Raw genomic sequence first — 70,992 nt, forward strand, 5'->3', positions numbered from 1 at the left:
GTCCCAAGGGCAACTCCTGAAGCGCAGGTTCGGCCTGACTCTCCTCTGGACTTCTCTGGTTGCCCAGAGCCACCACCCTTCAAGTAGAAAGATTTATAAAGCGACATTCTGCACTTCTGTCATGGGACAAAATCAGATTTCTTGCTTTTATGAAAAAGAAAGAGAGTCACTCATCAGAGGCATCTTCTGTTTCCTCCACATGACACCAATGAGGAGATGGACTCAGAAGCTTTGAGTCGCTAGAGTGGCTTAGAAACAGCCAGGAACTTTGCAGGGCGGTTCCCAGACCCCTCCCGCTACTAAGGACTCAGCACTGGCTTCTCAGAAGCATCACACACGGTGGGTTTAGTCTGACCCCGTGTAGATGAGGGTAGCAGGACAGAAGGAGGTAGAAACAGGAGAGAGAGCCCGCGGCTCCCCCGGGGCTCCCAGGAGCTCACCTGACCCAGCAGACAGGACCAGGAAGAGGAGCGCGAGGAGCAGGTGATGGAGCCTCATGCTGGCGGCCGGAGCTCTGAGGCTGATGCTGGAGAAGAGGCTGCGCTTGCCGCTTTATAAAGGTCCCAGGTTCCGGGAGGAATTCCGCACTGGCTGTGGATTTGGTTCTTATGAACTGGTTAACTGAGTCTCTATCTGTGTGTCCTGGGAGTAGCCTTTATACCACAGAGCAGGGTCAGTCACTCTTATGCTAATGAGGCTGTTGAAAACCCCACAAAAACTTTCCTGCCTCCCTTTTGACCAGATGCTTCTCCCTGGAAGTCAGTTCAGCTGTTGGGCAAGGGTGTGGCAAGGCCCAGGGGTCTGTCTACCCTGGCAGGGGCACAGACTTGTTGCTCAACCTTGGCTTACCCGCTCCCCAGCCCCACCCTCACCCCTGCAGGGCTTTGAATCTGCCCACTGGTTTCCTGTTCAGAAGGACATGGCAACCCACTCCAGTCCTCTTGCCTGGAAAATTCCAAGGATGGAGAAGCCTGGTGGGCTACAGTCCATGGGGTCTCAGAGAGTCGGACACGACTGAGTGACTCCACTTTCTGTATTTGTTTAGTTCTTTTGGGGAGGAAATGGCAACCAACTCCAGTGTTCTTGCCTGGAGAGTCCCATGGACAATGGGGCCTGGTGTGCTGCAGTATATGGGGTTGCGTAGTTGGACACAACTAAGCAACTGACACATACACTGTTTTCCTGAAAGGATGTTTCAGGCCCAAATAGGGACTAACTCATTCAGAGGCAGTTTCACTCCCTGGGCAAGACTTGCTGACTCCCAGCATCTGCAGAGACAGCCATCCTCTTTCTGGCCCCTGGGGCCCTGAGGGAAGAGACCCAGTGGTCCCAACCCTCTCCCCCCGCCAGCTAGCCTGTTACGGGTTGGCAGCAACAGTCGCCGCCAAAATCTTGGTTTTCTCTGCCAACCAGAGCTGAATAAAACTTGTGGAGATAGATTTTGGAGCAAACGGAAAGATGGCTTTAACCCTTAAGCTGGCAGAAGGGAGAACACAGTAGGCTCTTGCCTCAAGGAGCCCGATTCCCCTCTGTTGGGAATCGAGGGCATCATACAATTGGTGCTCGCAGTCAGGGGTTGGAGATAAACCACAAAAGGTGTAGGAGTCTTGAATGCTCTCTTTTTGGGCTGTTTGGAAACAGTCAAGGCCAGAATCAGGTAGCTGCTTTTGGGTCTGGCAGTTGGTCCTTGTGGTTGAGTCCATTATCCTTTGGGGATTTCCTGGTGACTTTCTTCCTGAAATACAGAAGGGGAAAAGCAAACCACTAGGGGGTGTCTTCCAAGAGAGTGTACCGTAAAGTTAAGCATCAACATGAGGAACACAGAGCAAAGGAAGGGAAATTAAACTACAAGGGGAGGTTTATGATGCGATAGAGTTAAGTATCAGGATGTGGCTAGACTAAATTAAAGGATAACAGATGCAGATGTGACTCCTGCAGAGATGGAGGGTTACAGGTGTTGGATGTAGTTTGCATTATCGGTTAGTCATCTGAGAAGAAGAAACTTGGTTATCAGTGCAGACTGTAGGTTAGGAACAGTTAAAGTGGAGAAAGATGCAAAAGGGAAAAAGGAAAGGGAAAAATAACTTTTCTTAATTCACTGCAACACCATCACACGCCAGTCTCAAAAAGTCTCAGTGGGACACGGGATGGGCAGATGGGTGCTCTGTTTCCTTTCATCAGAGACAGAGTGGGAGGATGATACTGCCACTGAACGCATCTCCCAGCCTAGTATCATAAAGGCCCAGCAGTGGGGATCCCTTCACTGGGTTAAGAGGGACCTCCATCACTAAGTAACATCCCTCACTTACTAACATCCATCCATCTCAGTGCCGGAGAGACACTGACCTGGCGTTTCAGAAATGCTAAACCTCAGATGGAGCTTGCCATGCAGCTCTGAGTAAAACTCCAAGCCCTTTAGAAATGTGGGTACCCCGGGTGGACCCCGTCCTGAAGGAGCCCCCAGAGCTTCAGTCCTGTTCAGGTTCCCCACTGTGGCTCAGCATCTCACCTCTGAGGCTCAGCAAATCCATGGAGGCTGCCTCGAACAGACAGAGTTCCTGGCTGGCACCCAGGGATAGGAATTTTCTGATGGAAGATAAGTTGTCTTGATCATGATTCCTTCTGCTTTAGCTTTACATGATATTTGAGAGAGTTAGACATCATCTACTTATATATATATCATTATCTATATAGATCCAACCAGTCCATCCTAAAGGAGATCAGTCCTGTGTGTTCATTGGAAGGACTGATGTTGAAGCTGACACTCCAATACTTTGACCACCTCATGCAAAGAGTTGACTCCTTGGAAAAGACCCTGATGCTGGGAGGGATTTGGGCAGGAGGAGAAGGGGATGACAGAGGATGAGATGGCTGGATGGCATCACCAACTTGATGGATGTGAGTTTGGGTGAACTCCGGGAGTTGGTGATGGACAGGGAGGCCTGGCCTGCTGTGATTCATGGGGTGGCAAAGAGTCAGACACGACTGAGTGACTGAACTGAACTGAACTGATACATAAGATATATATATGTATCTGTTTATTTATGGACCTTGCAGTCAAACTCTATGCTACAGGGTTAATTTACATGCATGCTCTAATACTACACTGGAGAAAGAAGTGAGACTAAATCCTTGTCTGCAGTGGCTCTTCATTGAAAATGCTGTTTTTCAAGAACTCTGCTTAATGTTATGTGACAGCTTGGATGGGAAGGGAGCTTGGGGGAGAATGGATACATATATACGCATGGCTGTGTCTCTTTGCTGTCCACCTGAAACCATCACAACAGTATTAGTCAGTTATACTCCAAAGTGTTTTTTAAATGTAATTTTTAAAAATGCTGTTTTCTGGGACTTCCTTGATAGTACAGTGGGTAAGACTGTACTCCCAAGCATAGCATGCCAGGGAACTAGAACCCACATGCCACAACGATGACCTGGTGTAGCCTAAATAAATAAACAAAATAAAAATTGGTGTGTTTTAATGATCTATGGTTTGCAGCACAGCAGATTTTTTTTTCTTTTAAGGAAGATGCACAGTTTTTTTTTTTCTTTTAAGGAAGATGCAGTTTAAGGAAGATGATGCAGTTTTATGTGTAAAACCAGGCATGAGTTTTCACAGAAGGAAGTTTCCAAAAGGGTTGCATGGTGCCATGGTGAGTTTCAAGAGAGTTTCTTGCCACAGTTCCTCACTAGTGGGACATGGCCCTTGTAGGAATTCTCCAATTGCAGTGGCTTATTTTTCCTAGGCAAGATCTAAAGACGACTGCTTTGCAGAGCCGTTAATCTGGAGATAAAGCCCAGGGGCATCTCTGTCCATCAGGGAAGGGTCCTGTTGTTTAGCAAGGAGGTCACACACCCAGGAAACCATGGGGTGGCTCACCAGAAACCAGAGATGAGTTAATATAAGATAGAGGGAAGGGTTCATTGTAGGTAAAGTCTAAATGGATTATTAGTTTTCACAGGTTCAAAGCCAAACAAGGCCATGTGGATCATGGTTGCTTCATGCCTGGGCTGAGAGGCAACTCAGGGTCTCATTCTTTAAAGGGAAGATAAATGCTGTGTCTCCAAACCTTTAACCTGTGAGTAGGAAATTGAGGCAGTGTCTTTCCGGGAGAGTGCATCACTTCCTCAGGCAAGAAGGGGTGTCCCAGTCCTACAGATAAGGTTTCGAAGAGCAAAGCCCTTCAATCTATTACTCTACAAACTCAGGTGTTGTCAGCACGGAGCCCTGGGTGTTAATGGGCAAAGGCCGTTGTTCCCAGTTCCCTTCTCCTGTGGATGGGGTGAGTGCCATGGCTTCTGATGGTCACCCGGGTCACACCCCGGTCACACCTGTCCTCAGAAAGGGACCAGGGCTGGGTTAATGCTGTGCTCCTCCACTGACACTTTTAGTAATTTTTTCTTTGAACTTGTCCCACACTTATATTTTGCAATGAGCCTTGCTCAGTAGCTGGCCACTTGTATTCTAGTTACCACTTTGAGTTCCCCTAAACAAAGCCGCCAGGTAGGTATGACCCAAGTTTTATACAAGATGGTCGTGAGGACTAGAAAGCCATGTGTGAGGCCAAAGGCAAAACTGACTTAAAAAGTCAACTAAAATTGGCTGCAAATCCAACAAAAAGGTGTGTCCAAGGCCTCAGCCTGCTAAGGGGCAGTGGTGTAACTTGGAACAAAATCAGCCTCTCTTCACAGGGTCCTGGCTGCCGCCTGCAGTCAGCACAGCGTCCTGAGAACCTCACCTGGACATTGTCCTGTAAGGCGAGAGCTCCCACAGTGCTGTCAAAGGCCAGCTATCTGGTGCAGATGAGACCGGAAGTGGGTGGGGCACAACCTCTTAAAGAATGACAGGGACTTCCTGGTGGTCCAGTTGTAAGAATCTGCCTTGCAACGCAGGGGATGTGGGTTCAGTCCCTGGCCTGGGAAGTAGGATTCCACGTGAAAGAAAGAAAGTGAGGTCCCTCAGTCATGTCCGAATGTTTGCGACCCCATGGACCTTGGCCCACCAGGCTCCTCCGTCCATGGCATTTTCCAGGCAAGAATACTGGAGTGGGTTGTCATTTCCTTCTCCACTTACTGTGGGGCAACTAAGCCAGTGTGCTGAGGTGAATATCCTGCATACCACAACTAAGACTTGAAGTAAATCTTTTTTAAATCCTTTTGTAAGGCAGCAGCTAGGTGACACACCCAGAGGCGCCAGGATAGTTCCATGGCTGACCATAAAGGTCAAAATGTGGGTGCTGACCCAGTTCCTGGATATCCCTACTCTTTCCTGAAAATAGCTGACACACTCCTCCCACTCATCAGCCTATGAAATACCCCCCCTATGAACACTGACACCCGCATACCCTGGTGCTGGGCTTGCCTTCCAGGATGGCCAACGCTCTCTGTGTAGAGTGTTTCCTCCCTGGATTGACCTTCTTTCACTTCACCGTGACTCCCTCTTGAATTCCTGCCTATGTGAAGCCAAGTACCCACACCAGGTGGCCATCCCAGGGACTCGGACATGCCCTGGGATGTGACCATCCTCTCTCACCCCACTCTCTTGCCCGCAGCACTGCTGCCTTCTCCTCCAGCCTCAGAGATCCCTGGAGGGTTAGAAGAACACTGTCTTTTCACGTGCTTCATTGTTTCCTTTGCTGAGCAGAAGTTTTCAGTTTGATGGATCCTACTGTCTAGCTTTGTTTTTCTGGCTTGTGCTTTTGGTGGCAAGCTCAATACCATCCTTGTGGAGACCCATGCCAAAGAATTTTTCTCCTATGCTTTCTTTTAGGAGTTGTGTGGTTTTTGTAAACCTTTAATCTATCTTGTGTTTAATTTTGTATATGATATAAGAGATCAACCAGGGACGGAACCTGTGCCCCCTGCATTGAAAGCTAGGGATCCTAACCACTGGATTGCCAGGGAAATTCCAGTTGTAATTGCTAATTTGTCTGTTTCTCTGCTTATTCCTATAAATTTTCTTTAAGAATTTTAAACTTCCTTTGTTAAGTACATTCTGATTCAGTATTCATATGTTTTCTTGATGAATTAAACATTTATCATTATGATAAATACCCCTCTCTATATCTTGTCTTTGTTCTAGAAGTACTTGATTGTGTGCCATGCTTAGTCACTCAGTCATGTCTGACCCTTTGTGACCCCATAGACTGTAGCCTGCCAGGCTCCTCTGTCCATGGGGCTTCTCCAGGGAAGAACACTGGAGTGGGTTGCCATGCCCTCCTCCAGGGCATCTTCCCAAACCAGGAATCACACCCAGGTCTCCCACATGTTAGGCAGATTCTTTACCATCTGGGCCACCAGGAAGCCTGTCAATTAACCAACACAGCCTTCTGTGTTTTCTTTAAATTAATGTTTCCACAGTATATCTGTTGTCTCAACACTGAAGAATCTGCCTGAGATGCAGTAGATGCAGAGACATGGTTTTGATCCCTGGGAGGGGGAGATTCCCTGGAGGAGGGCATGACAACCCAGTGCAGTAAGCTTGCCTGGATGATTCCATAGGGGTCACAAGAGTGTTCTGCTTGACTGAGCTCTAAACAACAGAAGCAGCATATCTGTTTCCATCCGTTCATTTTTAATCCATTTGCCTTTATATTTGATATCTCAAGTGGGTTTTTTAATAGATAATTAATATCTGATTCTTGCTTTTCTTGTTTTTTTGTTTCTTTTTTAACTGAAATGATCATTTGTTTCCTGAAGATAGTGTCTAGAATCTTAGCATCACAGTTTATTCCATAAGGCTGAACCAAAATTGCACCTAGTATCATAGACTTCATTTTCTTAGAGCAGTTTTAGAATTGAATGAAAAGCACAGTTTTCCCCTATGATTTCACCGATTCCACAGTCCAAAGAGGGCAAAGAGTCGGACACAACTGAAGTGACTTAGCACACAAGCACACAGCCCTGATCCTGATGCCCGTTGCTGGTTTTCTGTCCAGAAGTGAAGATGTCTGCACTCTCTGAACTTTGACCCCACTCTCTTCGACTCAGAAGAATTGTTGGCCTGTTTGGGTTCTTGTTCCCTATGCTTTAGGCCTTGAAATCTGCAGAGGCTGGAGATGCCATAAGTCTCACTTCAGTTGTTTCCTTTCTTTTTTTTAAATGGCTGAGCACAGATATTTTTACAATTTAATTAGTTAATTCATTAATTTGGGTGCCCTGGACCTTAATCACAGCAGGCAGAATCTAGTTGCAGCATTTGGAATCTAGTTCCCTGACTAGGGGTGAACTCAGGCCCCCTGCATTGGGAGCACATATTCCCAGCCCCAGACCGCCGGGGAAGTCCCTCACCTCACCTGTTTTGTGCTCTCCTCAATTACAGTCCTGCATTGCTTGTGCCAGAGTCTGAATCAGTGGTTTCCCAGGTTTTGCCTGGTTCCTTAGTTGTGTACTGTAGAAGGGCAGCATACAGTCCCATTACATTCTTTTTTATTTTTAATGCTGAATTGTGGGGTCCAAGCTCTTGTCTTTGAGTGTTTGCCCTTTCTTCCTGAGAACTCAGTTCCGTGACTGGGGGCTCTTGTTTGGGATGATGGGCCTGCCACGACGTTTGCTCGAATCATTCTGTATCAACCTCCAGACCACTGAATAGTTACAGGGCCTTGGAATGTACTTCAGCTCACATAAAGGAGGACATGGCAACCCACTCCAGTATATTTGCCTGAATAATCTTATGGACACAGAAGCACTCATATCAGAACCCTTTTGAAAGGAAAGATCATTTGCCTTACTCCTAAAGTCCTGGGAGAGCCTGAGCCCCATCAGTCCAGTCCAAGGCTGGTGTATTCAATATCTAGGTATAGACTGGGGCTGGGTCATGCCCTGAGCCTGCATGGATACGCCCAAAATGGAATCAGCTTTTAAGTAGTGTGGGAGGGGAGGGAAAGTGGGCTGCATTCCAGAGACTCTGCCCTGTGTCCTTGGCCTGTGATGGAGTGCGGCATTTCAGGTCAAACATAGCTTATTCTTTACTGCAGTCTGAAAACCACCAAATTCGTGAGTCAGGAAGGTGTCTGACGTTTCCCTTCAGGGCTGGGGCCCTTAATCGCCAGCACGAGAGTCCTGAGAGCGTCTTCCTCGACAACAGGACCAGCAGCGCCCACGGTGGTGGCTGCTCCTCGGGGATGGTGCCTGATCAAATCACCTGGTCCCTCACGGGTTGGTGTCGTTTGAGCAAGAATCAACTTTGGCTCTTTTTAGGTCCTATGATCTGGAGGCACTGTCACTACAGCACAGCCTGGAGCATGCAGTCACTTGAGGAGGGCTGCAGGGAAAATGCAGGACACCCAGTTTAACTTGGATTTCAGGTGATCAACAAACAATCTGGTAGGATAAGTATGTCCCAAGTGATTCAGAGATCACACTCAAGCTAAAGTACTTGTTGTTTATATACACAAATATATAAATTTATATGTATATAAATATATTAAACAAATCTATAAATGTGTTGTTCATATAATTCAGTAAGTAAATTTGTTTTTTGGGATTGTTGAATATTTAATAAAAACATGGTCTTTGGAATCAAACCCACTTGGGCTTGAGTTAAAGTCCTCCCTACACACAACCTGCACGACTTTGAAGAAATTACGTTATTTCTAAATCCAGCTGTAAAACAGGGCTAAAAACATTTATCCTGTAAATAGTGCTTGAGGAATACATTTGGGAGAAGACATTAAAAGTTTTGGTGTCTCAGTAAAGAGGTCCTAGTATAAACAGGTCCTAGCGTGGAAAAGTCAACCTATGGGTGAATGAATAAATGGATGAATGGAGGGAATCAGGGAGGGAAGGAGGGAAGGAGAAAAGGAAGGAAGGCTCGGGCAAAATCCTGAGTTTTGAGGGTTGGAGAGAGCCCATTAAGTTGCTTTATCCCAAAGTGTTCCCGAGCACAAGCACCCACTCACCCATTCCCAACATAACAGGGAAAAGCTTCTCATAATACGTCATGGTCTCTAGCCTTCACTCACCTGCCTCTCCTCCATCTTACATGAACTGTATGTTCTGACATGTTTCTCTCTGTCCTGAGGCAACTTAGCAATAAAATGTTTTCACTTTTAATATTTTGATCAGCATTTGAATCTTTCACTAAGTGGAGATCTATTTTATTTTAGTGACATCAACCCAAAAATAGAATGAGTGTTTGCAGTAAGCTGTTTCAATAAGTCCAATTCTACAGAATAGCTGTGAGGGTTTTATTTCCTTGGCCCCAGCAACAGTACTTTCATAATAATAGAAAAGAAAGCATAAACTAAAAGCATTGGGTCACATTTCTCTCTGGTACTCTTATACTCAGAGCGATCCTTTACACTGACTCCCTAAATGTTATGCAGCTATTCCCACCCCTTCGTCAGCCACTGATGTCTCTCTCTCTCTCCTGACAACTTACCTCACAGTTGGCTTCTCCGCCCTTCTCAGGTGGACTGCGGCCCATCCACTCAGGCAGAGACACCCGAGAGCCCCTGTCCGTTGCCACACAGTGAGGGGCCAGGTTTACAAAGGGCAGAGGAAGGGCTGAGTGAGGTCACACAGAATGCCTTGGGATCCCTGTTGGCAGGAGTCATCCTGGGGGAGAGGGCTGGGACCAGCCAGAGCTGATGGTATCTATCCCCCTGAGAGGATGAGAGGAAGTGGGGGCTGCAGACACTCCTTCTGAAGAGTTTTGCTGAAAAACTAAGTGCAAAGAAGACTGAGCTCATGATTGCTATCATGTCAATGAAGAACTGTTTCCTGCTTTTAGGATTTTTTTTTTAACACTGGCTTTTGGGGGTGTTTTTTGTTTGTCTGTTTTGGAACTTTTGGCCTCTTCCTTAGCATGTGGAATCTTAGTTCCACAACCAGGGATGGATTCCAGCCCCCTGCATTGGCAGCATGAAGTCTCTAACCACTGGACGCCGGGTCAATCCCTGCTGTTAGTTTTTATAGATGCAGTGCTACTGCTGCTAAGTCACTTCAGTCGTGTCCGACTCTGTGCGACCCATAGCCGGCAGCCCACCAGGCTCCCCCATCCCTGGGTTTTCCCAGGCAAGAACACTGGAATGGGTTGCCATGTCCTTCTCCTGTGCATGAAAGTGAAAATTGAAGGTGAAGTGGTCAGTCATGTCTGACTCCTAGGGACCCCTCAGACTGCAGCCTACCAGGCTCCTCCATCCACGGGATTTTCCAGGCAAGAGGACTGGAGTGGGGTGCAATTGCATTTGCCATAGATTGAGTAGATGGAGGCAAGAGGTGGAGCTGATTTGGGCCTCACCCACAAGTAAGCAAGAGAAATGAGATCAAGGCCCCAGGTGGAAAGATTGGCTATGGACCAAAGCAGGAACCTGTTTGGTTCATGAGTCACATAGAAAAGCCATCCTCTTCTTGATGCTGAAATGAGAAGAGCATTCCTCCCACGCAAGAGTGCAACAAGACACTCAGAAATGTTATGGCAATAAAACATCAGCAGATACATTTAGAATATAACTTTAAAAGTTAAGCAAAAATTAAAAATTGAAATGCCAATAAAGAATATGATAAAAGTTTCATGAACAGTACTACCTAACCACACTCAATATCAGATAAACTTTCCATGATAGAAACTTAAAAATAAAGGATAAAAGGGATATAAGATACATGAGGTGTAAGACTGAGTCCCAAATATACACTTGGAGATGAAAAAGTTTGGCAGATGAACCATGGGCATTTCTGTGAAAAAAGAAATATAAAGCTGAGCAAAACGTTGACAGCCATTTTTTTCCTCCATTAAACACACACAGGTTTGTCTCTTTTGAACTCCTTATTTTAGGCTCAAGGCATGATTTTAAGCGATTGCTGTATTGATTTCCTGTTGCAGCTTAGCAAATTGCCACCCGCTAGGTTGCTTAAAGGAACACATACTTGTTATTGTGGTTCTGAGGATCCAAAGTCCCAAATGGGTCTCGCTGGCTTCAAATCACGGTGTCAGCAGGATGCTGTTCCTTCTGGAAGCTTCCATCCTTTTCATGCTCAGAAACTGCCTGCCCTCCTTGGCTTATGGCCCCCCTCCATGTCAGTGTGAGCCGGGGCTGGTTTAGTCTCTCAGCCCTTATCTCTCTGACACTGAGCTGCATCCCTCCTCCACGTCTAAGGCTCCTCGGAAGGAGATGGCATTGGGCACAGTCTGATAATCCACGTCATTTCCCTATCTTAAGTCTCAATGATTAGGTACCTTAATTCCACTTGTGCTGGAATTCTCACTTGTCATGTGTCTGCCCTTCCAGGCTACTAAAACAGAAACACCAAAGGCTAGGTGGCTCTTTTTTTGCACTTTATTTTTTAATTGAAGGATGATTGCTTTACAGAATTTCGAGGTTTTCTGTCATACATCAACAAGTATCATCCAAGGGTTCACCCATGTCCCCTCCCTCCCGAAACTTCGTCCCATCTCCTTCCCCATCCCACCCTTCCATCTGGTCGCAGAGCCCCTGTCAGAGTTCCCTGAGTCATAGAGCTAATTCCCGCTGGCTATCTATTTCACATGTGGTATTGTAATAGGTGGCTGATTAACAACAGACCTTTACTTTTCAATTTTGGAGGCTGGGAGATCCACGATCAAGACAGAGCAAGTGGCTGGTGGATGGTGGTGTTCTCCCTGTGTCCTCAGAGGGCACAAGGGTGAGCGATCTCTCTGGGGTCTCTTTCATAAAGGCCCTCATTCCAACCAGGAGGGTCCCACCCTCATGACCAAATCACCTCCCAAAGGCCCTGTCTCCTAACACCATCCCCTTGGTGAGCTCAGCTTGCACTGAGGGAAGAGTTAGTGTGAAGACCAGAGAGCTGCTCACACATACCGCGTGCACCAGCCAGGCTCTTGGTTTAACTGGGAAACCCTCTGAAGAAACTGCAGGCAGGCTGAGGTCCGCATGCTCAGCCTGCCCTGGCGGGCTCTGAGTTCCGTGCTATGTTGTCTTCACTGAACTGTGTTTTCCACAGTTCTTGTTTTTCCATCACATTTAGTTGCATCCTATCATGTTCGCACAGAGAGACATGCTTTATCCATGTCAACTCTGTCATTCAACTGATGACAGTTGGTGAAGCAATGTCTCGGCTCAATGCCCGGCACATCCAGGAGTAGGACAAGTCCATGCCTATAGAGACCTTACTGTCCAAAAGGGAATCGGAAGTGTATCCACGTGTGCACAAGCAGGGGTAAGAAGCATAAACCAAACGGAAGTGAGGGCTGCAGGGGGACAGAGGAGGGGGTTTCCTCCTGAGCAGGGGTCGGGGGTTTCCTACCAGATTGGTGTTCTGGTGATTCTGGACCCTTGGGGTGCATGTTTGAGGGGAGACGAGGGGCAGGCCAGGGTGCCATGGGCCGTGAAGCAGGAAGGACAGCAGATAGAGGGGTTGGGGAAGGTCAGGCCCCCAAGAACAGGGGGATCAAAGCACCCACCACGATCCCCCATGGTTCCTGTAAGGAGCTCAGAGAGCATCATCAGGGATTTGGGAATTCGCCTGGGATCAGACATCACACAACAACCTCAGTGACCAGTGGGCAATTCTTTAATTTTGAACAAAATTTATTCTGGTTTCAATTTTAGATGCTCTGTCGAAGGGTGCAGTTTCTGACTCTGCATCGGTCCTGACCACCTCTTCACCTTCTTTTATCGTCTTCTGCAGCATTTTACTCGGGGCCAGAAACAGAGGCCAATCTGTCTCAAGCGTCCAGGGCACCCATTTGGCACACAGACGCCTCTATTCAAACGGCAGCTTATACCACTTCTTATTCCTTGAGTAAATCCTAAAAAGAGAATGAAGAGGGAAAGAACGTGTCAGCAGGAAAAGCGGCATCTCGAGAAGGGCAGCTGTGTGCCCTCTGAGCGAGGCCCTGGGGCTTTCTGTGCTGAGATGCGGACACGGCCTCGTGACAACAGGATGTGAGTTTAGGACACCGTCGACCAGTTTCCAGGCAGACGCTGACCCTGCCCGGGCTCCGGTGGACCCTCACATTTCCAGAAGCAGAGGCTGAGGGACTGGGGCATTAGGAGGGCAGTTGTGTGCGGGGTCAGCTCCACCATGAGGGCAAAGACCCGAAGCTCTGCTACATCCACCTTCTGGCCAGGAGTCAGAAGAGGCCCTCGGGCGTCTATTTTCACTGTTTAGTTTTCCAACACAAGGAGTCAGTCAAGAAGTGGAGCTGAGATAGGAGGAAAAGATGCAGCTGAAAGTGTAAGAACTGTTTAAAGAGAACTTACTCTCAACGTAACTTACAACTGAAACTGATAATGGTTCGAAAAAAACAGTTTTGTATCATGGTCTCTACTGACTCAGAGCTCTCAGCGCTGGAGCGAGTCAGCCCCTCTCCTCCTTCCTTTGTGGTTTCCTCCGGATCAGTGGCCTTCCCGCTTTCCTCATAGGCTCTCCTCATCCCTATGTGGTTTCTTCCTGACCAACAGGCTATCCGCTTTCCTCACAGGCTCTCCTCCTCCCTTTGTGGTTTCTTCCTGACCAGGGGTTTTCCCACTTTCCTCACACGGTCTCCTCCTCCCTTTGTGGTTTCCTTCCGACCAGCAGCCTTTCAATCTCCGTCACACGCCTTTTTCCTCCTGACCACAAGGCACCTCTGGTCCCTCTAGTTCCCCCAACAGGGATTGAACCCGGGCCCTGGGCACTAAGCAGCCGTCATCCTTACAGCCCTGGCCTCTCTCCCTGCCACTGTGTAAGAGTTGGGTTACAATCATAAACAACACTGATGACAAGGGCGTTTCAACTTCATTTTGACATCTAATGAGTTGTCAGGTCTCAGTCCCGCATCCTCTCTCTCCCTCCCTCCCTCTTTCCTTTCTTCCTACATATTTTCATCCTATTTCTGGAAATATCAAGGGTAAGATGAAAATTAGACATCCGATCCTGCACACTGCTTTGGATATGCCGTCTCCCAGCTGAGGAGCAAGGGTCGCATCATCAGCGACGTGTCCTGGAGGAGCTTCCTGCTGAGGAGAGTCAGCATCGAGCGGCCCAGGGCAGCTCCCGAAGACCAGGCTCGGCCTGACTCTCCTCTGGACTTCTCTGGTTGCCCAGAGCCGCCCCCCTTCAAGTAGAAAGATTTATAAAGCCACACACTGCACTTCTGTCATGGGACAAAATCAGATTTCTTGCTTTTATGAAAAAGAAAAAAAGGACAGTCACTTAACAGAGGCATCTTCTGTTTCCTCCTCATGAAACCAATGAGGAGACGTGCTCAGAAGCTTTGACTCACTAGAGTGGCTTAGAAACAGCCAGGAACTTTGCAGGGCGGTTCTCAGACCCCTCCCAGTACTAAGGACTCAGCGCTGGCTTCTCAGAAGCATCACACACGGCGGGTTTAGTCTGACCCCGTGTAGATGAGGGTAGCAGGACAGAAGGGGGTAGAGACAGAAGAGGGTAGAAACAGGAGAGAGAGCCCGCGGCTCCCCCGGGGCTCCCAGGAGCTCACCTGACCCAGCAGACAGGACCAGGAAGAGGAGCGCGAGGAGCAGGTGATGGAGCCTCATGCTGGCGGCCGGAGCTCTGGGGCTGACGTTGGAACAGAGGCTGTGCTTGCCGCTTTATAAAGGTCCCAGGTTCCGGGAGGAATTCCGCACTGGCTGTGGATTTGGTTCTTATGAACTGGTTAACTGAATCTCTATCTGTGTGTCCTGGGAGTAGCCTTTATAGCACAGAGCAGGGTCAGTCACTGTTATGCAAATGAGGCTGTTGAAAACCCCAGAAAAAGCTTTCCTGCCTCCCTTTTGACCAGATGCTTCTCCCTGGCTGTCATTTCAGCTGTTGGGCAAGGGTGTGGCAAGGCCCAGGGGTCTGTCTCCTCTGACAGGGGCACAGACTTCTTGCTCAACCTTGGCTTACCCGCTCCCCAGCCCCACCCTCACCCCTGCAGGGCTTTGAATCTGCCCACTGTTTTCCTGTGCAGAAGGACATGGCAACCCACTCCAGTCCTCTTGCCGGAAAATTCCAAGGATGGAGAAGCCTGGTGGGCTACAGTCCATGGGGTCACAGAGAGTCGGACAGGACTGAGTGACTCCACTTTCTTTATTTCTTTAGTTCTTTTGGGGAGGAAGTGGCAACCAACTCCAGTGTTCTTGCCTGGAGAGTCCCAAGGACGGAGGGGCCTGGTGTGCTGCAGTCTGTGGGGTTGCAGAGAGTCGGACACAACTAAGCAACTCACACATACACTGTTTTCCTCCAAGGCTGTTTCAGGCCCAAATAGGGACTAACTCATTCAGAGGCAGTTTCACTCCCTGGGCAAGACTTGCTGACTCCCAGCATCTGCAGAGACAGCCATCCTCTTTCTGGCCCCTGGGGCCCTGAGGGAAGAGACCCAGTGGTCCCAACCCTCTCGCCCCGCCAGCTAGCCTGTTACAGCTTGGCAGCAACAGTCGCCCCCAAAATCTTGGTTTTCTCTGCCAACCAGAGCTGAATAAAACTTGTGGAGACAGAGTTTGGAGCAAACGGAAAGATGGCTTTAACCCTTAAGCTGGCAGAAGGGAGAACACAGTAGGCTCTTGCCTCAAGGAGCCTGATTCCCCTCTGTTGGGAATCGAGGGCATCATACAATTGGTGCTCACAGTCAGTGGTTGGAGATACATCACAAGAGGTCTTGGGGTCCTGAATGATCTCTTTTTGGGCTGTTTGGAAACATCAAGGCCAGAGTCAGGTAGCTGGTTTTGGGTCTGGCAGTTGGTCCTGGTGGTTGGGTCCATTGTCCTTTGGGGATTTCCTGGCAACTTTCTTCCTGAAATACAGAAGGCAGAAAGCAAACCACCAGGGGTGACTTCCAAGAGAGTGTACCGTAAAGTTAAGCATCAACATGAGGTACCACAGAGCAATGGAGGGGAAAAATAAAATACAAGGGGAGTTTTATGATGCGATAGCATTAAGTATCAGGATGTGGCTAGAATACGTTAAAGGATAACAGATGCAGATGTGACTCCTGCAGAAATGGAGGGCAATAGGTGCCAGATGTAGTTTGCATAATCAGTTACTCTTCTGATAAGAAGAAACTTGGTTATCAGTGCAGACTGTAGGTTAGGAACAGTTAAAGTGGAGAAAGATGCAAAAGGGAAAAAAGAAGGAGGGAAAAAAATCTTTTCTTAATTCACTGCAAGACAATCACATGCCAGTCTCATAGAATCTCAGTGGGACACATGATGGGCAGATGGGTGCTCTGTTTCCTTTCATCAGAGACAGAGTGGGAGGATGATACTGGCACTGAACGCATCTCCCCAGCATAGTATCACAGAGGCCCAGCAGTGGGGACCGCTTCACTGGGTTAAGGGGGACCTCCATCACTTAGTAACATCCCTCACTTAGTAACATCCATCCGTCTCAGTGCTGAAGAGACACTGACCCGGCTTTTCAGAAATGCTAAAGCTCAGGGTGGAGCTTGCCATGCAGCTCTGAGTAGAACTCCAAGCCCTTTTGAAATGTGGGTACCCCGGGTGGACCCGGTCCTGAAGGAGCCTCCAGAACTTCAGTCCTGTTCAGGTTACCCGCTGTGGGTCAGCATCTCACATCTGAGGCTCGGCAAAGCCATGGAGGCTGCCTCCAAAAGACAGAGTTCCTGGCTGGCACCCCGGCATGGGATTTTTCTGATGGAAAATAACTTGTCTTGAGGATGATTCCCTCTGCTTTAGCTCTATATGATATTTGAGAGAGTTAGCCATCATCTACTTATATATATATCATTATCTATACAGATCCAACCAGTCCATCCTAAAGGGGATCAGTTCTGTGTGTTCATTGGAAGGACTGATGTTGAAGCTGACACTCCAATATTTGGCCACCTCATGCAAATGGTTGACTCACTGGAAAAGACCCTGATGCTGGGAGGGATTGGGGGCAGGAGGAGAAGGGGACGACAGAGGATGAGATGGCTGGATGGCATCACCAACTTGATGACGTGAGTTTGGGTGAACTCTGGGAGTTGGTGATGGACAGGGAGACCTGGCCTGCTGTGATTCATGGGGTTGCAAAGAGTCAGACACGACTGAGTGACTGAACTGAACTGAACTGATACATAAGATATATATATATATGTATCTGTTTATTTATGGACCTTGCAGTCAAAATCTATGCTACAGGGTTAATTTACATGCATGGTCTAATACTACACTGGAGAAAGAAGTGAGACTAAATCGTTGTCTGCAGTGGCTCTTCATTGAAAATGCTATTTTTCAGGGAACTCTACTTAATGTTATGTGACAGCTTGGATGGGAAGGGAGCTTGAGGGAGAATGGATACCTGTATATGCATGGCTGTGTCTCTTTGCTGTCCACCTGAAACCATCACAACATCATTAGTCAACTATACTCCAATTCAAAGTTTTTTTTAAATGTAATTGTAAAAAATGCTGTTTTCCCGGACTTCTTTGATGGTCCAGTGGGTAAGACTGTACTCCCAAGCATAGCAGGTCAGGGAACTAGAACCCACATGCCACAAGGATGACCTGGTGTAGCCTAAATAAATAAACAAAATAAAAATTGGTGTATTTTAATGATCTATGGTTTGCAACAGAGCAGATAGTTTTTTTCTTTTAAGGAAGATGCAGATTTTATTTTCTTTTAAGGAGGATGCAGATTTTTTTTTCTTTTAAGGAAGATGCAGTTTAAGCAAGATGATGCAGTTTTATGTCTAAGACCGGGCATAAGTTTTCACAGAAGGAAGTTTCCAAAAGGCTTGCAGGGTGCCATGGTGAGTTTCAAGAGAGTTTCTTGCCACAGTTCCTCACTAGTGGGACATGGCCCTTGTAGGAATTCTCCAATTGCAGTGGCTTATTTTTCCTAGGCAAGATCTAAAGACAACTGCTTTGCAGAGATGTTAACCTGGAGATAAAGCCCAGGGGCATCTCTGTCCATCATGGAGGGGTCCTGTTGCTTCAGCAAGGAGTTCAGACACCCGAGAAACCATGGGGTGGCTCCCCAGAAACCAGAGATGAGTTAATACAAGATAGAGGGAAGCATTACTTTTAGGTAAAGTTTAAATGGATTATTAGTTTTCACAGGTTCAAAGCCAAACAAGGCCATGTGGATCATGGGCTGAGATGTAACTCAGGGTTTCACTCTTTAAAGGGAAGATAAATGCTGTGTCCCCAATCCTTAACCTGTGAGTAGGAAATTGAGGCAGTGTCTTCCCGGGAGAGTGCATCACTTCCTCAGGCAAGAAGGGGTGTTCCAGTCCTACAGATAAGGTTTTGAAGAGCAAAGCCTTTCACATCTACGACTCCACAAACTCAGGTGTTCTCAGCACAGAGCCCTGGGTGTTAACGGGCAGAGGCTGTTGTTCCCAGTTCCCTTCTCCTGTGGACGGGGTGGGCTCCATGGCTTTTGCTGGTCACCCGAGGACCTGTCCTCAGAAGGGTCTAGGGCTGGGTCCAATGATGTGCTCCACCACTGACACTTTTAGTAGTTTTTTCTTTGAACTTGTCCCACACTTATATTTTGCAATGAGCCTTGCTCAGTAGCTGGCCACTTGTATTCAAGTTATCTCTTTGAGTTCCCCTAAACAAACCCGCCAGGTAGGTATGACCCAAGTTTTATACAAGATGGTCCTGAGGACTAGAAAGCCATGTGTGAGGCCACAGGCAAAACTGACTTAACAAGTCAATTAAAATTGACTGCAAATCTACCAAAAAAGTGTCCAAGGCCTCAGCATGCTAAGTGGCAATGGTCTAACTTGGAGCAAAATCACCCTCTCTTCACGGGGTCCTGCCTGCCGCCTGCAGTCAGCACAGGATCCTGAGAACTTCACCTGGGCATTCTCCTGTAAGGCGAGAGCTCCCATGGCGCTGTCAAAGGCCAGCTATCTGGTGCAGATGAGACCGGAAGTGGGCAGGGCACATCCTTTAAAAGAATGAGAGGGACTTCCCTGGTGGGCCTCTTGTTAAGAATCTGCCTTGCAACACAGGGGATGTGGGTTCAGTCCCTGGCCTGGGAAGTAGGATTCCACGTAAAAGAAAGAAAAAGAGGTCGCTCAGTCGTTTCAGACTCTTTGTGACCCCATGGACCCTGGCCCACCAGGCTCCTCCGTCCATGGAATTTTCCAGGCAAGAATAGTAGAGTGGGTTGCCATATCCTTCTCCACATGCTGTGGGGCAAGTAAGGCAGCGTGCTGAGATGAACATCCTGCATACTGCAACTAAGACCTGAAGTAAATATATATTTTAAATCCCTTTGTAACACGGCAGCTAGGTGACACACCCAGAGGCACCATGACAGTTCTAAGGCTGATCATAAAGGTCAAAAAGTGGGTGCTGACCCAGTTCCTGGAAATCCCCACCCTTTCCACAAAATAGCTGGCATACTCCTACCCCTCATCAGCCTATGAAATGACCCACCCCTATAAACACTGACTGCCCCATACCCTGGAGCTGGGCTTGCCTTCCAGGATGGCCAACGCTCTCTGTGTAGCGTGTTTCCTCCCTGGAGTGACCTTCTTTCACTTCACCGTGACTCGCTCTTGAATTCCTGCCTATGTGAAGTCACGTACGCACACCTGGTGGCCATCCCAGGGACTCAGACATGACCTGGGATGTGACCATCCTCTCTCACCCCACTCTCTTGCCCGCAGCACTGCTGCCGTCTCCTCCAGCCTCAGAGATCCCTGGAGCGATAAAAGAACACCGTCTTTTCAGTTTGTTCATTGTTTCCTTTGCTGAGCAGAAGTTTTCAGTTTGATGGATCCTACCGTCTAGCTTTGTTTTTGTGGCTTGTGCTTTTGGTGTCAAGCTCAAAACCATCCTTGTGGAGACCCATGCCAAACAATTTTTCTCCTATGCTTTCTTTTAGGAGTTGGGTGGTTTTTTTAAACCTTTAATCTATCTTGCGTTGAATTTTCTATATGATATAAGAGATCTTACTTGCTCAACCAGGGACGAAACTGTGCCCCCTGCATTGAAAGCTAGGGATCTTAACTACTGGATGGCCAGGGAAATTCCAATTGTAATTGCTAATTTGTCTGTTTCTATGCTTATTCCCATGGGTTGTCTTTAAGAATTTTAAGCTTCCTTTGCTAAGTACATTCTGATTCAGTAATCATATGTAATCTTGATGAATTATACATTTTATCATTAGGATAAATACCCCTCTCTGTATCTGGTCCTTGTTCTAAAAGTTACTTGATTGTGTTCCATGCATAGTCACTCAGTCGTGTCTGACCCTTTGTGACCCCAGAGACTGTAGCCTGCCAGGCTCCTCTGTCCATGGGGCTTCTCCAGGAAAGAACACTGGAGTGGGTTGCCATGCCCTCCTCCAGGGCATCTTCCCAAAGCAGGAATTGAACCCAGGTCTCCCACATGGCAGGCACATTCTTTACCATCTGAACCAGCAGGAAGCCTGTTAATTAACCATACACTCTCCTATATTTTCTTTAAATTAATGTTTCCATAGCATATCTGTTGTCTCAACAGTGAAGAATCTCCTGAGATGTAGGAGATGCAGAGACATGGTTTTGATCCCTGGGTGGGGAGAGTCCCTGGAGGAGGGCATGGCAACCCACTCCAGCTGTCTTGCCTGGATGATTCCATAGGGGTCTCAAGAGAGTTGGACACAACTGAGTGTCTAAACAACAGCAGCAGCATATCTGTTTCCATCCTTTCCTTTTTAACCCTTTATATATGATATCTCAAGTGGGTTTATTACAGATAACTGATATCTGATTCTTGATGTTTTTTTCTTCTCTACTGAAATGATCATCTCTTTCCTTAAGATAGTGTCTTGAATCTTAGCATCACAGTTTATCCCGTAAGGCGGATCCAACTTTCCACCTAGTATCATAGATTTCATTGTTTTAGAGCAGCTTTAGAATTGAATGAAAACCACAGTTTTCCCATATGCTTTCAGCAACTCGAGAGTCCAGAGAGTGGCAAAGAGTCAGACACAACCAAAGCGACTTAGCACACAGGCACACAGCCCTGATCCTGATGCCCGTTGCTGGTTTTCTGTCCAGAAGTGAAGATGTCTGCACTCTCTGAACTTTGACCCCACTCTCTTCGACTCAGGAGAATTGTTGGCCTGTTTGGGTTCTTGTTCCCTATGCTTTAGACCTGGAAATCTGTAGAGGCTGGAGATGCCATAAGTGTCCTTGACTTGTTTCCTTTTCTTTTTTTATAAATGGTTGAGCACAGGATTTAAAAAATTTAATTAGCGAATTCATTAATTTGGGTGCCCTGGGCCTTAATCACGGCAGGCAGAATCTAGTTGCAGCATGAGGAATCTAGTTCCCTGACCAGGGGTGGACCCAGGCCCCCTGTGTTGGGAGCACAGAATCCCAGCCCCAGACCGGTGGGGAAGTCCCTCACCTCACCTGTTTTCTACTCTCCTCAATTATGGTCCTGCATTGCTTGTGCCAGAGTCTGAATCAGTGGTTTCCCAGGTTTTGCCTGGTTCCTTAGTTGTGTACTGGAGAAGGGCAGCATACAGTCCCATCACGTCATTTTTTTTTTTTTTGTAAACGCTGAATTGTGGGGTCCAAGCTCTTGTCTTTGAGTGTTTGCCCTTTCTTCCTGAGAACTCAGTTCCTTGACTGGGGGCTCTTGTTGGGGGTGATGGGCCTGCCAGCACATTCGCTGGAATCATTCTGTATTAACCTCTAGAGACCACTGAATAGTTACAGGGCCTTGGAGTGTACTTCTGCTCTCATAAGGGAGGACATGGCAACCCACGCCAGTATTTTTGCCTGAAGAATCTTATGGACAGAGGAGCCTGGTGGGTCCCAGTCCATGGGGTCACAATAAACACTGGTTGAGCAGGTTTTGTGTGAAAACAATTGGGCCGGGAGTGATTAAATGATGAAGTGCCCTTCAAAATCCTGCAGCCAAATATGAAGAGTGGAAATATGCAAATGTAGTGAATGTAAAAATCAAGCAGGAGTCATAGATGGAGCACTCAGATCAGAACCCTTTTAAAAGGAAAGATCATATTTGTTGGGGAAACAAATATGTGTTTTTAAGAAGGAGGTAGAATTTGAGGTGCCCCTGAGAGATGGGTTTGGAGACATAGCTGGAGGAGAGATTTTATCCAGGCCTGAGGTCAGTCAGAACAGAGGCAAGAGTGAGAGGAAAGCTGAAGGCAAGGTCGAGGAGGAGCCAGGATCCAGTGTCTCTGAGCTGGAAAGTGCTCAGGAGGACTTGGAAAGACCCTCAGGGATGCTCTGAAGTTTCAGAGATGGATTTGCTGGGGAGATGCTATGACAGATGGACAGACTGGGAAGCTCAGATGGGTGACAGAAGGCAAAGGAAGTGTTTCAGAAAGAATAAGTGGTCCAGTGTCACTGTGGGGTAAAAGTTATGAAAGAGGAATAAAATCTGACAATCTTTGGAACATCAGTTGAGACCCTCTTGTGGCTTTCTCTAGGGATTATACTTTATTTGAATTAAAGGGGAGTCATTAACACTTTTTAAGTTGCCTATTTGGTAACAAGCAGCACAATGAACAGAATGTTAAAAAATAATCATGATAATAATCAAGCTTTTAAATTTTGTAAAAAGTCTTTGATTTGACTTCTGGAGTCTTCAGGGAGGCATTTTCACACTATGCAACTTTCTCCTCCTGTTTCTGGATTTTTCATTTCTTCTTCCGGCAGCATTTTTCGGCCACTCAGGGAACAGGGGCCTATCTGTTCCTCATTTGGAAGGCAGCCAATCAGAGCACACTGGCCGCTTCTTCTTCTGCAGTAATACCTTTGTAACCCGCTTATGATTCCGCCATTGCCTGCGGTGAAGAAATGGAGCACACGGAACGTTTCAGGAAGGCTGAGGTGCAGGTCCAAGGCTTTTGAAATCTCTCTAATAAGTTATCTGTTGCCATTTTCTGTTCTTGTATGTCTTTTTCCTCTTTCTTTACCATCTGGAGTAAAGAAGGTGGGGCTAGCTACTAACAATGATTCTGTGGGTTTGACTCAGCTGAGAGTGTGGTGTGACCGTGGCAGCCCCTTTGTGAACTGACACCTGGGAGGCAGGGGCCACTATGGTCCCCCGGGTCCCTAAGAGGCCTAAAGACTCTACCTCCGACTGCTAAGCTAATAAAAGGGAACCTGTGCTTCTGTCCTCAGGTTAAGTTCCTTTTCTCCTGTTGTATTAAGATTTTAAAATAAATAAATAAATAAAGATTTAAATCACTTTCTTCCTCTCTCATGAACATGTATAACAGTCCTCCCATGGAGGGATGGTTTGCGAGATGATTAGTCTCTTAAGAGTGAATCAGAAGGGATTGAGACCATACTTTGAGGTTCTTGATGGCCTTTGTCAAGAAAAAAAAAAAAGAAAAGCTGGTAATGTCTAATTCCCAAGCAATAAATCTCCTTTATCTAAAATTCCCAAATGAATGGAGAGGGCTGACTCTGACTAACCAATTCTCAATCCATTCAGCCTGTCATTTCCCAGCGCTTCTTACCTGGAACAGGCAGCAAGAACAAGAAGAACGACGCAAAGAGAAGGTAGTAGACCCTCATGGCTGGCTGGCTTCCCAGCTGAGACTGGACAGGACGGTGTGCTCGCTCACTTTATAAAGGCTCCAGGTCCGCAGCCATAGGGAGAAGCATTCAGCAGCTGCAATTCCTGTAATATTGCAGTGATGACAATACGATGTATTTCCTTAAGCTTCATGCCAAGGTCCCTTACAAAGCAGACCATGCCCATTCCCCCCAGGAGTTAATTACAAACCTCAGGGAGACTCAGAGCCTGATGTGAGCACAGGCCTGTTCTGATGCCTCTGAGCTCTGGGTGTTCGTGTGGGGCTGGCTCAGGTCTGACTGTCTGAGACGGGAAAGACCTGCCCACTCCTGGATGCAGTCCTGGGGCGTGTAGCTGGGAGCTCACCTGTGCCCACTGTGGTCTTCTAAGCTTTTGCCTTCTTCCTAAAGTCCTGGGCGAGCCTGAGCCCCATCAGTCCAGTCCAAAGCTGGTGTATTCAAAATCTAGGTGTAGACTGGGGCTGGGTCATGCCCTGAGGCTGCATGGATACGCCCAAAATGGAATCAGCTTTTAAGTAGTGTGGTAAGGGAAGGAAAGTGGGCTGCATTCCAGAGACTCTGCCCTGTGTCCTTGGCCTGAGATGGAGTGCGGCATTTCAGGTCAAACATAGCTTATTCTTTACTGCAGTCTGAAAACCACCAAATTCGTGAGTCAGGAAGGTGCCTGACGTTTCCCTTCAGGGCTGGGGCCCTTAATCGCCAGCACGAGAGTCCTGAGAGCGTCTTCCTCGACAACAGGACCAGCAGCGCCCACGGTGGTGGCTGCTCCTCGGGGATGGTGCCTGATCAAATCACCTGGTCCCTCACGGGTTGGTGTCGTTTGAGCAAGAATCAACTTTGGCTCTTTTTAGGTCCTATGATCTGGAGGCACTGTCACTACAGCACAGCCTGGAGCATGCTGTCACTTGAGGAGGGCTACAGGGAAAATGCAGGACACCCAGTTTAACTTGGATTTCAGGTGATCAACAAACAATCTGGTAGGATAAGTATGTCCCAAGTGATTCAGAGATCACACTCAAGCTAAAGTACTTGTTTATATACACAAATATATAAATTTATATGTATATAAATATATTAAACAAATCTATAAATGTGTTGTTCATATAATTCAGTAAGTAAATTTGTTTTTTGGGATTGTTGAATACTTAATAAAAACATGGTCTTTGGAATCAAACCCACTTGGGCTTCAGTTAAAGTCCTCCCTACATACAACCTGCACGATTTTTTTTTTTTAACATTTATTTTTATTAGTTGGAGGCTAATTACTTTACAATATTGTAGTGGTATTTGTCATACATTGACATGAATCAGCCATGGATTTACATGTATTCCCCATCCCGATCCCCCGTCCCACCTCCCTCTCTACCCGAGCCCTCTGTGTCTTCCCAGTGCACCAGGCCCAAGCACTTGTCTCATGCATCCAACCTGGGATGGTGATCTGTTTCACCCTAGATAATATACATGTTTCGATGCTGTTCTCTCAAAACATCCCACCCTTGCCTTCTCCCACAGAGTCCAAAAGTCTCTTCTGTACATCTGTGTCTCTTTATCTGTTTTGCATATAGGGTTCTCATTACCATCTTTCTAAATTCCATATATATGTGTTAGTATACTCTAATGGTCTTTATTTTCTCGCTTACTTCACTCTGTATAATGGGCTCCAGTTTCATCCATCTCATTAGAACTGATTCAAATGAATTCTTTTTAATGGCTGAGTAATATTCCATGGTGTATATGTACCACATCTTCCTTATGCATTCATCTGCTAATGGTCATCTAGGTTGCTTCCATGTCCTGGCTATTATAAACAGTGCTGTGATGAATATTGGGGTGCACGTGTCTATTTCAGATCTTGTTTCCTCAGTGTGTATGCCCAGGAGTCGGATTGCTGGTTCATATGGCAGTTCTATTTCCAGTTTTTTAAGAAATCTCCACAGTGTTCTCCATAGCGGTTGTACTTGTTTGCATTCCCACCAACAGTGTAAGAGGGTTCCCTTTTCTCCACACCCTCTCCAGCATTTATTGCTTGTAGACTTTTGGATAGCAGCCATCCTGAATGGCATGTAATGGTACCTCATTGTGGTTTAGTGGCAGGATATAAAATTAACACACAAAAATCCCTTGCATTCATATACACTAACAATGACAAAAGAGAAAGAGAAATTAAGGAAACAATACCATTCATCATTGCAAGAAAAAGAATAAAATACTTAGGAGTATATCTACCTCAAGAAACAAAGGACCTATATATAGAAAACTATAAAAAACTGATGAAAGAAATCAAAGAGGACACAAACAGATGGAGAAATATACCGTGTTCATGGATTGGAAGAATCAATATTGTCAAAATGGCTATACTACCCAAAGCAATCTATAGATTCAATGCAATCCCTATCAAGCTACCAAGGCTATTTTTCACAGAACCTGCACGACTTTGAACAAATTACCTTATTTCTAAGTCCCAGCTGAAAAACGGGGCTAAAAACACCTATCTGGTAAATAGTGCTGGGAGGAATACATTTGGGAGAAGACATTAAAAGTTTTGGTGTCTCAGTAACGAGGAAGTGGTCAATATAATTTGCTATTACTATTAGTGTTACTGTTAGTCACATGAAATGATCTGGAACCTGTAAAGTCTCCTGTAAATGTTATCTATCAGCTTTACAATTTATGGACTTACTACCAACTAGTTAAGGGCAATCATGGGAGATTATTTTTCACTTTAATCTTCTCTTTCCTTATTTGAAAAATGGAGCATATTGTATATGCATGCTTCTTTCATATATATCATTCAGTTGCTATATATTTCAGCATATCACTGAATGAGAATCAACCTGACTTTCCTTACTCCAGGCTCCAAGTTTGGAGCCAGCTTAGCCACTGGTTACCTGATGTCTTCTGGATAAGACATATGAGTAAGAGGAAGAGAAGGTACAGGAGCCTCATGATGGAAGAGGAGCTTTCTGGATTCCAGGTCGACCCAGCAGTGTCTGATGGCACACCTGAATTGGACAGGCGATCTGGGAAAGAGTGTGACCAACAGGTAGAGAGAAAGAACTTGTATTCCGACTGGTGGTGGTACTGTGCTCAGTCTGGTTGGACTCTTTGCAACCCCGGGGGATGTAGCCTACTAGGTTCCTCTGTTTATGGAATCTTCCAGGCAAGAGTACTGGAGTGGGTTGCCATTTCCTACTCCAGAGGATCTTGCTGATCCAGGGATCGGATCTGGGTCTCCTGTGTTTCCTTACCACTGTGCTACCTGGGAAGTCCCTACTAGAGATATTCAGTTATGGCCTGGGAGTAATTTGAGGGTGTCTCATCTGTGGACTCAGGATCCCAGACCCAAGTGTCTCCCTTTTGTAAAGGTAGAGGTTTGCAGGGAGTCAGGGTTTCCACATTGGTTGTGACTTCTCTTTATGGCTCTGAGGTTTGGGTTTTTTTTTTTTTTTTTTGAGAAATATCATTAAAAATTGCATTCTGTTAACAAATTATTCATTTATTTATTAAGCTTTTTTGCATGTGTCTGCATCTGTCTCTTTATCCTTTCAGAATAAATACTGCACCACACTCCGCCCCCCCTCCACACACCTTTTGCAATTAAAAAGCAAAAAGAATTTTGGAAACAGAAATGGTCTTCTCTCCTTTTGCACTCTCAACATATTTCTTGCTACCATTTCCAGAGAGACTGATATATCCTAAGCAAGTTTACCAGGTCATCTCTTGCACAGAACACAACCAGGTGAGGCTTTATAGGCTAGAGCATTTCTTAATACAGGTATTACATCAACATATTCTTAAGTTAAAAGCATAAGAGGGTACTAGCTGTAGGGCTTCCCAGGTGGTCCTAGTGCTAAAGAGCCCACCTGCCAATGCAGGAGATGCAGCTTTGATCTCTGGGTCAGCAAGATCCCCTGGATGTCAAATAATTAACTCCAATTTTCTTGTCTGGGAAATCCCATGGCCAGAGCAGCCTGATGGGCTGTAGTCTGTGGGGTTGGAAGGTGTTGGACAAGACTGAAGTAACTCAGCACACACGCATACCTGGCAAATAACTGAAATTTTTCTCCATCTCTTCCTTCTCTCCATCTCAGTTTTGCTTTATAGTGTTCATAACTCTCTTTATCTTTATATGTAAATTTCTAAAGCAACAAGTCCTGTTTTATTATCTCACATCTTGATCAGTGCCTGGCATAGAGCAGGTGGTCAGTCAAACCTTTGTATGAACAAGATCCTAGTATGGAAAATCAACCTATGGGTGAATGAATAAATGGATGAATGGAGGGAGTCAGAGAGGGAAGGAGGGAAGGAGAAAAGGAAGGGAGGCTCAGGCATAATCCTTAGGGTTTTGTGGGTCTGTAGAGAGCGCATTAAGTTGCTTTATCCCAAAGTTACCAAGCACAAGCGCCCACTCACCCATTCCCAACATAACAGGTCAAAGCTTGTCATAATATGTCATGGTCTCTAGCCTTCACTCACCCACCTCTCTTCCATCTTACAGGAACTGTATGTTCTGACATTTTTCTCTCTGTCCTGAGGCAACTTAGCAATAAAATGTTTTCACTTTTAATATTTTGATCAGCATTGGAATCTTTCACTAAGTGGAGATCTATTTTAATTTAGTGACATCAACCTAAAAATAGAATGAGTGTTTGCAGTAAGCTGTTTCAAAAAATCTTACCTAATTCTACAGAATAGCTGTGAGGGTTTTATTTCCTTGGCCCCAGCAACAGTACTTTCATAATAATAGAAAAGAAAGTATAAACTAAAAGCACTGGGTCACATTTCTCTCTTCTACTCTTATAGGGAAAGCAATCCTTTACACTGACTCCCTAAACGTAATGCATCTGTTCCCACCCTTCCTTCAACCACCGATGTCTTTCTCTCTCATGAAAACCTACCTTATAGTTGGCTCCTCCGCCCTTCTCAGGTGCACTGCGGCCCGTCCACTCAGGCAGAGACAGCCGAGAGCCCCTGTCCATTGCCCCACAGTGAGGGGCCAGGTCAACAAAGGGCAGAGGAAGGGCTGAGTGAGGTCACACAGGATGCCTCGTGATCCCTGTTGGCAGGAGTCATCCTGGGGGAAAGGTGGGGGACCAGCCAGAGTTGATGGTACCAACCGCCCTGAGAGTGATGAGAGGAAGTGGGGGCTGCAGACACTCCTTCTGAAGAGTTTTGCTGAAAAACTAAGTGCAAAGAAGACCGAGCTCATGATTGCTATCAGGTCAAAGGAGAACTGTTTCATTGTTTTAGGTTTCTTTTTTTTTTTTTAACACTGGCTGTTGGGGTCTGTATTTTGTTTGTCTGTTTTGGAACTTTTGGTTTCTTCTTTAGCATGTGGAATCTTAGTTCCACAACCAGGGATGGATTCCAGCCCCCTGCACTGGCAGCATGAAGTCTTTAACCATTGGACGCCGGGTCAATCCCTGCTGTTAGTTTCTATAGATGCAGTGCTACTGCTGCTTAGTCACTTCAGTCGTGTCTGACTGTGGGACCCATAGACGGCGGCCCACCAGGCTCCCCCGTCCCTGGGTTTTCCCAGGCAAGAACATTGGAGTGGGGTGCCATTGTATTCGCCATAGATTGAATAGATGGAGGCAAGAGGTGGAGCTGATTTGGGCCTCACCCACAAGTAAGCAAGAGAAATGAGATCCAGGACCCAGGTGGAATCGTTGGCTATGGACCAGAGCAGGAAGCTGTTTGGTTCATGAGTCACATGGAAAAGCCATCCTCCTCTTGGTGCTGAAAAGAGAAGAGCATTCCTCCCACGTAAGAGTCCAACACGACACTCAGAAATGTTATGGCAATAAAACATCAGCAAATACATTTAGAATAAAACTTAAAAGTAAGAAAAATTAAAAATTGGAATCCCAATAAGGAATATGATAAAAGTTATTAAACAGTACTACCAAACCACACTCAATATCACATAAATTTTCTGTGATAAAATTTTAAAAATAAAGGATAAAGGGGATATAAGATTATAAGGTATAACACTGAGTCCCAAATACAACCTTTGAGATGAAAAAGAGTTGGCAGATGCACAATGGGCATTTCTGTGAAAAAAGAAATATAAAGCTGAGCAAAATGTTTACAGCCGTTATCATTTTTTTACTCCATTAAACACACACAGGTTTGTCTCTTTTGAGGTCCTAATTTTAGGCTCAAGGCATGATTTTAAGTGATTGCTGTATTGATTTCCTGTTGCAGCTTAGCAAATTGCCACCAGCTAAGTGGCTTAAAGGAACACATACTTGTTATTGTGGTTCTGAGGATCCGAGGTCCCAAATGGGTCTCCCTGGCTTCAAATCATGGTGTCAGCAGAATGCTGTTCCTATTGGAGGCTTCCATCCTTTTCACACTTAGAAGCTGACTGCCCTCCTTGGCTTATGGCCCCCCTCCATGTCAGTGGGAGCCAGGGCTGGTTTAGTCTCTCAGTCCACGTCTCTGACACTGAGCTGCATCCCTCGTCCACATCGAAGGCTCCTTGTAAGGAGATGGCATTAGGCACAGTCAGTTAATCCAGGTCATTTCCTTATCTTAAGGACCAATGACTAGCTACCATAATTCCACCTGTGCTGGAATTCTCACTTGTCATGTGTCTGCCCTTTCAGGCTGTTAAAGCAGAAACACCAAAGTCTAGGTGACTCTTTTTTTGCACTTTATTTTTTAATTGAAGGATGATTGCTTTACAGAATTTCGTGGTTTTCTGTCATACATCAACAAGAATCATCCAAGGGTTCACCCATGTCCCCTCCCTCCCGAAACCTCATCCCATCTCCTTTCCCAACCCACCCTTCTAGCTGGTCGCAGAGCCCCTGTCTGAGTTCCCTGAGTGGTAAAGCTAATTTCCACTGGCTAGCTATTTTACATGTGGTATTGTAATAGGTGGCTTATTAACAACAGAGCTTTACTCCTCAGATTTGGAGGCTGGGAGCTCCAGGATCAAGACAGAGCAGGTGGCTGGTGGACGGCGGTCTTCTCCCTGTGTCCTCAGAGGGCACAAGGTGAGCAATCTCTCTGGGGTCTCTTTCATAAAGGCCCTCATTCCACCCAGGAGGGTCCCACCCTCATGACCAAATAGCCCCCAAAGACCCTGTCTCCTAACACCATCCCCTTGGTGACCTCAGCTTGCACTGAGGGAAGAATTAGTGTGAAGACCAGAGAGCTGCTCACACATACCGCCTGCACCAGCCAGGCTCTTGGTTTAACTGGGAAACCCTCTGAAGAAACTGCAGGCAGGCTGAGGTCCGCGTGCTCAGCCTGCCCTGGCGGGCTCTGAGTTCCGTGCTATGTTGTCCTCACTGAAGTGTGCTTCCACAGGACTGGTTCTTCCATCACATTTAGTTGCATCCTATCATGCTCGCACAGAGAGACATGCTTTGTCCATGTCAACTGTGTCATTCAACTGATGACAGTTGGTGAAGCAATGTCTCGGCTCAATGCCCGGCACATCCAGGAGTAGGACAAGTCCATTCCTACAGAGACCTTACAGCCCAAAGGGAACCAGAAGTGTATCCACGTGTGCACAAGCAGGGGTAAGAAGCATAAACCAAATGGAAGTGAGGGCTGCAGGCGGACAGGGGAGGAGGTTTCCTCCTGAGCAGGGGTCGGGGGTTTCCTTCGGGCCTGGTGTTCTGGTGATTCTGGACCCTGGGGGTGCATGTTTGAGGGGAGACGAGGGGCAGGCCAGGGTGCACTGGGCTGGGACGCAGGAAGGACAGCAGACAGAGGGACTGGGGAAGGTCAGACCCCCAAGGAATAGGGGGATCAGAGCACCCACCATGATCCCCGGATGGTTCCCGTAAGGAGCTCAGAGAGCATCCTCAGGGATTTGGGAATTTGCCTGGGATCAGACATCACACAACAACCTCAGTGACCAGTGGGCAATTCTTTAATTTTGAACAAAATTTATTCTGGTTTAAATTTTAGATGCTCTTGAAGGATGCAGTTTCTGACTCCGCATTGGTCCTGGCCGCGTCTTTGCCTTCTTTTATCTCATTCTGCAGCATTTTACTGGGAACCCGACACAGGTGCCAATCTGTCTCATGCCTGCAGGACAGCTGATCGGCACACAGACGCCTCTACTCTTATAGCAGCTTGCAGCATTTCTTACTCCTTGACTAAATCCTAAAAAGAGAAAGAAGAGGGAAAAAAACGTGTCAGCAGGAAAAGCGGCATCTCGAGAAGGGCAGCTGTGTGCCCTCTGAGCGAGATCCTGGGGCTTTCTGCGCTGAGATGCGGACATGGCCTCGTGACAACAGGATGTGAGTCCAGGACACCATGGACTAGCTTTCCAACAGATGCCGACCCTGCCCGGGCTCCGGTAGACCCTCATGTTTCCAGAAGCAGAGGCTGAGGGACTGGGGCGTGAAGAGCACAGTTGTGTGCGGGGTCATCTCCACCTCAAGGGCAAAGACCCATAAGCTCTGCTACATCCACTTTCCGGCCAGGAGTCAGGAGAGGTCCGCAGGCATCTATTTTCACTGTTTAATTTTCCAGCACAAGGAGTCAGTCAAGTAGTGGAGCTGAGATAGGAGGAAAAGATGCAGTTGAAAGAGTAAGAACTGTTTAAAAAGAACTTACTCTCAAAGTAACTGACAACTGAGAGTGATAATGGTTCCGAAAAGACTCAGAGCTCTCAGCGCTGGAAAGAGTCAGCACTTCTCCTCCTTTGGGGCTTCTTCCTGATCAACAGCCTTCCCGCTTCCCTCACAGCCTTCCTCATCCCTTTGTGGTTTCCTCCTGACCAACGGCCTATACGCTTTCCTCACAGGATTTCCTCATCCCGTTGTGGTTTCTTCCTACCCGCGGCCTTTCAGTCTTTCTCCCACACCTTTTTCCTCCTGACCACAAGACACCTCTGGTCCCTCTAGTTCCCCCCACAGGGATTGAACCCGGGTCCCGGGCACTGAGCGGCCGTCATCCTTACACCCCTGGCCTCTCTCCCTGCCACTGTGTAAGAGCTGGGTTATAGTCATAAACAACACTGATAGACAAGGGCTTTTCAACTTCATTCTGACATCTAATCAGTTGTCAGGTCTCGGTCTCCGCATCCTCTCTCTCCCTCCTTCCCTCCTTGCTTTCTTCCTACATATTTTCATCTTATTTCTGGAAATATCAAGGGTAAGATGAAAATTAGACATCTAATCTTGCACAGTGCTTTGGATGTGGTGTCTCAGCTGTGGAGCGAGGGTCGCATCATCAGCGACGTGTCCAGGAGGACCTTCCTGCTGAGGAGAGTCAGCACGGAGCATCCCAAGGGCAGCTCCCAAAGCCCAGGCTCGGCCTGACTCTCCTCTGGACTTCTCTGGTTGCCCAGAGCCGCCACCCTTCAAGTAGAAAGATTTATAAAGCGACATTCTGCGCTTCTGTCATGGGAAATATCAGACTTCTTGCTTTTATGAAAAAGATAAAAAGTAGAGTCACTTAACAGAGGCATCTTCTGTTTCCTCCTCATGAAACCAATGAGGAGACGGGCTCAGAAGCTTTGACTCGCTAGAGTGGCTTAGAAACAGCCAGGAACTTTGCAGGGCAGTTCTCAGACCCCTCCGGCTACTAAGGACTCAGCGCTGGCTTCTCAGAAGCATCACACACGGTGGGTTTAGTCTGACCCCGTGTAGATGAGGGTAGCAGGACAGAGGAGGTAGAAACAGGAGAGAGAGCCTGCGGCTCCCCCGCGGCTCCCAGGAGCTCACCTGACCCAGCAGACAGGACCAGGAAGAGGAGCGCGAGGAGCAGGTGATGGAGCCTCATGCTGGCGGCCAGAGCTCTGGGGCTGACGATGGAGAAGAGGCTGCGCATGCAGCTTTATAAAGGTGCCAGGTTCCGGGAGGAATTCCTTGCTGGCTGTGGATTTGGTTCTTATGAACTGGTTAACTGAGTCTCTATCTGTGTGTCCTGGGAGTGGCCTTTATACCACAGAGCAGGGTCAGTCACTCTTATGCTAATGAGGCTGTTGAAAACCCCACAAAAGGCTTTCCTGCTGCCCTTTTGACCAGATGCTTCTCTCTGGAAGTCAGTTCAGCTGTTGGGCAAGGGTGTGGCAAGGCCCAGGGGCCTGTCTCCTCTGACAGGGGCAGAGACTTCTTGCTCAACCTTGGCTTACCCGCTCCCCAGCCCCACCCTCACCCCTCCGGGTCTTTGAATCTGCCCTCTGGTTTCCTGTGCAGAAGGACATGGCAACCCACTCCAGTCCTCTTGCCTGGAAAATTCCAAGGATGGAGAAGCCTGGTGGGCTACAGTCCATGGGGTTGCAGAGAGTCGGACATGACTGAGCGACTTCACTTTCTTTATTTCTTTAGTTCTTTTGGGGAGGAAATGGCAACCAACTCCAGTCTTCTTGCCTGGAGAGTCCCATGGAAGGAGGGGCCTGGTGTGCTGCAGTCTATGGGGTTGCAGAGAGTCGGACACAACTAAGCAACTAACACATACACTGTTTTCCTGAAAGGATGTTTCAGGCCCAAATAGGGACTAACTCATTCAGAGGCAGTTTCACTCCCTGGGCAAGACTTGCTGACTCCCAGCATCCGCAGAGACAGCCATCCTCTTTCTGGCCCCTGGGGCCCTGAGGGAAGAGACCCAGTGGTCCCAACCCTCTCCCCACGCCAGCTAGCCTGTTACGGGTTGGCAGCAACAGTCGCCCCCAAAATCTTGGTTTTCTCTGCCCACTGGAGCTGAATAAAACTTGTGGAGACAGAGTTTGGAGCAAATGGAAAGATGGCTTTAACCCTTAAGCTGGCAGAAGGGAGAACACAGTAGGCTCTTGCCTCAAGGAGCCTGTCTCCCCTCCGTTGGGAATCGAGGGCATCATACAATTGGTGCTCTGAGTCAGGGGTTGGAGATACACCGCAAAAGGTTTAGGGGTCCTTACTGATCTCTTTTTGCACTGTTTGGAAACAGTCAAGACCAGAGTCAGGTAGCTGGTTTTCGTGTCTGGCAGTTGGTCCTGGTGGTTGGGTCCATTGTCCTTTGGGGATTTCCTGGCAACTTTCTTCCTGAAATACAGAAGGGGGAAACCAAATCACTAGGGGGTGGCTTCCAAGAGAGTGTACCGTAAAGTTAAGCATCAACATGAGGTAACACAGAGCAAAGAGAGGGAAATTAAACTACAAGGAGAGGTTTATGATGCGATAAAGTATCAGGATGTGGCTAGACTCAGTTAAAGGATAACAGATGCAGATGTGACTCCTGCAGAAATGGAGGGCAATAGGTGCGAGATGTAGTTAGCATAATCAGTTAGTCTTCTGATACGAAGAATCTTGGTTATCAGTGCAGACTGTAGGTTAGGAATAGTTAAAGTGGAGAAAGACACAAAAGGGAAAAAAGAAAGAGGAAAGAAAACTTTTCTTAATTCACTGCAAGACAATCACATGCCAGTCTCATAAAATCTCAGTGGGACACATGATGGGCAGATGGGTGCTTCCTTTCCTTTCATCAGAGACAGAGTGGGAGGATGATACTGGCACTGAACGCATCTCCCCAGCATAGTATCACAGAGGCCCAGCAGTGGGGACCCTTTCACTGAGTTAAGAGGGACCTCCATCACTAAGTAACATCCCTCACTTAGTAACATCCATCCATCTCAGTGCTAGAGAGACACTGACCTGGCTTTTCAGAAATGCTAAAGCTCAGGATGGAGCTTGCCATGCAGCTCTGAGTAGAACTCCAAGCCCTTTTGAAATGTGGGTACCCCGGGTGGACTCGGTCCTGAAGGAGCCCCCAGAGCTTCAGTCCTGTTCAGGTCCCCTGCTGTGGCTCAGCATCTCACATCTGAGGCTCGGCAAAGCCATGGAGGCTGCCTCGAACAGACAGAGTCCCTGACTGGCACCCAGGGATAGGAATTTTCTGATGGAAAATAAGTTGTCTTGATCATGATTCCCTCTGCTTTAGCTCTACATGATATTTGAGAGAGTTAGACATCATCTACTTATATGTATATAATTATCTATACAGATCCAACCAGTCCATCCTAAAGGAGATCAGTCCTGTGTGTTCATTGGAAGGACTGATGTTGAAGCTGAAACTCCAATACTTTGACCACCTCATGCAAATCGTTGACTCACTGGAAAAGACCCTGATGCTGGGAGGGATTGGGGGGCAGGAGGAGAAGGGGACGACAGAGGATGAGATGGCTGGATGGCATTACCAACTTGATGACATGAGTTTGGGTGAACTCCGGGAGTTGGTGATGGACAGGGAGGCCTGGCCTGCTGTGATTCGTGGGGTCGCAAAGACTCAGACACGACTGAGTGACAGAACTGAACTGAACTGATACAAAATATATATATATATATATATATATATATATATGTATCTGTTTATTTATGGACCTTGCAGTCAAAATCTATGCTACAGGGTTAATTTACATGCATGGTCTAATACTACACTGGAGAAAGAAGTGAGACTAAATCGCTGTCTACAGTGGCTCTTTGTTGAAAATGCTGTTTTTCAGGGAACTCTGCTTAATGTTATGTGACAGCTTGGATGGGAAGGGAGTTTGGGGGAGAATGGATACATGTATATGCATGGCTGTGTGTCTTTGCTGACCACCTGAAACCATCAGAACATTATTAGTCAGCTATACTCCAATTCAAAGTTCTTTTTAAATGTAATTTTTAAAAATGCTGTTTTCTGGGACTTCCTTGATGGTCCAGTGGGTAAGACTATACTCCCAAGCATAGCAGGTCAGGGAACTAGAACCCACATGCCACAACGATGACCTGGTGTAGCCTAAATAAATAAACAAAATAAAAATTGGTGTATTTTAACGCTCTATGGTTTGCAGCGCAGCAGATTTTTTTTTCTTTTAAGGAAGATGCAGAGTTTTTTTTTTTTTCTTTTAAGGAAGATGCAGTTTAAGCAAGATGATGCAGTTTCATGTGTAAGACCGGGCATGAGTTTTCATAGAATGAAGTTTCCAAAAGGCTTGCAGGGTGCCATGGTGAGTTTCAAGAGAGTTTCTTGCCACAGTTCCTCACTAGTGGGACATGGCCCTTGTAGGAATTCTCCAATTGCAGTGGCTTATTTTTCCTAGGCAAGATCTAAAGACGACTGCTTTGCAGAGCTGTTAATCTGGAGATAAAGCCCAGGGGCATCTCTGTCCATCAGGGAGGGGTCCTGTTGCTTCAGCAGGGAGGTCACACACCCAAGAAACCATTGGGTGGCTCACCAGAAACCAGAGATGAGTTAATACAAGATAGAGTGAAGGGTTCATTGTAGGTAAAGTCTAAATGGATTGTTAGTTTTCACAGGTTCAAAGTGAAACAAGGCCATGGTGGATCATGGGCTGAGAGGTAACTCAGGGTTTCATTCTTTAAAGGGAAGATAAATGCTATCTCCTCAACCTGTGAGTCAAAAATTGAGGCAGTGTCTTTCTGGGAGAGTGCATCACTTCCTCAGGCAAGAAGGGGTGTCCCAGTCCTACAGATAAGGTTTTGAAGAGCAAAGCCCTTCACATCTATGACTCCACAAATTCAGGTGTTCTCAGCACAGAGCCCTGGGTGTTAACGGGCAGAGGCTGTTGTTCCCAGTTCCCTTCTCCTGTGGACGTGGTGGGCTCCATGGCTTTTGCTGGTCACCTGAGGACCTGTCCTCAGAAGGGTCTAGGGCTGGGTCTAATGCTGTGCTCCCCCACTGACACTTTTAGTAGTTTTTTCTTTGAACTTGTCCCACACTTATATTTTGCAATGAGCCTTGCTCATAGCTGGCCACTTGTATTCAAGTTATCTCTTTGAGTTCCCCTAAACAAACCCGCCAGGTAGGTATGACCCAAGTTTTATACAAGATGGTCCTGAGGACTAGAAAGCCATGTGTGAGGCCAAAGGCAAAACTGACTTAAAAAGTCAATTAAAATTGGCTGCAAATCTACCAGAAAATTGTCCAAACCTCAGCATGCTAAGTGGCAATGGTCTAACTCGGAGCAAAATCACCCTCTCTTCACAGGGTCTTGCCTGCCGCCTGCAGTCAACACAGCGACCTGAGAACTTCACCAGGGCATTCTCCTGTAAGGCGAGAGCTCCCATAGCGCTGTCAAAGGCCAGCTCTCTGGTGCAGATGAGACCGGAAGTGGGCGGGGCACAACCTTTAAAAGAATGAGAGGGACTTCCCTGGTGGGCCACTTGTTAAGAATCTGCCTTGCAAAGCAGGGGATGTGGGTTCAGTCCCTGACCTGGGAACTAGGATACCACGTGAAAGAAAGAAAAAGAGGTCACTCAGTTGTTTCAGACTCTTTGTGACCCCATGGACCCTGGCCCACCAGGCTCCTCCGTCCATGGAATTTTCCAGGCAAGAATAGTAGAGTGGGTTGCCATATCCTTCTCTACATGCTGTGGGGCAAGTAAGGCAGTGTGCGGAGATGAACATCCTGCATACCGCAACTGAGACCTGAAGTAAATATATATTTTTAAATCCCTTTGTAACACGGCAGCTAGGTGACATACCCAGAGGTGCCATGACAGTTCCAGGGCTGACCATAAAGGTCAAAAAGTGGGTGCTGACCCAGTTCCTGGATATCCCCACTCTTTCTGCAAAATAGCTTGCATACTCCTGCCATTCATCAGCCTATGAAATGACCACCCCTATAAACACTGACAGCCCCATACCCTGGAGCTGGGATTGCCTTCGAGGATGGCCAACGCTCTCTGTGTAGCGTGCTTCCTCCCTGGATTGACCTTCTTTCAATTCACCGTGACTCCCTCTTGAATTCCTACCTATGCAAAGCCAAGTACCCACACCTGGTGGCCATCCCAGGGACTCGGACATGACCTGGGTTGTGACCATCCTCTCTCACCCCACTCTCTTGCCCGCAGCGCTGCTGCCATCTCCTCCACCCTCAGAGATCCCTGGAGCCCTAAAAGAACACCGTCTTTTCAGTTTGTTCATTGTTTCCTTTGCTGTGCAGAAGTTTTCAGTTTGATGGATCCTACTGTCTAGCTTTGTTTTTCTGGCTTGTGCTTTTGGTGTCAAGCTCAATACCATCCTTGTGGAGACCCATGCCAAAGAGTTTTTCTCCTATGCTTTCTTTTAGGAGTTGTGTGGTTTTTGTAAACCTTTAATCTATCTTGTGTTTAATTTTGTATATGATATAAGAGGTCAACCAGGGACAGAACCTGTGTCCCCTGCATTGAAAGCTAGGGATCCTAACCACTGGATTGCCAGGGAAATTCCAGTTGTAATTGCTAATTTGTCTGTTTCTCTGCTCATTCCTATAAATTTTCTTTAAGAATTTTAAACTTCCTTTGCTAAGTACATTCTGATTCAGTAATAATATGTATTCTTGATGAATTAAACATTTATCATTAGGATAAATACCCCTCTCTATATCTGGTCCTTGTTCTAGAAGTACTTGATTGTGTCCCATGCTTAGTCACTCAGTCGTGTCTGACCCTTTGTGACCCCATAGACTGTAGCCTGCCAGGCTCCTCTGTCCATGGAGCTTCTCCAGGGAAGAACACTGGAGTGCGTTGCCATGCCCTCCTCCAGGGCATCTTCCCAAACCAGGAATCCCACCCAGGTCTCCCACATGGCAGGCAGATTCTTTACCATCTGGGCCACCAGGAAGCCTGTCAGTTAACCAATACAGCCTCCTCTGTTTACTTTAAATTAATGTTTCCACAGCATATCTGTTGTCTCAACGCTGAAGAATCTGCCTGAGATGCAGGAGATGCAGAGACATGGTTTTGATCCCTGGGAGGGGGAGATTCCCTGGAGGAGGGCATGACAACCCAGTGCAGTAAGCTTGCCTGGATGATTCCATAGGGGTCACAAGAGTGTTCTGCTTGACTGAGCTCTAAACAACAGAAGCAGCATATCTGTTTCCATCCGTTCATTTTTAATCCATTTGCCTTTATATTTGATATCTCAAGTGGGTTTTTAAATAGATAATTAATATCTGATTCTTGCTTTTGTTGTTTTTTTGTTTCTTTTTTAACTGAAATGATCATTTGTTTCCTGAAGATAGTGTCTAGAATCTTAGCATCACAGTTTATTTCATAAGGCTGAACCAAAATTGCCCCTAGTATCATAGACTTCATTTTTTTAGAGCAGTTTTAGAATTGAATGAAAAGCACAATTTTCCCCTATGATTTCAGCAACTCCACAGTCCACAGAAGGCAAAGAGTCGGACACAACTGAAGCGACTTAGCACACAGGCACACAGCCCTGATCCTGACGCCCGTTGCTGGTTTTCTGTCCAGAAGTGAAGATGTCTGCACTCTCTGAACTTTGACCCCACTCTCTTTGACTCATGAGAATTGTTGGCCTGTTTGCGTTCTTATTCCCTATGCTTTAGGCCTGGAAATCTGCAGAGGCTGGAGATGCCATAAGTCTCACTTCAGTTGTTTTCTTTTCTTTCTTTAAATGGCTGAGCACAGATAGTTTTACAATTTAATTAGTTAATTCATTAATTTGTCTGCCTTGGACCTTAATCACAGCAGGCAGAATCTAGTTGCAGCATGTGGAATCTAGTTCCCTGACTAGGGGTGGACTCAGGCACCCTGCATTGGGAGCACAGATTCCCAGCCCTAGACTGCTGGGGAAGTCCCTCACCTACCTGTTTTCTGCTCTCCTCAATTACAGTCCTGCATTGCTTGTGCCAGAGTCTGAATCAGTAGTTTCACAGGTTTTGCCTGGTTCCTTAGCTGTGTACTATAGAAGGGCAGCATACAGTCCCATTACATCCTTTTTTATTTTTAATGCTGAATTGTGGGGTCCAAGCTCTTGTCTTTGAGTGTATGGCCTTTCTTCCTGAGAAGTCAGTTCCGTGACTGGGGGCTCTTGCTGGGGATGATGGGCCTGCCACCACGTTTGCTGGAATCATTCTGTATCAACCTCCAGAGACCTCTGAATAGTTACAGGGCCTTGGAATGTACTTCAGCTCACAGAAAGGAGGACATGGCAACCCACTCCAGTATATTTGCCTGAATAATCTTATGGACACAGAAGCACTCATATCAGAACCCTTTTGAAAGGAAAGAGCATATTTGTTGGGGAAACAAATATCTGTTTTTAAGAAGGAGGTAGAACTTGAGGTGCCCCTGAGAGATGGGTTTGGAGACATAGCTGGAGGAGAGATTTTATCCAGGCCTGAGGTCAGTCAGAACAGAGGCAAGAGTGAGAGGAAAGCTAAGGGCAAGGTCGAGGAGGAGCCAGGGTCCCCCTGTCTCTGAGCTGGAAAGTGCTCAGAAGGACCTGGGAAGACCGTCAGGGATGCCCTGAAGTTTCAGAGCTGGATTTGCTGGGGAGATGCTCTGACAGATGGACAGACTGCGAAGCTCAGATGGGTGACAGAAGGTAAAGGAACTGTTCAGAAAGAACTAGTGGTCCAGCCTTATTGTGGGGTGAAAGTTGTGAAAGAGGAATAAATTCTGACAATCTTTGGAACATCAGTTGAGACCCTCTTGTGGCTTCCTCTAGGGACTGTACTTTATTTGAATTAAATGGGAGTCATTAACATTTTCTAAGCTGCCTATTTGGTAACAAGCAGCACAATAACAGAATGTTAAAAAATAATCATGATAATAATCAAGGTTCTAATTTTTTGTTAAAAGTCTTTAATTTGATTTAGCTTCTAGAGTCTTCAAGGAGGCATTTTCACACTATGTAACATTCTCCTCATGTTTCTGGACTTTTCATTTCTTCTTCCGGCAGCATCTTCGGCCACTCAGGGAACAGTGGCCTATCTGTTCCTCCCTTGGAAGGCAGCTGATCAGAGCACACCGGCCGCTTCTTTTTTGCAGTAATACTTTTGTAACCTGCTTTTGATTCCGCCATTGCCTGCGGTGAAGAAACGGAGCACACAGAAGGTTTTAGGAAGGCCGAGGTGCAAGTCCAAGGCTTTTGAAATCTCCCTAATAAGTTATATGATGCCATTCTCTGTTCTTGTATGTCTTTTTCCTCTTTCTTTACCATCTGGAGTAAAGAAGAATGGGGGGCTAACTACTAACAATGATTCTGTGGGTTCGGGTCAGTTAAGAAAGTTGCATGACAGTAGTAGCCCTCTTGTGACCTGACACCTGGGAAGCAGGGGCCACGATGGTCCCCCAAGTCCTTAAGAGACGGAAAGACTGTACCTCCAACCGCTAAGCTAAGAAAAGGGAACCTGTGCTTCTGTCCTCAGATTAAGTTCATTTTTCCTGTTGGTATTAAAGATTTACATCACTTTCTTCCTGTCTCATGAACAGGTATAATAATCCTCCCATGGAGGGATGGTTTGTGAGCTGATTAGTCTCTTAAGAGTGAATCAGAAGGGATTGAGACCATACTTTGAGATTCTTGATGGTCTTTGTCAAGAAAAAAAAAAAAAGAAAAGCTGGTAATGTCTAGTTCCCAAGCAATAAATCTCCTTTATCTAAAATTCCCAAATGAATGGAGAAGGCTGACTCTGACTAACAAATTCTCAATCCATTCAGCCCTGTCATTACCCAGCGCTTCTTACCTGGAACAGGCAGCAAGAACAAGAAGAACCACGCAAAGAGAAGGTAGTAGACCCTCACGGCTGGCTGGCTTCCCAGCTGAGACTGGACAGGACGGTGTGCTCGCTCACTTTATAAAGGCTCCAGGTCCGCAGCCATAGGGAGAAGCATTCAGCAGCTGCAATTCCTGTAATATTGCAGTGATGACAATATGACGTATTTACTGATGCTTCATGCCAAAGTCCGTTACAAAGCAGACCATGCCCATTCCCCCCAGGAGTTAACGACAAACCTTAGGGAGACTCGGAGCCTGATGTGAGCACAGGCCTGTTCTGATGCCTCTGAGCTCTGGGTGCTCGTGTGGGGCTGGCTCAGGTCTGACTGTCTGAGACGGGAAAGACCTGCCCACTCCTGGATGCAGTCCTGGTGTGTGTAGCTGGGAGCTCACCTGTGACCACTGTGTCTTCTAAGCTTTTGCCTTCTTCCGAAAGTCCTGGGCGAGCCTGAGCCCCATCAGTCCAGTCCAGGGCTGGTGTATTCAGAATCTAGGTGTAGACTGGGGCTGGGTCATGCCCTGAGCCTGCAGGGATATGCCCAAAATGGAATCACCTTTTAAGTAGTGTGGGAGGGGAGGGAAAGTGGGCTGCATTCCAGAGACTCTGTCTTGTGTCTTAGGCCTGTGATGGAGTGCAACATCTCAGGTCAAACATAGCTTATTCTTTACTGCAGTCTGAAAACCACCAAATTTGTGAGTCAGGAAGGTGTCTGACGTTTCCCTTCAGCGCTAGGGCCCTTAATTGCCAGCATGAGAGCCCTGAGAGCTCCTTCCTCGGACACAGGACCAACAGCGCCCACAGTGGTGGCTGCTTCTGCAGGGTGGGGTCTGATCAGAGCACCTGGGCCCTCATGGGTTTGAGTCGTTTGAGCAAGAATCAACTTTGGCTCTTTTAAGATGCCAAAATCTGAAGGCACTGTCACCACAGCAGAGCCTGGAGCATGCTGTCCCCTGAGGAGGGCTGCAGGGAAAATGCAGGACACCCAGTTCAGCTTGGATATCAGGAGATCAACAAACAATCTGGTAGGATAAGTATGTCCCAAGTGATGGAGAGGTCATACTCAAGCTAATGTATTTGTTGTTTATATATAAACAAATATATAAATATATATGTATAAATATATAAACAAATCTATAAATGTGTTGTTTATAGAATTCAGTAAGTAAATTTGTTTTTTGGGATTGTTGAATATTTAATAAAAACATGGTCTTTGGAATCAAACCCACTTGGGCTTGAGTTAAAGTCCTCCCTACACACAACCTGCACGGCTTTGAAGAAATTACCTTATTTCTAAATCCAGCTGTAAAACAGGGCTAAAAAAATTCATCCCATAAATAGTGCTTGAGGAATACATTTGGGAGAAGACATTAAGAGTTTTGGTGTCTCAGTAAAGAAGTCCTAATATGAACAGGTCCTAGCATGGAAAAGTCAACCTATAGGTGAATAAATAAATGGATGAATGGAGGGAATCAGGGAGGGAAGGAGGGAAGGAGAAAAGGAAGGAAGGCTCAGGCATAATCCTTAGGGTTTTGAGGGTCTGGAAAGAGCCCATTAAGTTGCTTTCTCCCAAAGTGTTCCTGAGCACAAGGAGCCACTCACCCATTCCCAACAAAACAGGGAAAAGCTTCTCATAATACGTCATGGTCTCTAGTCTTCACTCACCCACCTCTCTTCCATCTTACATGAACTGTATGTTCTGAGATTTTTCCCTCTGTCCTGAGGCAACTTAGCAATAAAAACTTTTCACCTTTAATCTTTTGATCAGCATTGGAATCTTTCACTAAGTAGAGATCTATTTTAATTTAGGGACATCAACCTAAAAATAGAATGAGTGTTTGCAGTAAGCTGTTTCAGTAAGTCTTACCTAACTCTACAGAATATCTGTGAGGGTTTTATTTCCTTGGCCCCAGCTACAGTACTTTTATAATAATAGAAAAGAAAGCATAAACTAAAAGCATTGGGTCACATTTCTCTCTTGTACTCTTATACGGAAAGCGATCCTTTACACTGACTCCCTCAATGTTAGGCATCTATTCCCACCACTTCTTCAAACACAGATGACTCTCTCTCTCTCCTGAATACCTTGCAGTTGGCTTCTCCGCCCTTCTCAGGTGGACTGCGGCCCGTCCACTCAGGCAGAGACAGCCGAGAGCCCCTGTCCATTGCCACACAGTGAGGGGCCAGGTCAACAAAGGGCAGAGGAAGGGCTGAGTGAGGTCACACAGGATGCCTCGTGATCCCTGTTGGCAGGAGTCATCCTGGGGGAGAGGGGTGGGCCCAGCCAGAGTTGATGGTATCTATCTGCCTGAGAGTGATGAGAGGAAGTGGGGGCTGCAGACACTCCTTCTGAAGAGTTTTGCTGAAAAACTAAGTGCAAAGAAATCCGAGCTCATGATTGCTCTCATGTCAATGAAGAACTGTTTCCTTCTTTTAGGTTTTATTTTTTTAAACACTGGCATTTGGGGGATATTTTTTGTTTGTCTGTTTTGGAACTATTGGCCTCTTCCTTAGCATGTGGAATCTTAGTTCCACAACCAGGGATGGATTCCAGTCCCCTGCATTGGCAGCATGAAGTCTCTAACCATTGGACACTGGGTCAATCCCTGCTGTTAGTTTCTATAGATGCAGTGCTACTGCTGCTAAGTCACTTCAGTCGTGTCTGACTCTGTGCAACCCATAGATGGCAGCCCACCAAGCTCCCACGTCCCTGGGATTCCCCAGGCAAGAACACTGGAGTGGATTGCCATTTCCTTCTCCTCTGCATGAAAGTGAAAAGTGAAGGTGAAGTCACTCAGCTGTGTCCGACTCCCAGCGACCACACAGACTGCAGCCTACCAGGCTCCTCCATCCATGGGATTTTCCAGGCAAGAGGACTGGAGTGGGGTGCAATTGCATTTGCCATAGATTGAGTAGATGGAGGCAAGAGGTGGAGCTGATTTGGGCCTCACCCACAAGTAAGCAAGAGAAATGAGATCCAGGACTCAGGTGGAAAGGATGGCTTTGGACCAGAGAACGAACCTGTTTGGTTCATGAGTCACATGGAAAAGCCATCCTCTTCTTGGTGCTGAAGTGAGAAGAGCATTCCTCCCACACAAGAGTGCAATAAGACACTCAGAAATGTTATGGCAATAAAACATTAGCAGATACATTTAGAATAAAACTTTAAAAGTTAAGCAAAAATTAAAAATTGAAATCCCAATAAAGAATATGATAAAACTTTAATAAACAGTACTACCAAACATACTCAATATTAGATAAACTGTCCATGATAAAATTTTAAAAATAAAGGATAAAAGGGATATAAGATACATGAGCTGTAAGACTGAGTCCCAAATATAAACTTTGAGATGAAAAGGAGTTGGCAGATGCACCATGGGCATTTCTGTGAAAAAAGAAATATAAAGCTGAGCAAATGTTTAGAGCTGTTATCATTTTTTTCCTCCATTAAACACACACAGGTTTGTCTCTTTTGAGCTCCTCATTTTAGGCTCAAGGCATGATTTTAAGCAATTGCTGTTTTGATTTCCTGTTGCAGCTTCACAAATTGCCACCAGCTAAGTGGCTTAAAGGAACACATACTTGTTATTGTGGTTCTGAGGATCCAAAGTCCCAAATGGGTCTCGCTGGCTTCAAATCACGGTGTCAGCAGGATGCTGTTCCCTCTGGAGGCTTCCATCCTTTTCATGCTTAGAAGCTGCCTGCCCTCCCTGGCTTATGGCCCCCTCCATGTAAACGGGAGCCAGGGCTGGTTTAGTCTCTCAGCCCACGTCTCTGACACTGAGCTGCATCCCTCCTCCACATCTAAGGCTCCTTGTAAGGAGATGGCATTGGGCACAGTCAGTTAATCCAGGTCATTTCCTTACCTTAAGGGCCAATGTCTAGGTACCTTAATTCCATGTGTGCTGGAATTGTCGCTTGTCATGTGTCTGCCCTTTCAGGCTACTAAAACAGAAACACCAAAGGCTAGGGGGTCTTTTTTTGCACTTTATTTTTTAATTGAAGGATGATTGCTTTACAGAATTTTGAGGTTTTCTGTCATACATCAACAAGAATCATCCAAGGGTTCACCCATGTCCCCTCCCTCCCGAAACCTCGTCCTGTCTCCTTCCCCATCCCACCCTCCAGCTGGTCGCAGAGCCCCCGTCAGAGTTCCTTGAATGATACAGCTAATTCCCACTGGCTGTTTTACATGTGGTATTGTAATAGGTGGCTGATTAACAACAGACCTCCACTTCTCAGATTTGGAGGCTGGGAGCTCCAGGATCAAGACAGAGCAGGTGGCTAGTGGATGTCAGTTTTCTCCCTGTGTCCTCAGAGGGCACAACGGTGAGCAATCTCTCTGGGGCCTCTTTCATAAAGGCCCTCATTTCAACCAGGAGGATCCCACCCTCATGACCAAATCGCCTCCCAAATACCCTGTCTCCTAACACCATCCCCTTGGTGACCTCAGCTTGCACTGAGGGAAGAGTTAGTGTGAAGACCAGAGAGCTGCTCACACATACCGCGTGCACCAGCCAGGCTCTTGGTTTAACTGGGAAACCCTCTGAAGAAACTGCAGGCAGGCTGAGGTCCGCGTGCTCAGCCTGCCCTGGCGGGCTCTGAGTTCCGTGCTATGTTGTCCTCACTGAATTGTGCTTCCACAGGACTGGTTCTTCCATCGCATTTAGTTGCATCCTATCATGTCCACACAGAGAGACATGCTTTGTCCATGTCAACTGTGTCATTCAACTGATGACAGTTGGTGAAGCAATGTCTCGGCTCAATACCCGGCACATACAGGAATAGGACAAGGCCATTCCTACAGAGACCTTATTGTCCAAAAGGGAACCAGAAGTGTATCCACGTGTGCACAAGGAAGGCGGAAGAAGCATAAACCAAACGGAAGTGAGGGTTACAGGGGGACAGAGGAGGGGGTTTCCTCCTGAGCAGGGGTCGGGGGTTTCCTACCAGACTGGTGTTCTGGTGATTCTGGACCCGTGGGGTGCATGTTTGAGGGGAGATGAGGGGCAGGCCAGGGTGCCCTGAGCCAGGAAGCAGGAAGGACAGCAGACAGAGGGGCTGGGGAAGGTCAGGCCCCCAAGCAACAGGGGTTTCAGAGCACCCACTAAAATTCCCCCATGGTTCCCGTAAGGAGCTCAGAGAGCATCCTTAGGGATTTGGGAATTAGCCTGGAATCAGACACCGCACAACAACGTCAGTGACCAGTGGGCAATTCTTTAATTTTGAACAAAATTTATTCTGGTTTCAATTTTAGATGCTCTGTCGAAGGGTGCAGTTTCTGACTCCGCATCAGTCCTGGCCACCTCTTCGCCTTCTTTTATCTTCATCTGCAGCATTTTACTGCAGACCCAAAACAGGTGCCAATCTGTCTCATGCGTCCAGGGCACCTCTTCGGCAGACAGATGCCAAAATTAAAACGGCAGGTTAGAGAATTTCTTATTCCTTGAGTAAATCCTAGAAAGAAAAAGAAGAGGGTATAAACGTGTCAGCAGGAAAAGCGGCATCTTGAGAAGGGCAGCTGTGTGCCCTCTGAGCAAGGCCCTGGGGCTTTCTTTGCTGAGATATGGACACGGCCTCATGACAACAGGATGTGAGTCCAGGACACCGTGGACCAGTTTCCAGGCAGACGCTGACCCTGTCCGGGCTCCGGTGGACCCTCTCATTTCTAGAAGCAGAGGCTGAGGGACTGGGGCGTGAGGAGCACGGTTGTGTGCGGGGTCATCTGCACCACGAGGCCAAAGACCTGTAAGCTCTGCTGCATCCACCTTCTGGTCAGGAGTCAGAAGTGGCCCGTAGGCGTCTATTTTCACTGTTTAGTTTTCCAGCACAAGGAGTCAGTCAAGTAGTGGAGCTGAGATAGGAGGAAAAGATGCAGCTGACAGTGGAAGAACTGTTGAAAGAGAACTTACTCTCAAAGTAACTTACAACTGAGAGTGATAATGGTTTGGAAAAAAAACTTTTGTATCATGGTCTCTACTGACTCAGAGCTCTCACCGCTGGAGAGAGTCAGCCCCTCTCCTCCTCCCTTTGTGGTTTCTTCCTGACCAGCGGCCTTCCCGCTTTCCTCACAGGCTCTCCTCATCCCTTTGTGGTTTCCTCCTGACCAGAGGCCTATCCCCTTTCCTCACAGGCTCTCCTCATCCCTTTGTGGTTTCCTCCTGACCAGCAGCCTTCTGGCCTTCCTCATGTGCTCTCCTCCTCCCTTTGTGGTTTCCTCCTGACCAGTGGCCTTCCCGCTTTCCTCACACGCTCTCCTCCTCCCCTTGTGGTTTCCTCCTGACCAGCCGCCTTTCCATCTCGGTCACACGTCTTTTTCCTCCTGACTGCAAGGCACCTCTGGTCCCTCTATTTCCCCCCACAGGGATTGAACACGGGCCCCGGGCACTGAGTGGCCGTCATCCTTAACCCCCTGGCCTCTCTCCCTGCCACTGTGTAAGAGCTGGGTTACAGTCATAAACAACACTGATGACAAGGGCTTTTCAACTTCATTTTGACATCTAATCAGTTGTTAGGTCTCAGGCTCCGCATCCTCTCTCTCCCTCCTTCCCTCCTTCCTACATATTTTCATCCTATTTCTGGCAATATCAAGGGTAAGTTGAAAATTAGACATCCGATCCTGCACACTGCTTTGGATGTGGTGCCTCCCAGCTGTGGAGCGAGGGTCGCATCATCAGCGCCGTGTCCTGGAGGACCTTCCTGCTGAGGAGACGCAGCACGGAGCGTCCCAAGAGCAGCTCCCAAAGCCCAGGCTCGGCCTGACTCTCCTCTGGACTTCTCTGGTTGCCCAGAGCCGCCCCCCTTCAAGTAGAAAGATGTATAAAGCGACATTCTGCGCTTCTGTCATGGGACAAAATCAGATTTCTTGCTTTTATGAAAAAGATAAAAAGGAGAGTCACTTAACAGAGGCACCTTCTGTTTCCTCCTCATGAAACCAATGTGGAGACGGGCTCAGAAGCTTTGACTCGCTGGAGTGGCTTAGAAACAGCCAGGAACTTTGCAGGGAGGTTCTCAGACCCCTCTCGCTACTAAGTACTCAGCGCTGGCTTCTCAGAAGCATCACACACGGTGGGTTTAGTCTGACCCCGTGTAGATGAGGGTAGCAGGACAGAAGGAGGTAGAAACAGGAGAGAGAGCCCGCGGCTCCCCCGGGGCTCCCAGGAGCTCACCTGACCCAGCAGACAGGACCAGGAAGAGGAGCGCGAGGAGCAGGTGATGGAGCCTCATGCTGGCGGCCGGAGCTCTGGGGCTGACGCTGGAGAAGAGGCTGTGCTTGCCGCTTTATAAAGGTCCCAGGTTCCGGGAGGAATTCCGCGCTGGCTGTGGATTTGGTTCTTATGAACTGGTTAACTGAGTCTCTATCTGTGTGTCATGGGAGTGGCCTTTATAGCACAGAGCAGGGTCAGTCACTCTTATGCTAATGAGGCTGTTGAAAACCCCACAAAAAGCTTTCCTGCCTCCCTTTTGACCAGATACTTCTCCCTGGAAGTCAGTTCAGCTGTTGGGCAAGGGTGTGGCAAGGCCCAGGGGCCTGTCTCCCCTGGCAGGGGCACAGACTTCTTGCTCAACCTTGGCTTACCCGCTCCCCAGCCCCACCCTCACCCCTGCAGGGCTTTGAATCTGCCCACTGGTTTCCTGTTCAGAAGGACATGGCAACCCACACCAGTCCTCTTGCCGGGAAAATTTCAAGGTTGGAGAAGCCTGGTGGGCTACAGTCCATGGGGTTGCAGAGAGTTGGACAGGACTGAGTGACTCCACTTTCTTTATTTCTCTAGTTCTCTTGGGAAGGAAATGGCAACCAACTCCAGTGTTTTTGCCTGGAGAGTCCCATGAACGTAGGGGCCTGGTGTGCTGTAGTCTGTGGGGTTGCAGAGAGGCAGACACAACTAAGCAACTCACACATACACTGTTTTCCTGAAAGGCTGTTTCAAGCCCAAATAGGGACTGACTCGTCCAGAGGCAGTTTCACACCCTGGGCAAGACTTGCTGACTCCCAGCATCCGCAGAGACAGCCATCCTCTTTCGGGCCCCTGGGGCCCTGAGGGAAGAGACCCAGTGGTCCCAACCCTCTCCCCACGCCAGCTAGCCTGTTACGGGTTGGCAGCAACAGTTGCTGCCAAAGTCTTGGTTTTCTCTGCCCACCGGAGCTGAATAAAACTTGTGGAGACAGAGTTTGGAGCAAAGGGAAAGATAGTTTTAACCCTGAAGCTGGCAGACGGGAGAACACATGCCTCATGGAGTCTCTCTCCCCTCCGTTGGGAATCGAGGGCATCATACAATTGGTGCTCTCAGTCAGGGGTTGGAGATACACCACAAGAGGTCTTGGGGTCCTGAATGATCTCTTTTTGGGCTGTTTGGAAACAGTCAAGGCCAGAATCAGGTAGCTGGTTTTCGGGTCTGGCAGTTGGTCCTGGTGGTTGGGTCCATTGTCCTTTGGGGATTTCCTGGCAACTTTCTTCCTGTAATACAGAAGGGGGAAAGCAAACCACTAGGGGGTGGCTTCCAAAGAGTGTACCGTAAAGATAAGCATCAACATGAGCTACCACAGAGCAAAGGAAGGGAAATTAAACTACAAGGGGAGGTTTATGATGCGATAGAGTTAAGTATCAGGATGTGGCTAGACTAAATTAAAGGATAACAGATGCAGATGTGACTCCTGCAGAAAAGGAGGGCAATAGGTTCCGGATGTAGTTTGCATAATCGGTTAGTCTTCTGATACGAAGAAACTTGGTTATCAGTGCAGACTGTAGGTTAGGAACAGTTAAAGTGGAGAAAGATGCAAAAGGGAAAAAAGAAAGAGGGAAAAAATACTTTTCTTAATACACTGCAAGACAATCACATGCCAGTCTCATAAAATCTCAGTGGGACACGTGATGGGCAGATGGGTGCTTCCTTTCCTTTCATCAGAGACAGAGTGGGAGGAGGATACTGCCACTGAATGCATCTCCCCAGCCTAGTATCACTAAGGCCCAGCAGTGGGGATCCCTTCACTGGATTAAGAGGGACCTCCATCACTAAGTAACAGCCCTCATTTAGTAACATCCATCCATCTCAGTGCTGGAGAGACACTGACCTGGCTTTTCAGAAATGCTAAAGCTCAGGATGGAGCTTGCCATGCAGCTCTGAGTAGAACTCCAAGACCTTTAGAAATGTGGGTACCCCGGGTGGACCTGGTCCTGAAGGAGCCTCCAGAACTTCAGTCCTGTTCAGGTTCCCCACTGTGGCTCAGCATCTCACCTGTGAGGCTCGGCAAAGCCATGCAGGGTGCCTCCAACAGACAGAGTCCCTGGCTGGCACCCAGGCATAGAAATTTTCTGATGGGAAATAAGTTGTCTTGATCATGATTCCTTCTACTTTAGCTCTACATGATATTTGAGAGAGGTAGACATCATCTACTTATATATATATCATTATCTATACAGATCCAACCAGTCCATCCTAAAGGAGATCAGTCCTGTGTGTTCATTGGAAGGACTGATGTTGAAGCTGACACTCCAATACTTTGACCACCTCATGCAAAGAGTTGACTCACTGGAAAAGACCCTGATGCTGGGAGGGATTGGGGGCAGGAGGAGAAGGGGATGACAGAGGATGAGATGGCTGGATGGCATTACCAAATTGATGACATGAGTTTGGGTGAACTCTGGGAGTTGGTGATGGACAGGGAGACCTGGCATGGTGTGATTTCATGGGGTTGCAAAGATTCAGACAGAACTCTGAGCTGAACTGATACATAAGGTATATATATGTATCTGTTTATTTATGGACCTTGCAGTCAAAATCTATGCTACAGGGTTAATTTACATACATGCTCTAATACTACACTGGAGAAAGAAGTGAGACTAATTCGTTGTCTGCAGTGGCTGTTCATTGAAAATGCTGTTTTTCAGGGAATTCTGCTTAATGTTATGTGACAGCTTGGATGGGAAGGGAGTTTGGGGGAGAATGGATACCTGTATACGCATGGCTGTGTCTCTTTGCTGTCCATCTGAAACCATCACAACATTATTAGTCAGCTATACTCCAATTCAAAGTGTTTTTTAAATGTAGTTTTTAAAAATGCTGTTTTCCGGGACTTCCTTGATGGTCCAGTGGGTAAGACTGTACTCCCAAGCATAGCAGGTCAGGGAACTAGAACCCACACGCCACAATGACGACCTGGTGTAGCCTGAATAAATAAACAAAATAAAAATTCGTGTGTTTTAATGATCTATGGTTTGCAGCACAGCAGATTTTTTTTTCTTTTAAGGAAGATGCAGAGTTTTTTTTTTCTCTTAAGGAAGATGCAGTTTAAGCAAGATGATGCAGTTTCATGTGTAAGACCGGGCATGAGTTTTCACAGAAGGAAGTTTCCAATAGGCTTGCATGGTGCCATGGTGAATTTCAAGAGAGTTTCTTGCCGCAGTTCCTCACTAGTGGGACATGGCCCTTGTAGGAATTCTCCAATTGCAGTGGCTTATTTTTCCTAGGCAAGATCTAAAGATGACTGCTTTGCAGAGATGTTAATCTGGAGCTAAAGCCCAGGGGCATCTCTGTCCATCAGGGAGGGGTCCTGTTGCTTCAGCAAGGAGGTCACACACCCAAGAAACCATGGGGTGGCTCACCAGAAACCAGAGATGAGTTTAATATAAGATGGAGGGAAGGGTTCATTGTAGGTAAAGTCTAAATGGATTATTAGTTTTCACAGTTTAAAAACCAAACAAGGCCATGTGGATCATGGTTGCTTCATGCCTGGGCTGAGAGGCAACTCAGGGTCTCATTCTTTAAAGGGAAGATAAATGCTGTGTCCCCAAACCTTTAACCTGTGAGTAGGAAATTGAGGCAGTGTCTTTCTGGGAGAGTGCATCACTTCCTCAGGCAAGAAGGGGTGTCCCAGTCCTACAGATAAGGTTTTGAAGAGCAAATCCTTTCACCTCTATGACTCCACAAACTCAGGTGTTGTCAGCATGGAGCCCTGGGTGTTAATGGGCAGAGGCTGTTGTTCCCAGTTCCCTTCTCCTGTGGATGGGGTGGGTGCCATGGCTTCTGATGGTCACCTGAGTCACACCTGTCCTCAGAAGTGGACTAGGGCTGAGTCTAATGCTGTGCTCCCCCACTGACACTTTTGCTAATTTGTCTGTTTCTCCGCTTATTCCTATAAGTTTTCTTTAAGAATTTTAAACTTTCTTTGCTAAGTACATTCTGATTCACTACTCAGATGTATTTTTTTTTCATTTATTTTTATTAGTTGGAGGCTAATTACTTCACAACATTGCAGTGGGTTTTGTCATACATTGACATGAGTCAGCCATAGATTTACACGTATTCCCCATCCCGATCCCCCTCCCACCTCCCTCTCTACCCGATCCCTCTGGGTCTTCCCAGTGCACCAGGCCCAAGCACTTGTCTCATGCATCCAGCCTGGGCTGGTGATCTGTTTCACTATAGATAATATACATGCTGTTCTTTCAAAACATCCCACCCTCACCTTCTCCCACAGCGTTCAAAAGTCTGTTCTGTACTTCTGTGTCTCTTTATCTGTTTTGCATATAGGGTTATCATTACCATCTTTCGAAATTCCATATATATGTGTTAGCATGCTGTAATGTTCTTTATCTTTCTGGCTTACTTCACTCTGTATAATGGGCTCCAATTTCATTATTCTTCCATCTCATTATTCTTGATGAATTAAACATTTTCTCATTAGGATAAGTACCCATCTCTATATCTGGTCCTTGTCCTAGAAGTTACTTAATTGTGTCCCATGCTTAGTCACTCAGTTGTGTCTCACACTTTGTGACCCCATAGACTGTAGCCTGCCAGGTTCCTCTGTCCATGGGGATTCTCCAGGCAAGAACAATGGAGTGGGTTGCCATGCCCTCCTCCAGGGCATCTTCCCTAACTAGGAATCACACCCAGGTCTCCCACAGGGCAGGCAGATTCTTTACCATCGAGCCACCAGGAAGCCAGTCAATTAACCAATACAGCCTCCTCTGTTTACTTTAAATTAATGTTTCCACAGCATATCTGTTGTCTCAACAGTGAAGAATCTGCCTGAGATGCAGGAGATGCGGAGACATGGTTTTGATCCCTGGGTGGGGGAGATTCCCTGAAGGAGGGCATGGCAACCTGGTGCAGTAACCTTGCCTGGATGATTCCATAGGGGTCTCAAGAATGTTGGACAGGATTGAACTTCTAAACAACAGCAGCAGCATATCTGTTTCCATCCTTTCACTTTAAATCCATTTGCCTTTATATTTGATATCTTAAGTGAGGTTTTTTTTAATAGATAATTGATATTATTCTTTTTCTTGTTGTTGTTGTTGCTTTTACTGAAATGATCATTTGTTTCCTTAAGATAGTGTCTAGAATCTTAGCATCACAGTTTATCCCATAAGGCTGAACCAAAATTCCATCTAGTATCATAGACTTCATTTTTTTAGAGCAGTTTTGGAATTGAATGAAAAGTACAGTTTTCCCCTATGCTTTCAGCAACTCCACAGTCCACAGAGTGGCAAATAGTCGGACACAACTGGAGCGACTTAGCACACAGGCACACAGTGCTGATCCTGAGGCCTGTTGCCGGTTTTCTGTCCAGAAGTGAAGATGTCTGTACTCTCTGAACTTTGACCCCACTCTCTTCGACTCAGAAGAATTGTTGGCCTGTTTGGGTTCTTGTTCCCTATATTTAGGCCTGGAAATCTGTAGAGGCTGGAGATGTCATAAGTCTCACTTCAGTTTTTTTTTTTTTCTTTTCTCTTAAATGGTTGAGCACAGATATTTTAAGCATTTAATTAGCTAATTCATTCATTTGACTGCCTTGGACCTTGGACAGAATCTAGCTGAAGCATGTGGGATCTAGTTCCGTGACCAGGGGTGGACCCAGGCGCCCTGAGCTGGGAGCACAGAATCCCAGCCCCAGACCTCCGGGGAAGCCCCTCACCTACCTGTTTTCTGCTCTCCTCATTACGGTCCTGCATTGCTTGTGCCAGAGTCTGAATCAGCAGTTTCACAGGTTTTGCCTGGTTCCTTAGTCGTGTAATGTAGAAGGGCAGCATACAGTCCCATCATGTCCTTTTTCTTTTTTTTTTAATGCTGAATTTTGGGGTCCAAGCTGTTGTCTTTGAGTGTTTGCCCTTTCTTCCTGAGAACTCAGTTCCTTGACTTGGGGCTCTAGTTGGGGGTGATGGACCTGCCATCACATTTGCTGGAATCATGCTGTATCAACCTCCAGAGACCATTAAAAAGGTACAGTGCCTCGGAATGTACTTCAGTTCACATAAAGGAGGACATGGCAACCCACTGCAGTATATTTGCCTGAAGAGTCTTATGAACAGTGGAGCCTGGTGGGCCCCAGTCCATGGGGTCACAATAAACACTTGTTGAGGAGCTTTTGTGCCAAAACATTGGGCCAGGAGTGTTGAAATGATGAAGCGTCCTTCAAAATCTGCAACCAAATATGGAGATTGGAAATATGCAAATGTAGTGAATGTAAAAATCAAGCAGGAGTCATAGATGGAGCACTCAGATCAGAACCCTTTTAAAAGGAAAGATCATATTTGTTGGGGAAACAAATGTGTATTTTTAAGAAGGAGGTAGATTTTGAGGTGCCCCTGAGAGATGGGTTTGGAGACATAGCTGGAAGAGAGATTTTACCCAGGCCTGAGTTCAGTCGGAACAGAAGCAAGAGTGAGAGGAAAGCTAAGGGCAAGGTTGAGGAGGAGCCAGGTTCCCCGTGTCTCTGAGCTGGAAAGTGCTCAGAAGGACCTGGGAAGACCCTCAGGGATGCCCTGAAGTTTCAGAGCTGGATTTGCTGGGGAGATGCTCTGACAGATGGACAGACTGCACAGCTCAGATGGGTGACAGAAGGCAAAGGAAGTGTTTCAGAAAGAACAAGTGGTCCAGTGTCATTGTGGGGTGAAAGTTGTGAAAGAGGAATAAAATCTGACAATCTTTGGAACATCATCTGAGAGCCTCTTGTGGCTTCCTCTAGGGATTATACTTTATTTGAATTAAAGGGGAGTCATTAACACTTTCTAAGTTGCCTGTTTGGTAACAACTAGCACAATAAAGAGAATGTTAAAAAATAATCATGATAATAATCAAGCTTCTAATTCTTTGTTAAAAGTCTTTAATTTGATTTGGCTTGTGGAGTCTATAAGGAGGCATTTTCACACTATGCAACGCTCTCCTCGTGATGCTGGATTTTTCATTTCTTTTTCTGGAAGCATTTTCGGCCACTAAGGGCACAGCGGCCTATCTGTTCCTCATTTGGAAGGCAGCCAATCAGAGCACACCGGCCGCTTCTTCTTTTGCAATAATCCTTTTGAAACCCGCTTACGATTCCGCTATTGCCTAAGCTGAAGAAACGAAGCGTACGGAAGGATTTAGGAAGGCCGCGGTGCAAGTCCAGGGCGTTTGGAATCCCTCTAGTAAGTTATACATCGCCATTTTTTGTTCTTTTATGTCTTTTTCCTTTCTCTATACCATCTGGAGCAAAGAAGAAGGTGGGGCTAGCTACCCACCATGCGTCTGTGGGTTCGGCTCAGCTGAGAAAGTGGCGTGACCGTGGCAGCCCCCTTGTGAACTGACACCTGGGAGGCAGGGGTCACGATGGTCCCCGGGTCCTTAAGAGACCGAAAGACTGTACCTCCAACCGCTAAGCTAATAAAAGGGAACCTGTGCTTCTGTCCTCAGATTAAGTTCGATTTCCTGTTGGTATTAAAAGATTTACACATAAAATAAATAAATAAAGATTTACATCACTTTCTTCCTGTCTCATGAACAGGTATAACAATCCTCCCGTGGAGGGATGGTCTGTGAGCTGATTAGTCTCTTAAGAGTGAATCAGAAGCGATGGAGACCCTACTTTGAGCTTCTTGATGGTCTTTGTCAAGTAAAATAAAGGAGAAAAACTGGTAATGTCCAGTTCTCAAGCAACAAAACTAGTTTATCTAAAATTCCCAAATGAATGGAGAGGGCTGACTCTGACTGACAAATTCTCAATCCATTCAGTCCTGTCATTTCCCAGCACATCTTACCTGGAACAGGCAGCAAGAACAAGAAGAGGAACTCAAAGAGAAGGTAGTAGACCCTCATGGCTGGCTAGCTTCGCAGGTGAGACTGGACAGGATGGTGTGCTCGCTCACTTTATAAAGGCTCCAGGTCCACAGCCACAGGGAGAAGCATTCAGCAGCTGCAATTCCTGTAATATTACAGGGATGACAATATGATGCATTTCCTTAAGCTTCATGCCAAGGTCCCTTACAAAGCAGACCATGCCCATTCCCCCCAGGAGTTAATTACAAACCTCAGGGAAACTCAGAGCCTGATGTGAGCACAGGCCTGTTCTGTTGCCTCTGAGGTCTGGGTGCTCATGTAGGCTGGCTCATGTCTGGCTGTCTGAGACAGGAAAGACCTGTCCACTCCTGGATGCAGTCCTGGGGCATGTAGCTGGGAGCTCACCTGTGCCCACTGTGGTCTTCTAAGCTTTTGCCTTCTTCCTAAAGTCCTGGGAGAATCTGAGCCCCATGAATCCAGTCCAAGGCTGGTGTATTCAGAATCTAGGTGTAGACTGGTGCTGGGTCATGCCCTGGGCCTGCAGGGATACACCCAGAATGGAATCACCTTTTAAGTAGTGTGGGAAGGAAGGGAAAGTGGGCTGCATTCCAGAGACTCTGTCCTGTGTCCTTGGCCTGTGATGGAGTGCAGCATCTCAGGTCAAACACAGCATATACTTTACTGCGGTCTGAAAAACCACCAAATTCGTGAGTCAGGAAGGTGTCTGATGTTTCCCTTCAGGGCTGGGCCCATTAATCGCCAGCATGAGAGTCCTGAGAGCGCCTTCCTCGGACACAGGACCAGCAGCGCCCACAGTGGTGGCTGCTCCTCGGGGGTGGGGTTTGCTTAGAACCCCTAGTCCCTCACGGGTTGGCGTCATTTGAGCAAGAATTAACTTTGTCTCTTTTAAGATGCTAAGATCTGGAGGCGCTGTTACCACAGCACAGCCTGGAGCATGCTGTCTCCTGAGGAGGGCTGCAGGGAAAATGTAGGACACCCAGTTTAACTTGGATTTCAGGTGATCAACAAATGATCTGGTAGGATAAGTATATCCCAAGTGATGCAGAGATCACACTTAAGCTAAAGTATTTTTTATTTATATATAAACAAATATATAAATATATATATATAAACAAATATATAAATTTGTTGTTTATATAATTCAGTAAGTGAATTAGTTTTCTGGGATTGTTGAATATTTCATAAAAGATGATCTTCGGAATTAAACCCACTTGGGCTTGAGTTAACGTCCTCCCTACACACAACCTGCACGATTTGTTTTTTTCTTTCATTTATTTTTATTAGTTGGAGTCTAATTGCTTTGCAATATTCTAGTGGTATTTGCCATACATTGACATGAATCAGCCATGGATTTACATGTATTCCCCATCCCGATCCCCCTCCCACCTCCCTCTCTACCCGATCCCTCTGGGTCTTCCCAGTGCACCAGGCCTGAGCACTTGTCTCATGCATCCAACCTGGGCTGGTGATCTGTTTCACCCTAGATAATATACTTGTATCCATGCTGTTCTCTAGAAACATCCCAACCTCGCCTTCTCCCACAGAGTCCAAAAGTCTGTTCTGTACATCTGTGTCTCTTTTTCTGTTTTGCATATAGGGTTCTCATTACCATCTTTCTAAATTCCATATATATGTGTTAGTATACTGTAATGGTCTTATCTTTCTGGCTTACTTCTTCACTCTGTATAATGGGATCCAGTTTCATCCATCTCACTAGAACTTATTCAAATGAATTCTTTTTAATGGCTGAGTAATATTCCATGGTATATATGTACCACAGCTTCCTTATGCATTCATCTGCTGATGGGCATCTAGGTTGCTTCCATGTCCTGGCTATTATAAACAGTGCTGTGATGAATATTGGGGTGTATGTGTCTCTTTCAGATCTTGTTTCCTCGGTGTGTATGCCCAGGAGTGGGATTGCTGGTTCATATGGGAGTGCTATTTCCAGTTTTTTAAGTAATCTCCACACTATTCTCCATTGCGGTTGTACTAGTTTACATTCGCACCAACATTGTTAGAGGGTTCCCTTTTCTCCACACCCTCTCCAGCATTTATTGCTTGTAGACTTTTGGATAGCAGCCATCGTGACTGGCGTGTAATGGTACCTCATTGTGGTTTAGTTGCAGGATATAAAATTGACACACAAAAATCCCTTGCATTCCTATACACTAACAATGATAAAACAGAAAGAGAAATTAAGGAAACAATACCATTCACCATTGCAAGAAAAAGAATAAAATACTTAGGAGTATATCTACCTCAAGAAACAAAGGACCTATATATAGAAAACTATAAAACACTGATGAAAGAAATCAAAGAGGACACAAACAGATGGAGACATATACTGTGTTCCCGGATTGGAAGAATCAATATTGTCAAAATGGCTATACTACCCTAAGCAATCTATAGATTCAATGCAATCCCTATCAAGCTACCAATGGTATTTTTCACAGAACCTGCACGACTTTGAACAAATTACCTTATTTCTAATCCCAGCTGAAAAACGAGATTAAAAACACCTATCCCGTAAATAGTGCTGTGAGGAATACATTTGGGATAAGACATTAAAAGTTTTGGTGTCTCAGTAAAGAGGAAGTGGTCAATGTAATTTTCTATTACTATTAGTGTTACTGTTAGTCACATGAAATGACCTGGAACCTGTAAAGTCTCCTGTAAATGTTGTCTATCAGCTTTACAATTTATGGACTTACTACCAACTAGTTATGGGCAATCATGGGAGACTATTTTTCACTTTAAGCTTCTCTTTCCTTATTTGAAAAATGGAGCATATTGTATACGCATGCTTCTTTCAGATATATCATTCAGTTGCTATATATTTCAGCATATCACTGAATGAGGAATCAACCTGACTTTCCCTACTCCAGGCTCCAAGTTTGGAGCCAGCTTAGCCACCAGTTACCTGATGTCCTCTGAATAAGACATATGAGTAAGAGGAAGAGAAGATACAGGAGTCTCATGATGGAAGAGGAGCTTTCTGGATTCCAGGTCGACCCAGCAGTGTCTGATGGCACACCTGAATTGGGCAGGTGATGTGGGAAAGAGTTTGACCAACAGGTAGAGAGAAAGGACTTGTATTCCGACTGGTGGTGGTACTGTGCTCTGTCTGGTTGGACTGTTTGCAACCCCGGGGGATGTAGCCTACTAGGTTCCTCTGTTGATGGAATCTTCCAGGCAAGAGTACTGGAGTGGGTTGCCATTTCCTACTCCAGGGGATCTTACTGATCCAGGGATCGGATCTGGGTCTCCTGTGTTTCCTTACCACTGTGCCACCTGGGAAGTCCCTAGTAGAGATATTCAGTTATGGCCTGGGAGTAATTTGAGGGTGTCTCATCTGTGGACTCAGGGTCCCAGACCCAAGTGTCTCCCTTTTGTAAAGGAAGAGGTTTGCAGGAAGTCAGCATTTGCACATTGGTTGTGACTTCTCCTTATGGCTCTGCGGTTTGGTTTATTTATTTATTTTTTTTTTTGAGAAATATCATTCAAAATAGCATTCTGTTAACAAATTATTCATTTATTTATTCAGCTTTCTTGCATATCTCTGCATCTGTCTCTTTATCCTTTCAGAATAAATACTGCCCCCCCCCCCCGCCTCCCTCCACACAACTTTTGTAACTAGAAAGCAAGAAGAATTTTGGAAACAGAAATGGTCTTTTCTCCTTTTGCACTCTCAACATATTTCTTGCTACCATTTCCAGAGAGACTGATCCATCCTAAGCAAGCTTACCAGGTCATCTCTTGCACAGAGCACAACCAAGTGAGTCTTTATAGGCTTGAGTATTTCTTACTACAGGTATTAAATCAACATATTCTTAAGTTAAAAGCATAGAAGGGTACTAGCTGTGGGGCTTCCCCGGTGGTCTTAGTGCTAAAGAGCCCACCTGCCAATGCAGGAGATGCAGCTTTGATCTCTGGGTCAGCAAGATCCCCTGGATGTCAAATAACTCACTCCACTGTTCTTGTCTGGGAAATCCCATGGCCAGAGCAGCCTGATGGGCTGTAGTCCGTGGGGTTGGCAGGAGTTGGACATGACTGAAGTAACTCAGCACACACGCATACCAGGTAAATAACTGAAATTTTTCTCCATCTCTTCCTTCTCTCCATCTCAGTTTTGCTTTGCAGTGTTCATATCTCTCTTTATCTTTATATGTAAATTTCTAAAGCAACAAGTCCTGTTTTATTATCTCACATTTGAACAGAGCCAGGCATAGAGCAGGTAGTCAGTCAAACCTGTGTATGAACAGGTCCTAGTATGGAAACGTCAACCTATGGGTGAATGAATAAATGGATGAATGGAGGGAATCAGGGAGAGAAGGAGGCAAGGAGAAAAGGAAGGAAGGCTCAGACATAATCCTTAGAGTTTTGAGGGTCTGGAGAGAGCCCATTAAGTTTCTCTATGCCAAAGTATTCCTGAGCACAAGCACACACTCACACATTCCCAACATAACAGGTCAAAGCTTGTCATAATACATCATGGCCTCTAGCCTTCACTCACCTGATTCTCTTCCATCTTACATGAACTGTATCTTCTGACTTTTTTCTCTGTCCTGAGATAACTTAGCAATAAAATATTTTCACTTAATCTTTTGATCAGCATTTGAATCTTTCACTAAGGAGAGATCTATTTTAATTTAGTGACCTCAACCTGAAATTAGAATAAGTGCTTGCAGTAAGCTGTTTCAATAAGTCTTACCTAATTCTAAAGAATAGCTATGAGGGTTTTACTTCATCGGCCCCAGCAACAGTACTTTTATAATAATAGAAAAGAAAGGATAAACTAAAAGCATTGGGTCACATTTCTCTCTTGTACTCTTATACGGAAAGTGATCCTTTACACTGACTCCCTAAATGTTAGGCATCTATTCCCACCGCTTTTTCAACCACCAATGTCTCTCTCTCTCTCCCAAAAACCTACCTTACACTTGGCTCCTCTGCCCTTCTCAGGTGGACTGCGGCCCATGCACTCAGGCAGAGACACCTGAGAGCCCCTCTCCATTGCCACACAGTGAGGGGCAGGTCAACAAAGGGCAGAGGAAGGGCTGAGTGAGGTCACACAGGATGCCTTGTGATCCCTGTTGGCAGGAGTCATCCTGGCGGAGAGGGGTGAGACCAGCCAGACTTGATGGTATCAATCCCCCTGAGAGTGATGAGAGGAAGTGGGGGCTGCAGACACTCCTTCTGAAGAATTTTGCTGAAAAACTAAGTGCAAAGAAGACCGAGCTCATGATTGCTCTCATGTCAATGAAGAACTGTTTCCTGCTTTTAGTTTTTATTTTTTTAAACACTGGCATTTGGGGGGTTTTTTTGTTTGTCTGTTTTGGAACTTTTGGCCTCTTCTTTAGCATGTGGAATCTTAGTTCCACAACCAGGGATGGATTCCAGCCCCCTGCATTGGCAGCATGAAGTCTTTAACCACTGGACGCCGGGTCAATCCCTGCTGTTAGTTTTTATAGATGCAGTGCTACTGCTGCTAAGTCACTTCAGTCGTGTCTGACTGTGTGCGACCCATAGACAGCAGCCCACCAGGCTCCCCCGTCCCTGGGTTTCCCCAGGCAAGAACACTGGAGTCGGTTGCCATGTCCTTCTCCTGTGCATGAAAGTGAACAGTGAAGGTGAAGTTGCTCAGGCGTGTCCGACTCCCAGCGACCCCACAGACTGCAGCCTACCAGGCTCCTCCGTCCATCGGAATTTCCAGGCAAAAGTACTGCAGTGGGGTGCCATTGCATTCTCCATAGGTTGAGTAGATGGAGGCAAGAGGTGGAGCTGATTTGGGCCTCACCCACAAGTAAGCAAGGAAATGAGATCCAGGACCCAGGTGGAATCGTTGGCTATGGACCAGAGCAGGAAGTTGTTTGGTTCATGAGTCACATGGAAAAGCCATCCTCTTCTTGGTGCTGAAGTGAGAAGAGCATTCCTCCCACGCAAGAGACCAACACGACACTCTAAAATGTCATGGCAATAACATCAGCAGATACATTTACAATAACACCTAAAAAGTCAAGCAAAAATAAAAAATTGAAATCCCAACAAAGAATATGATAAAACTTTAATAAACAGTACCACCAAACCACACTCAATGTCAGATAAACTTTCTATGATAAAAAAAATTAAAAATAAAAGATAAAAGGGATATACGGTATATGAATGTAAGACTGAGTCGCAAATACAACCTTTGAGATGAAAAGCAGTTGGCAGATGCACCATGGGCATTTCTGTGAAAAAAGAAATATAAAGCTGAGCAAAATGTTGACAGCCGTTATCATTTTTTTCCTCCATTAAACACACAGGTTTGTCTCTTTTGAGCTCCTAATATTAGGCTCACAGCATGATTTTAAGCGATTGCTGTATTGATTTCCCATTACAGCTTCACAAATAGCCACCAGCTAATTGGCTTTAAGGAACACATAGTTGTTATTGTGGTTCTGAGGATCCAAAGTCCCAAATGGGTCTCGCTGGCTTCAAATCACGATGTCAGCAGGATGCCGTTCCTTCTGGAGGCTTCCATCCTATTCATGCTTAGAAGCTGCCTGCCCTCCTTGGCTTATGGCCCCCTCCATGTCAGTGGGAGCCAGGGCTGGTTTGGTCTCTCAGCCCACGTCTCTGACACTGAGCTGCATCCCTCGTCCACATCGAAGGCTCCTTGTAAGGAGATGGCATTGGGCACAGTCAGTTAATCCAGGTCATTTCCTTATCTTAAGGGCCAATGACTAGGTACCATAATTCCACCTGTGCTGGAATTCTCACTTTTCATCTGTCTGCCCTTTCAGGCTATTAAAGCAGAAACACCAAAGTCTAGGTGGCTCTTTTTTTGCACTATATTTTTTAATTGAAGGATGATTGCTTTACAGAATTTCGAGGTTTTCTGTCATACATCAACAAGAATCATCCACACCCATGTCCCCTCCCTCCTGAAACGTCATCCCATCTCCTTCCCCATCCCACCCTTCCAGCTGGTCGGAGAGCCCCTGTCTGAGTTCCCTGAGTGATACAGCTAATTCCCGCTGGCTATCTATTTTACATGTGATATTGTAATAGGTGGCTGATTAACAACAGACCTCCACTTCTCAGATTGGGAGGCTGGGAGATCCACAAACAAGACGGAGCAGGTGGCTGGTGGACGGCGGTGTTCTCCCTGTGTCCTCAGAGGGCACAAGGGTGAGCGATCTCTCTGGGGTCTCTTTCATAAAGGCCCTCATTCCACCCATGAGGGTCCCACCCTCATGACCAAATCACCTCCCAATGGCCCTGTCTCCTAACACCATCCCCTTGGTGACCTCAGCTTGCACTGAGGGAAGAGTTAGTGTGAAGACCAGAGAGCTGCTCACACATACCGCATGCACCAGCAAGGCTCTTGATTTAACTGGGAAACCCTCTGAAGAAACTGCAAGAAGGCTGAGTTCCGCGTGCTCACCCTGCCCTGGCGGGCTCTGTGTTCCGTGCTGTGTTGTCTTCACTGAATTGTGCTTCCACAGGACTTGTTTTTCCATCGCATTTAGTTGCATCCTATCATGTTCGCACAGAGAGACATGCTTTGTACATGACAACTGTGTCATTCAACTGATGACAGTTGGTGAAGCAATGTCTCGGCTCAATGCCCGGCATATCCAGGAATAGGACAAGTCCATGCCTATAGAGACCTTACAGCCCCAAAGGGAACCAGAAGTGTATCCATGTGTGCACAAGGCAGGAGTAAGAAGCACAAACCAAAAGGAAGTGAGGACTGCAGGGGGACAGAGGAAGGGGTTTCCTCCTGAAGCAGGGGACGGGGGTTTCCTACAGGACTGGTGTTCCGGTGATTCTGGACCCCTGGGGTGTATGTTTGAGGGGAGATGAGGGGCAGGCCAGAGTGCCCTGGGCCGGGAAGCAGGAAGGACAGCAGACAGAGGGGCTGGGGAAGGTCAGGCCCCCAAGGAACAGGGGGATCCGAGCACCCAGTACGATTCCCCCATGGTTCCTGTAAGGAGCTCAGAGAGCATCCTCAGGGATTTCAGAATTCGCCTGGGATCAGACATCACACAACAACCTCAGTGACCAGTGGGCAATTCTTCAATTTTGAACAAAATTTATTCTGGTTTCAATTTTAGATGCTCTGTCGAAGGGTGCAGTTTCTGACTCCACATCGGTCCTGACCACCTCCTCGCCTTCTTTTATCTCCGTCTGCAGCATTTTACTCCAAACCCGGAACAGGTGCCAATCTGTCTCATGTGTCCAGGGCACCGGAACGGCACACAGGTGCCAAAATTCAAACGGCAGCTTATAGAACTTCTTATTACTTGAGTAAATCCTAAAAAGAGAACGAAGAGGGAAAGAACGTGTCAGCAGGAAAAGCGGCATCTCGAGAAGGGCAGCTGTGTGCCCTCTGAGAGAGGCCCTGGGGCTTTCTGTGCTGAGATGCGGACATGGCCTCGTGAAAAAAGGATGTGAGTCCAGGACACCATGGACCAGCTTCCAGACAGATGCTGACCCTGCCCGGGCTCCGGAGGACCCTCAGGTATCCAGAAACAGAGGCTGAGGGACTGGGGCGTTTGGAGAACGGTTGTGTGCGGGGTCAGCTCCACCTCGTGGGCAAAGACCCATAAGCTCTGTTACATCCACCTTATGGCCAGGAGTCAGAAGAGGCCCGCGGGCGTCTATTTTCACTGTTTAGTTTTCCAGCACAAGGAGTTAGTCAAGTAGTGGAGCTGAGATAGGAGGAAAAGATGCACCTGAAAGTGTAAGAACTGTTTAAAAAGAACTTACTCTCAAAGTAACTTACAACTGAGAGTGATAATGGTTCGCAAAACTAATTTTGTATCATTGTCTCTACTGACTCAGAGCTCTCAGCGCTGGAGAGAGTCAGCCCCTCTCCTCATCCCTTTGTGGTTTCCTCCTGATCAGCGGCCTTCCCGCATTCCTCATGTGGTCTCCTCCTCCCTTTGTGGTTTCTTCCTGACCAGCCGCCTTTCCATCTCCGTCACAGGCCTTTTTCCCCCTGACCACAAAGCACCTCTGGTCCCTCTAGTTCAATCCCCGCCAGGGATTGAACCTGGGCCCCAGGCACTGAGTGGCCGTCATCCTTACACCCCTGGCGTCTCTCACTGCCACTGTGTAAGAGTTGGGTTACAATCATAAACAACACTGATGACAAGGGCTTTTCAACTTCATTTTGACATCTAATGAGTTGTCAGGTCTCAGTCTCCCCATCCTCTCTCTCCCTCCTTCCCTCCTGCCTTTCTTCCTACATATTTTCATCTTATTTCTGGAAATATCAAGGGTAAGATGAAAATTAGACATCCGATCCTGCACACTGCTTTGGATGTGGTGCCTCCCAGCTGTGGAGCGAGGGTCGCATCGTCAGCAAGGTGTCCTGGAGGACCTTCCTGCTGAGGAGACTCAGCACCGATTGTCCCAAGGGCAGCTCCCAAAGCCCAGGCTCAGCCTGACTCTCCTCTGGACTTCTCTGGTTGCCCAGAGCCACCACCCTTCAAGTAGAAAGATTTATAAAGTGACATTCTGCACTTCTTCATGGGACAAAATCAAATTTCTTGCTTTTATGAAAAAGGTAAAAAGGAGAGTCACTTAACAGAAGCATCTTCTGTTTCCTCCTCATGAAACCAATGAGGAGACAGGCTCAGAAGCTTTGACTCGCTAGAGTGGCTTAGAAACAGCCAGGAACTTTGCAGGGCGGTTCTCAGACCCCTCTCGCTACTAAGGACTCAGCGCTGTCTTCTCAGAAGCATCACACACGGTGGGTTTAGTCTGACCCCGTGTAGATGAGGGTAGCAGAAGGGGGTAGAAACAGGAGAGAGAGCCCGCGGCTCCCCCGGGGCTCCCAGGAGCTCACCTGACCCAGCAGACAGGACCAGGAAGAGGAGCGCGAGGAGCAGGTGATGGAGCCTCATGCTGGCGGCCGGAGCTCTGGGGCTGACGCTGGAGAAGAGGCTGTGCTTGCCGCTTTATAAAGGTCCCAGGTTCCGGGAGGAATTCCGCGCTGGCTGTGGATTTGGTTCTTATGAACTGGTTAACTGAGTCTCTATCTGTGTGTCCTGGGAGTGGCCTTTATAGCACAGAGCAGGGTCAGTCACTCTTATGCTAATGAGGCTGTTGAAAACCCCACAAAAAGCTTTCCTGTTACCCTTTTGACCAGATGCTTCTCCCTGGAAGTCAGTTCAGCTGTTGGGCAAGGGTGTGGCAAGGCCCAGGGGCCTGTCTCCCCTGGCAGGGGCACAGACTTCTTGCTCAACCTTAGCTTACTCGCTCCGCAGCCCCACCTTACCCCTCCAGGGCTTTGAATCTGCCCACTGGTTTCCTGTGTAGAAGCACAGGGCAACCCACTCCAATCCTCTTGCCTGGAAAATTCCAAGGATGGAGAAGCCTGGTGGGCTACAGTCCATGGGGTCGCAGAGAGTTGGACACAACTGAGTGACTCCACTTTCTTTATTTCTCTAGTTCTTTTGGGAAGGAAGTGGCAACCAACTCCAGTGTTCTTGCCTGAAGAGTCCCATGAGTGTAGGGGCCTGGTGTGCTGCAGTCTGTGGGGTGGCAGAGAGGCGGACACAACTAAGCAACTCATACATACACTGTTTTCCTGAAAGGCTGTTTCAGGCCCAAATAGGGACTAACTCGTCCAGAGGCAGTTTCACTCCCTGGGCAAGACTTGCTGACTCCCAGCATCCGCAGAGACAGCCATCCTCTTTCTGGCCCCTGGGGCCCTGAGGGAAGAGACCCAGTGGTCCCAACCCTCTCGCCACGCCAGCTAGTCTGTTACGGCTTGGCAGCAACAGTTGCCGCCAAAGTCTTGGTTTTCTCTGCCCACCGGAGCTGAATAAAACTTGTGGAGACAGAGTTTGGAGCAAAGGGAAAGACGGGTTTAACCCTTAAGCTGGCAGAAGGGAGAACACAGTAGTCTCTTGCCTCATGGAGCCTGTCTCCCCTCCGTTGGGAATCGAGGGCATCATACAATTGGTGTTCTCAGTCAGGGATTGGAGATACACCACAAAAGGTGTAGCGGTCTTGAATGCTCTCTTTTTGGGCTGTTTGGAAACAGTCAATGCCAGAATCAGGTAGCTGGTTTTTGGGTCTGGCAGTTGGTCCTGGTGGTTGGGTCCATTGTCCTTTGGGGATTTCCAGGCAACTTTCTTCCTGTAATACAGAAGGGGGAAAGCAAACTACTAGGGGGTAGCTTCCAAAGAGAGTGTACTGTAAAGTTAAGCATCAACATGAGGTAACCCAGAGCAAAGGAAGGGAAAAATAAACTACAAGTGAAGGTTTATGATGGGGTAGAATTAAGTATCAGGATGTGGCTAGACTAAAGGATAACAGATGCAGATGTGGCTCCTGCAGAAAAGGAGGGCAATAGGTGCCAGATGTAGTTTGCATAATCGGTTAGTCTTCTGATAAGAAGAAACTTGGTTATCAGTGCAGACTGTAGGTTAGGAACAGTTAAAGTGGAGAAAGACACAAAAGGGAAAAAGGAAAGAGGGAAAAAAATCTTTTCTTAATTCACTGCAAGACAATCACATGCCAGTCTCATAGAATCTCAGTGGGACACGTGATGGGCAGATGGGTGCTCCGTTTCCTTTCATCAGAGACTGAGTGGGAGGAAGATACTGCCACTGAATGCATCTCCCCAGCCTAGTATCACAATGGTCCAGCAGTGGGGACCCTTTCACTGGGTTAAGAGGGACCTCCATCACTAAGTAACAGCCCTCACTTAGTAACATCCCTCACTTAGTAATATCCATCCATCTCAGTGCTGGAGAGACACTGACCTGGCGTTTCAGAAATGCTAAAGCTCAGGATGGAGCTTGCCATGCAGCTCTGAGTAGAACTCCAAGCCCTTTTGAAATGTGGGTACCCCGGGTGGACCCGGTCCTGAAGGAGCCTCCAGAACTTCAGTCCTGTTCAGGTTCCCCACTGTGGCTCAGCATCTCACATCTGAGGCTTGGCAAAGCCATGCAGGGTGCCTCCAACAGACAGAGTCCCTGGCTGGCACCCAGGCATAGGAATTTTCTGATGGAAAATAAGTTGTCTTGATCATGATTCCCTCTGCTTTAGCTCTACATGATATTTGAGAGAGGTAGACATCATCTACTTATATATATATCATTATCTATACAGATCCAGCCAGTCCATCCTAAAGGGGATCAGTCCTGTGTGTTCATTGGAAGGACTGATGTTGAAGCTGACACTCCAATACTTTGACCACCTCATGCAAAGAGTTGACTCACTGGAAAAGACCCTGATGCCGGGAGGGATTGGGGGCAGGAGGAGAAGGGAACGACAGAGGATGAGATGGCTGGATGGCATCACCAACTTGATGACATGAGTTTGGGTGAACTCTGGGAGTTGGTGATGGACAGGGAGGCCTGGCCTGCTGTGATTCGTGGGGTCGCAAAGACTCAGACACGACTGAGTGACTGAACTGAACTGAACTGATACATAAGATATATACATGTATCTGTTTATTTATGGACCTTGCAGTCAAAATCTATGCTACAGGGTTGATTTACATACATGCTCTAATTCTACACTGGAGAAAGAAGTGAGACTAAATCGCTGTCTACAGTGGCTGTTCATTGAAAATGCTGTTTTTCAGGGAATTCTGCTTAATGTTATGTGACAGCTTGGATGGGAAGGGAGTTTGGGGGAGAATGGATACCTGTATATGCATGGCTGTGTCTCTTTGCTGTCCACCTGAAACCATCACAACATCATTAGTCAACTGTACTCCAATTCAAAGTTGTGTTTAAACGTAATTTTAAAAAATGCTGTTTTCCAGGACTTCCTTGATGGTCCAGTGGGTAAGACTGTACTCCGAAGCGTAGCAGTTCAGGGAACTAGAACCTACATGACACAACGATGACCTGGTGTAGCCTAAATAAATAAACAAAATAAAAATTGGTGTATTTTAATGACCTATGGTTTGCAGCACAGCAGATTTTTTTTTCTTTTATGGAAGATGTAGATTTTTTTTTTTTTTCTTTTAAGGAAGATGAAGCTTAAGCAAGATGATGCAGTTTTATATGTAAGACCGGGCATGAGTTTTCACAGAAGGAAGTTTCCAAAAGGCTTGCAGGGTGCCATGGTGAGTTTCAAGAGAGTTTCTTGCCACAGTTCCTCACTAGTGGAACATGGCCCTTGTAGGAATTCTCCAATTTCAGTGGCTTATTTTTCCTAGGCAAGATCTAAAGATGACTGCTTTGCAGAGCTGTTAATCTGGAGATAAAGCCCAGGGGCATCTCTGTCCATCAGGGAAGGGTCCTGTTGTTCAGCAAGGAGGTCACACATCCAAGAAACCATGGGGTGGCTCACCAGAAACCAGAGATTAGTTAATATAAGGTAGAGGGAAGGGTTAATATTATTAAAGTCTAAATGGATTATTAGTTTTCACAGGTTCAAAGCCAAACAAGGCCATGTGGATTATGGTTGCTTCATGCCTGGGCTGAGAGGCAATTCAGGGTCTCATTCTTTAAAGGGAAGATAAATGCTATGTCTCCAAACCTTTAACCTGTGAGTAGGAAAGTGAGGCAGTGTCTTTCCAGGAGAGTGCATCAGTTCCTCAGGCAAGAAAGGGTGTCCCAGTCCTACAGATAAGGTTTTGAAGAGCAAAGCCCTTCAATCTATGACTCCACAAACTCAGGTGTTGTCAGCACGGAGCCCTGGGTATTAATGGGCAAAGGCCGTTGTTCCCAGTTCCCTTCTCCTGTGGATGGGGTGGGTGCCATGGCTTCTGATGGTCACCCGGGTCATATTCCGGTCACACCTATCCTCAGAAGGGGACAGGGCTGGGTCTAATGCTGTGCTCCCCCACTGACACTTTTAGTAGTTTTTTCTTTGAACTTGTCCCACACTTATATTTTGCAATGAGCCTTGCTCAGTAGCTGGCCACTTGTATTCAAGTTATCTCTTTGAGTTCCCCTAAACAAACCCGCCAGGTAGGTATGACCCAAGTTTTATACAAGACGGTCCTGAGGACTAGAAAGCCATGTGTGAGGCCACAGGCAAAACTGACT

The 70,992-nt window shown here is 46.7% G+C and overlaps 2 protein-coding genes and 2 pseudogenes across 2 annotated transcripts; all 4 read right to left on the reverse strand.

The window, feature by feature from the left end:
* Positions 1-22,547: 22,547 nt before the first annotated feature.
* Positions 22,548-23,785, reverse strand: LOC122432328 (annotated as a pseudogene).
* A 7,559-nt stretch (positions 23,786-31,344) lies between these two features.
* Positions 31,345-33,313, reverse strand: LOC122432323 (lingual antimicrobial peptide-like). The gene is made up of 2 exons (XM_043454167.1): positions 33,150-33,313; positions 31,345-31,581 (listed from the first exon to the last, which is right to left on the reverse strand). The coding sequence occupies exons 1-2, from the start codon at positions 33,253-33,255 to the stop codon at positions 31,445-31,447; spliced, it is 243 nt and encodes an 80-aa protein (XP_043310102.1). The 5' UTR covers positions 33,256-33,313; the 3' UTR covers positions 31,345-31,444.
* Positions 33,314-41,081: 7,768 nt separating this feature from the next.
* On the reverse strand, positions 41,082-44,083 carry LOC122432283 (annotated as a pseudogene).
* Positions 44,084-56,105: 12,022 nt separating this feature from the next.
* On the reverse strand, positions 56,106-56,995 carry LOC122432341 (beta-defensin 103A-like). Its single transcript, XM_043454183.1, has 2 exons — positions 56,938-56,995; positions 56,106-56,251 (listed from the first exon to the last, which is right to left on the reverse strand). Exons 1-2 carry the CDS (start codon positions 56,993-56,995, stop codon positions 56,106-56,108), a joined length of 204 nt encoding a protein of 67 aa, XP_043310118.1.
* Between the last annotated feature and the right edge of the window lie 13,997 nt (positions 56,996-70,992).

The sequence above is a fragment of the Cervus canadensis genome, chromosome 31, assembly GCF_019320065.1.
Source record: "Cervus canadensis isolate Bull #8, Minnesota chromosome 31, ASM1932006v1, whole genome shotgun sequence".
In the NCBI taxonomy this organism is placed as follows: domain Eukaryota; kingdom Metazoa; phylum Chordata; class Mammalia; order Artiodactyla; family Cervidae; genus Cervus; species Cervus canadensis.

What these genes read in the sequence shown, in the direction of transcription:
- LOC122432323 (XM_043454167.1), bottom strand. Translation starts at nt 33,255, where the DNA reads ATGCGCAGCCTCTTCTCCATCGTCAGCCCCAGAGCTCTGGCCGCCAGC. An exon ending in GGTCCTGTCTGCTGGGTCAG is followed by an intron (nt 31,582 to 33,149) that starts GTGAGCTCCTGG and finishes TTCTCTTTTTAG; the next exon opens with GATTTAGTCAAGGAGTAAGA.
- LOC122432341 (XM_043454183.1), bottom strand. Translation starts at nt 56,995, where the DNA reads ATGAGGGTCTACTACCTTCTCTTTGAGTTCCTCTTCTTGTTCTTGCTG. An exon ending in GTTCTTGCTGCCTGTTCCAG is followed by an intron (nt 56,252 to 56,937) that starts GTAAGATGTGCT and finishes TCTTCAGCTTAG; the next exon opens with GCAATAGCGGAATCGTAAGC.